At 38.2% G+C, this 72,089-nt stretch overlaps 1 protein-coding gene and 1 long non-coding RNA gene across 6 annotated transcripts in view; one reads left to right on the top strand and one right to left on the bottom strand.

Moving 5' to 3' along the window:
* LOC134540240 (zinc finger CCHC domain-containing protein 8 homolog) overlaps positions 1 to 36,079 on the bottom strand; it is a 37,003-nt gene extending 924 nt beyond the window's left edge. Inside the window, exons 1-9 of one of the 4 annotated variants that reach the window (XM_063382862.1) lie at positions 35,960 to 36,079; positions 17,978 to 18,275; positions 15,806 to 16,002; positions 15,056 to 15,261; positions 13,760 to 13,884; positions 7,985 to 8,177; positions 7,681 to 7,874; positions 2,563 to 2,748; positions 1 to 907 (exon numbers count right to left, since the gene is read on the bottom strand). The exon at positions 1 to 907 is cut by the window's left edge and continues 924 nt beyond it. In XM_063382862.1, the coding sequence (XP_063238932.1) occupies positions 710 to 907; positions 2,563 to 2,748; positions 7,681 to 7,874; positions 7,985 to 8,177; positions 13,760 to 13,884; positions 15,056 to 15,261; positions 15,806 to 16,002; positions 17,978 to 18,275; positions 35,960 to 36,018 (1,656 nt within the window). In that variant the 5' untranslated portion in view covers positions 36,019 to 36,079 and the 3' untranslated portion in view covers positions 1 to 709. Of the gene's footprint in view, positions 908 to 2,562; positions 2,749 to 7,680; positions 7,875 to 7,984; positions 8,178 to 13,759; positions 13,885 to 15,055; positions 15,262 to 15,805; positions 16,003 to 17,977; positions 18,276 to 21,195; positions 21,570 to 35,959 lie in introns of those variants that run through there. The other 3 variants (XM_063382859.1, XM_063382860.1, XM_063382861.1) reach the window with 3 other exon arrangements.
* Positions 36,080 to 54,739: 18,660 nt separating this feature from the next.
* LOC134540239 (uncharacterized) lies at positions 54,740 to 70,155 on the top strand. 2 transcript variants are annotated; one of them, XR_010076428.1, is made up of 5 exons: positions 54,740 to 55,045; positions 57,133 to 57,297; positions 62,282 to 62,435; positions 64,354 to 64,458; positions 69,310 to 70,155. It is a non-coding gene; the product is annotated as an uncharacterized LOC134540239 (long non-coding RNA). The 2 variants fall into 2 exon arrangements; XR_010076429.1 differs by lacking the exon at positions 64,354 to 64,458.
* Positions 70,156 to 72,089: the final 1,934 nt, after the last annotated feature.

Genomic DNA, 72,089 nt, shown 5'->3' with positions numbered 1-72,089 from the left:
GTTTGGAAACTGCAGGGTAAATAAGGTAATAGAAACACCTTGCTTGAAATTAATGTAAAATTAATTATGTTCAGCTTTGGTATAGACTATTACGACATCAAAAATTAAAATAATAATAATAATAAATCTTTTCTTAAAAAATTATTGTCCCCTGCACTAACAAATTTGTTTCTTGTAGTCAAAATTCATTATTTGTGTACATATTATTAAACAATAACATAGGATTGGGGAATCCCGATTCTCAGACTAAACAGAAAGAAAAAAAAAATCACTCGCAGGAGCATTTAATACTATTGTAATTCATTTATTTAAAACAAAGCTATTGCATGTCAAGTTTTCCAAAATATTTCTGCCTATTAAATTACAAAATATGATCTGATTTTATTAGGACGCAACTCCTTTTATTAACTATAACCAGGGGCGAAACAACTAAATTTCCAAAGGGATGGGGGGGGCAATATACCTTTTTATAAAGAATCATCAATCCACTCTATTGAAGGGGGGGGGCAAAATACCCTTGCCCCCCCCCCCCCCTTGTTGTTGTGCCCCTGACTGTAACCAATAAAAGCAAATAAAAAATTTAAATAGGCATGTACAAACATATATGCACATTAAAATAGCTTTGGTTCGTAAAAATTAATACAGTAAGTATTGCACGTGAGGCTAGAGACGGTCGCGTACTGGAATGTGTCGCGGCGGCAGACGCCGGCTACACCTGCTCGCTGCTCATCACCTTGCGCACCTTCTCGATCACGCCGGATATCTTCCCGTAGGCGCCGGTGCTCTCCGGCAGGTTCTCGAAGTTGATGACGTCCGAGACGTCTTTGGAGAACTTGACGGGCTCCGGCAGCCGCTTGAACGGGGAGCTGGACTGCAGGACCGGCGTGCCCAGGTTCACGTTCTTCACCTGGGAACACACATCGCTGTCAAGGGAGCACTCCGAGGATATTATTAAAAACACAACACCTAAAATGGAATGGATTGGGTTCAACATCTCTTCGGTACAGAGGTTGTTTTGAGACCGTGAAAGTTCACGAGATGCTGTGAAGGAGCATCGACAGGACGAATGGGTCGGGGGAAACGTAAAGCAACATCCGCCACATTTTCCAGCTCGTCGGGAATTTAAATTTGATCACCTTGGTAGAAGGTGAGTGATCTGACCACTCGAGCAACGTGGTCCATTAAACATGAAATTGACCACGATTAATTTACCTACAACAGAAAAGAAACCTGACAATATTCACACATGTCCAAATGAATATAAACTGATGAGAGGTGATGAGAATGGAGCATTAATATATGAATTAATGGGGGAAACAATAGAACCGAAGAAAACTCACGGACTCTTGGCAATATCCGCCAAGTATTACAGGTATGCGACTCGAACCCAGATTACCTTGGTGGACACGACAGATCTAACTACTCAACCAACGTGGTCCTGTTCAGGGGGGATGTTTAACTGAGAACCAGTTGCAAGAACTAACACAGAACTTCTGTTTTTATGTAACTTGAGGGAGAGTTAAAGATATTGGGTTTGAATTATAATAAACATCTACTAATACAAGTAAAATACAAGTGAGGTTTAAGATGCAATAATTTTAGGACTTAGTACTCAAGAAATTTCTAGGTCTCTATTTATTAGAAGTGAAACTGAAACAAACCAATCAATAAAACTCAAGACAAGTTTTCCCACACTTTTGCTTTAGACGATTTTCCAGAGTTATTCCCATTTTCCCTGCCCGACAGAACACATTTTCCCTGTCTCACCACTCAATCTTGCAAGAGAACATAAATACATCAAACTACCTGTACTTATTGAAACACATTTTGAACACACCTCTAACATCTCAAATGGGTCGTAGTCTTTTCCCGCACTGTTATAATTTCCATGCGATGCAACAAACACTGCTAGTTGGTAAAAATTACCTTGCTGATTGTGACCAGGTGAATGAATGTCGGCAGACGATCGTATTTAAAATCATTAAATCAAAAAACAGTTAATTCATGTTTTTTTTTTATTCTCTTACATTTGATTAAGAATGGGGAACAGGTGGGTTTTCAGCTACACATGAACATATGATCAAAAACCGGCTGGTTTTAGGTCATGAAAAAAATACTGATAGAGTTTGGTAGCTAGCATTTTGTCAATTCCCCCCTTTGCGTGCGGGGGTTCAAGATAGCAGCGAGTGAAGACCCAATTTATTCCTGGACACAGCTGCTACATGAGCAAAATATACAGAAAAATTTTTTTTTTTTTTTTTTGTAAGTCAAATTTATTTCTCAGATGGGATTTCAGTCTGACACTTTTCACGGCTTGGAAACGAAACTGCGATCACGGCAGGTTTCGCCACAATTTTCCGTACATACCGCGCGTCATATGAAGCTATCATCACTGTTTATCCGAGTATTTTTGTCAGTTCGACGTGATCAGGAGGGAAAATAAAAAAACCACAAATGTTCGGGCCAGACGGGCAAAGGACAGGAAACAAAGCAGAGGCGATGACACGTTGAAGATCTGGACGCGGAGCAGTTTGGGCGGACGGGAGCGGGGAGGACACTCACCTTGCCGAGGGAGAGGGGCGTGTGGTGGGTGGTGGAGCCGACCGGGGGCCGGGGGGCAGTGTCCGAGCTCGCTCCGTCCTCCAGCTCGGCCAGCAGCAGCGCCTTCTTGCCCTCCAGCTCGGACAGCGAGGGCGACTGCGGGCGCGGCGACGACACGCTGCTGTGGCCCTGCGCAGCACAGCCCCTCTGGACACCCCCGCCGCCGTGAGACACACGAAACACAAGCAGCCGAGGCAACAGGATGTCCACACAAGTCTCTGAAAACATTCACCCCGCTTTTCCCCGACTTTACCACAACCAAATATCTCATTTCCCTGGCTACTTCTCGAAATTTCTGAAATAATTTAAGAAAACCCCGAAGCCACGATCCCAATGTCTCGACTAGTCCTCCCTCCACTTTCTTTATTCCTTTTTTAATTTATCTTCTATCCATCAAAACTAGAGGTGGGACGATACCACACTTTCGATACTCGATTCTGTATTGTTTTTTTCAGTTCGATACTTTCGATACTCCAGGGAAAAATATATTCCCATTAAGTAACAATTTTTACAAACAACATAAATTAGTTTTAAAATATATAAATTCAATCTAGCATACCAGCACAATGTCAGATTAAATTAAATACATAATGTGTAAATAATTGCATTATATTAATGAAAGATATGAATTCATCTTTATATATACATATAATAAAACCACCAGAAATGTAAAATACAGTCCATAATCAAGTAAAGCTGACATCAGTCCTTTCTTGGCGTGGGGGGGGGGGGGGGGGGGGGGGTGTAGAAAGTCGACAAGCCTGAATTAGAAATTTAAAAAATTAGGCTATTGTAAAAAGAAAATCAGAAATTTTTGCTTGTTTGTTTCATTTTACAAACAACTTTATGCAAAAGAACAATTTTCATTAAAATTTTAACCTGAGAAACGTAAAATACAAAACAATCCGATCGTAAGTAAACAATAATAAACGGGTATATTAAGTTCAAAGATTACAGAATGCACAAAATATGAGATCCGTGCCTTGGTAAAGCGCGTGCACCATTTTCATAATCATTGCTAGTTTGCGCCACTAGTCTCACTTGGTACTGGCCATAGATGCTACTAGCAAAGTGCACAGTCTTTCTGTTACTATCCATATCTATGGTGTGATAAAGTTATTTTCTTACGTTTGCAAAGGTAAACAATGAACATTTTTCAAAATAAAAGCATTAAAACCTAGTTTATCAGGAGGAATATAACAAAAAAATTTGTGAATTTTAGGACTTTTCCACTTCGTAAAAACGTATGAAACGGGAAATTAATGATTTTATAAGTGTATGTTCCGGTAAACCATTGTAAATATAGGCTGTATCCGAATACATAGGGATGCGTCCTTAGCACACACATCCTTACATCCCTAAGCAAATGCAGCCACAATGTAGAGGACGCAATTCTAATGGATGGGTAGTATCAGAATACTTTTACTGCTAGCACCACCTGTTGACTGTCAGTCGTACTAATGTTCACGCAGCCATTTTATGTAGGGATATCAACGAATATTCAGCAAAACGTAAATAATAAATACCTACCAATTAAAAAATAATGTAACGTGTATGTTATACATGTTAGCGATCCAAATAAAATACATTTTATAAATTGTAAACTTTAAAAATACTTATGAGTATTGAATTATCCTTTAAGTTTAAATTCGTATTTTGATTATATTTATTAACTTCTTCATTTGTCTCTGTTTAAGTTATCACTTTCGCTTATAATGTTTTAAACAAATCTTATGCTGAAAATCTGAAGTAATAATATACACAAACAAAATAAAACCCGATTCCGAAGCTAATGAATGTAGGGACGCGTTAGTGGATGTGAGTGTCGCATCCCTAGAAATCTCGAATTAGTGGATGCGTGAAGGGATGCATCAGCATCCCTTGTGATAATTCGGATTCAACACAAAGATGGCCGCGTCCACTACGATGCACTTTTAGTGGATCCCTTAGCTAAGGGATCCATTAGGCCAGTATTCGGATGCAGCCATAGTACTTTCAGCGGGACCAAATTAATCGGCGTATGACACGGGAAAATGTATGAAACGGGAACGTATCATCGAGGTTCTACTGTCATATTTTGTACGATGGCGACTCAAAACTTAATTCAATACAAATGAACAAGCATTCCGGTATCGAAAAAATGTATTGAACTTACAGTTTCGATACTCGATACTTTGCGATACCGTCAAGTATCGAAGGTATTGAGGTATCGAAGTATCGAAAATCCCATCACTAATCAAAACTAATTGAAAGATAAAACAAAAAAAAAATACTTTTATTAAAATATTTGTACAAACAAATAAGCATAATTATATAACAAATATGAATACACCATATTATAGTAGGTATAATTATGGACTAAAGTAAATTCTGAAGGGAAAAAAAATCTGGCAGTCCAAGTAGCGGACTGGAGGTTGAAACTTTTCCATGATTTTCCAAGATTTAAAGTTAATTCCCCTCACTTTCCCTAGCCAATGCCAACTTCCCTGACTTTAATCTCATTTTCCCTGACTTTCCAGAATGTGGACACCCTGGACAAAACAAAATAAAAGCAAACAACTTAAAAACACACACACACTGTAAAGTAGTTTCTTTAAAAATTGTTACAACCTGCACATACATGAAGCAGTACAGTAGAACCCTGTTATAATGTTCCTGCATATAATGTTTTCCTGCTTATAATGTCATATTTTTAAAGTCCCAATATTTCCCCCATAAGGACAATGTATTTATTTCCTGCATATAACGTTCATAAATAGTGTAATTTCCTGCTTATAATGTTTACTTTCTAACATTCAATAAATGGGGAAAAAATGTTTTAAAACCAAATTATTCCAACACTTACGATAAAAAGTTTCCTTTATGTATATTTATGTTTACAATCACTGCCATACAATACATGAAGTTTGTTAAAATACAATTTTATGCAATATACTGAAGGTAACACAATGTTCATAGTTGCGTGTCAGTTGGCACCCTTAGTCAACTCTTCTCTTCCTTGCCATTCCAGTGGGTATTCAGATGCACGTACATAGTCCTACGATATTTAAGTTGCCAACCATTGAGCGAGGGCATAACTAAAAGTGTTTTCTATTGCTTACAAATAATTTTTTTTTTCATTCATACGTATGAATCCCAAAATTAAACATTTCCAGGTGGCGAAGGATTAGACGTTCTCACTCTTAATGTTGTCATCATGAATCGTGAGACAATTTTATAAAAAATGTGGCAGTTTATCTTTAAAGACAAACAAAATTTAACCAGGGAACAAGACGAAGTTGAAAATTTTTTGGCTTGTTTCAGAAAATTCATGTATCAAGTATACTATCTTTGGTTTTAACATTAAAGTTGTTTACATAGCTTGGTGAGTCCGTTGGTATAAAGCTCGAACATTGTTAAGTGCTAAATTGAGATTTCCTGCTTATAATGTTTTCCTGCTTATAATGTTTTTTTCTTGTGCTCCCTTGAAAAACATTATAACAGGGTTCTACTGTATTCGATTTAAGGTTTGGCCTCTTCTACCATAGCTGTATGGCAATTTGTGTTTCATCTCAAATGTTCTCAACAGATATTTATTAAGTATTATCCAATAACGGTAAAGGGTCATGCAAATGTTCATAATGAAGTTCGCTTGCATCACCTCTTCACAAGTGGAAAATGTGTAAATAATGTTTAATAATTATCTGGTGACCAAATTTCTGACCCAATATCAAATGCAAGAGAGCTATCAGATTAAATTTAGGGACAAGAAAGTGAAATAATGGGCACGTGAGATCAAGGCAAATGAAATGAGTATGTTATAAAGTGAAATCTCATTATAAATAACTACGCTTCTGCAAATACTATTTTTTGCATTCAAATCAAATTTAGAATTGAACATTGAACGTTATAATATTCATGAATATTGAATATTGTTTGAACTGAATCTTAACATACAGTGAATTTTTTTCACATTTCACTCCAAGAAAAATTGATCCAATATACAGTAAAATAAAATATATGAGAAACTAATATATATATACACACACACACACACATATATATATAATAACTTTGTTTATATAACTGCTTATATTCATAATCATAATTTTTTTAATACAAAAACAGTGCGTGAATATTACTTTTTTTTTTTGTGAATGAGTTTCACATGGTGTAAGGATATCTATTGGTAACAAATAGTTTTTTATACATAGAAACACACACAATTTAAAATGTCTTATCAAATATAAAATTATTCCTGATAATTGGATACCAATTTATTCAAAATATGCATAGAACTATTTTTCGAGTACTCACAGGCCCTTAAAATTACTTTAAATGATTTTTCACTTTTCAGATCCCTAATAGATGTTTTACAATTTATAAAATTTATAACAGTTCATTAAAAAGTAATTTAATTAATAAGTACAAAAAAATGAGGGTTTATTAAAGTATAGTAAATCCCTTACTCGTTATTCCCTTACATTCCAGAAATACACTGTGATTTCTCTGATATTTACCGGAATTCCCTAACTGTTTTAAATTCCCTGACTTTTCCCGGTTTTCTAGTCCTGTAGCAACCATGCATAAGATTTTTTTTTGAAAACCAAAATAAAACAAAATGTTAAATTTCGAATTTAAAAAAAATAAACGTTCTTTACACATACCTTTACTTACTGGGATTAAAGTTAACGGTGAGAAGCATTTTTACAAAACCGGTTCAAGTTAGCAATGAGTGACGACCCAATTTATTCCTGGACACAGCTGCTACATGAGCAAAAAACAGAATTTTTTTTTTGTATTTCTCACATTTTTCTTAGATGGGATTTCAGTCTGACTCTCATATGGCTTGGAAACAAAACTGCAATCATGGCAAGTTTTGCCACAATTTTCTGAACATACTGTGCATTATATAAAGTTATCAGCACTGTTATCCGAGTATTTGTCAGTTCACGTAATTGAGAGGGAAAATAAAACCACACATATTTGGCCAGACAGGCAAAGGACACGAAACAAATCAAAGGCAATAACACGTTAAAGAAAGAACGAATTACAAACTAGATACGGAGCAGTTTGGGTGGATAGTGAATCTGAACTCACGGTCGAGAGCGGAGAGGACACTCCCAGACTCCTGGAGTCCGCGCCTTCCGAGTCACTCTCCATGGACGAAGGCGCCGGCGGTCTCGGGGGCGTCTCCGACGGGGGAGGAGGCGGCGCGTGAGGGGGTGTTTCTATCGGCAGCGGCGGGATGAACCGGCAGTTGTCGTCGCTCGGCAGCAAGGGCAGGCTCACCCCTGCGATCGACAGGGACACAATTACATGGTGGCGAACTGCACATAAATAAGAGCAGTCTGCGATGACGGGGATGACGACTGCTACAATATTCCACAGAGCCACAAGTCACCTGCTGGAGCGTCGTCCATGTCCATGTCCGCCGCGGTGAGGTCGAGGTCGGACTGGGGCGTGGCGGTCTGCACCGCCATCACCGCCTTCTTGCGTCGCCGCTTGCCGCCCATGTAGGTGGGCCCCAGCTGGCCCAGCATCGCCTCCAAACTCTGCTCCTCCGTCATGGGCGGGCAGCGGTAGTACCTGGAGTCCTGTGCACCCCCACCACCTCGACACTTCACCCTCGAGGACCCAAGCCACGCACAGACACAAGCTCGGACTTAAGACCAAGACCCTCAAATTTTTCTCATGGCACTGGTACAACACGTGGGCGTTCCTAAATCCTCGACACAGCGCAAGCTGTCCAATGTACTAAAAATTTCAAGTTGCTTTCTTACAAAGAAGAAATGAGTATGTAACTTTCTAACATATTATGCCAATCATTTTGTTGCTACCTTCATGTATGCATTTATTTATAAATAAATACACTGGTACAGTAGTAAGTATATGTGTATAAGCTCTAAATACTTATCGTAAAGGGTTAAACCATTCCAATCTTGACAATATCTCTTATACGCAGTTGCTATTTACCAGACATTTGCGAGGTCCAATAGAATTTTCAGTTAGAGAACTTTTAATAGAAACATCATAATGTTAAAAATAAGAGTTCTTCATATGTCTTTAAAGTAAACTAATTAGTTAGAAGAAATATGCTAATACTAGTTTGTTCAATGCATTTACTGACAGAATATTTTTTTTTTTAAATCATTATTATTTTGGTTCTCTATCATTGGGTACTAGACCAGTAAAATATTAATTATCGGAACCAGTATCAGTCAGTTTTTTCAGCCCTAGGCCATCGCTAATAAACAATTCAAGTTCAAAAATATGAATATTTGCACAGGCCTGTGTTTACACATAAAGTTCTGAATGGTTTATTCTTATTAAGTAGGAAAACTTTTAAACTGGGTAACTACTTAAAAGGGTTTCGTAATAATTTTTATAATGTTACGATCGCGCTTGGCTGTAGTGCTTGGCGTAGCCGCGCTCGTTCGGCCTGTCTGCGCCCCCTTCCACCCGCATCCTCTCCCTGGTATCTCGTGACATCCTGACCTTCGCAGCGCGCACCTGCCTCAGATCGAGTTACTTAAAAGAGGCCGCACTGCGGCATAAAAGGACTCAGACATGTTTATTGGCACGTTTTGTGGGAACCCGATGCGTGTTGCGTTTATCGGCGTTCTTTGAGCAGCCGCCGCGTCCTTCGACAGGACTCATGACGCATTTCTCGACATTTCGACGGCGAAGGTCGCGCGATATCTCGGAGACATACCCAATTGTTCTGGACGGGAACCCAAGGGCTATATAAGGAGGTAGGCCCGAGTCAGTCCGTCAGAGTCTGAGTGGGGAGTTCTCCCGCGGCGGAGTTTCCGGGCGATAGTGCCGCGGGTGCGGCAGAGTGGCGAAGTCCTTGGACGCAGGTTCCAGGGAGTCGGGAGTTTTCCCGCGGCGGAGTTTCCGGGCATAGAGTCACAGGCGCGGTGGAGTCCCGAGCAAAGTTGCGAGCGAGGCGTCGAGTGGGATCCTCGGCGAAGGCAAGTCTCGGCGGCGGCGGAGTGTGGCGTCGGAGTCCCGCGGCGGAGACCCACGAGGGGTGCTGCGGCGAGAGTTGCGCCAGAGGTGCGGCCTAGCGAGGTGTGTGTAACGAGTGACTGAGGAATTGACATTTCTTTAAGTGTAATTAATTATTTGCCAATTTAGAAGATTATTTGTAAGTGACAAGTAGTGGTAATAAATTATACTGTGTGTGTGATAAAAATCTTTAATTGGGCTATCCTTTACGAACCCGCGGTAAATCGTAACAATAACATTTAATATCAGTGCTGATAAAACTAACTTCAAATGGCCATCTCTTCAACACATTCACTCTTGGTTAGTATTTTAATGACAACCCTAACAACTAAGGTTATGCGAAGCTTCGAGAATGTCGAATCTCGAATTGAATCTCATGTGGTTCGACAAATCGAATCTTAGATTAAAAAGATTCGTGCCATATTTCACTTACATAAACCATAAACACAAACATAATTTCCGTGCGTGCACACTGACAAAGGCACTTGTATGGCATTAAATACAATGCAACAAATTAATAATGTGACGAATCAACTAACATTATTTTGCTCTTTCAGTAATAGCTATTCATCTCCATCATAGCGTATTTATTTCTGACGACGCCAGAGTGTTAAGCCAATGTTTACTCTATGGTGTATATTACGCTATCCCGCATGTAAACAGCAGCTCTGGAAACAAAAGCCAGAGCTAGTTTGCATCGCGCCCACCAGGATGCGCTAGTGATGATGACGAATCATGGCGGACACGCATTTAGGAAACACAGACGGGAATTACGTTAACAGGTTAAATAATCTTTCTAATTATAGAAAACATTACGTTTATTAGTTTTTAAAATCTTAAAAGAACTAAAATATAATTCCCATAATTGTGACATCATCATTTAATAAGTCTAAAATTTTTTTAGCGCCTACTTAGGAATGTTACAACCAAGACCAAAACCTTGACGTTGTACCGACCATGGCCGTTAAGCCCGTGCTCCGCACCGCCAGTACCGTATCCCGTTTTCGGAGCGCGCCCCTTGCCCAGCCGGATTGAGTCAGGCAAGCGCCTCGGGCGTGACCCCAATAGACGTAATGAAATTTAAAGGTACGTAACCCCGGAGGCTCGAACCCATAATTCAATTAAGGGAAAAGCCATTAGTACGAAATTACTAATTACCCGACATGTAATAAGTGCGTCGTAGCCACTCCGGGCGAGTACACCACGCACGGAGCAGACAACAAACCTCATTAACAGTCACCGCAGCCACTGGCCTTAATTAAAATGCCCGTGACTATGATCAAGTCAGAATAGGAGAAATTCCTCTAAAACAATTCGCAATGGGACAATATGTTAGTAAATTTACAGTCGCCAACTTGATGTCACAATTTAAATAATTAAATACATTAAAACCATTGTTAAGGCTTAAGCACCCAATTACCAGGTGCTACATTTTAATTGGGCACCTGGAACATGTTTTAACTGGTAATAGAGTAAATTCAATTAATATAAGTTTTTTGACGCCGACTCACAAAGAAGAGAAAGTTTCTCTTCCTTGCGAGGCGGCCATGTTCGGCAGTCTCAAACCACTCCGCGCCGGGAACAGACGTGTGTCCGTGGGCAGCATTCAAGTTTGTTTCATCGATTATTTTTATTCTGCACCACACCTTCAAATTTTAATCATTTTATTAATTCATCGCTGCCCACGTCGACTCGGCGCGTATTTTGCGGAACCGGGCCTATCCCGCCCGTCTTCATCGTGATACCGCGCTGCGTATCGTATCACTCACGTAAGTGTTTCGCCGAACTTAGGAGCCCGCTCATCGACCCCCCCCCCCCTTCCCCCCCTGCACCCGTTTTACTTTCGGCGCTGGCCGTCTCCAGCGAGCATCGACCCACGACCCGCGAGACTGCCGCGGTAACCATTAGTGTCGCGTAGTGTTGTGTTTTTTTTTGTGTTAATTGTATAACGGCTAGACGTCGCCAAGTGTTGGTGAGAGTGTTTTGTAGCGGGACTAAATTAAAGGTAATTCTCACCAACTCGTGTACACTAATTTTCCGTAGTCTCCCGTCCTCCACACGGCCGAGCGGCCTTCACAGTCAAGGGAGAGCCATTGAGGGTAGATTCAAGCCGTGTACCTGGCGAGGCACGCGGGGGCAGAGTACCCACGACCCAACATCAACAGCCTAGCAGCCCGCTAGCCTGGCGCCCCTCCGGACAACAAGAGCATTGCGACGCCCGTAGCGCCCGTCAGGTACCCCCGGGCCTTTCACAGAGGTCGGGTGACGGCAACCTCTTATGTAAACAATGTGGTACGAGATTTTTTTAAATTATCAAATTGTAAAACGAATTATTTTGATTAACAAAACTATCTTATGAAGGAAAAAAAGTTACTTATACGTATTTAAATAACTCTGTTTTCTTGAAACAAATTAAGTAGGACGCTGCAGTGTTTGTCTAGATAGTTAAGACAAAACAATTTTGATTACAGTGTTTTTCGACTTTGCGTTAACCGTGTTTTTTGGTTATCCGTGGACCCATTACCCCGGATAATCGGGAGTCTACTGTATTTGGAGCTGCAAGACTGACTATGTATTGTGCATACGTGAACAGCTGAGCTTCATCAGCATCATGTGATAGTAGCGTGCAATATTCTTGTACACGAATGCCATAGCTGTGGTACACATACCCCAATACTCCGGATGTACTACAGGTATTGTATATAACAGCGTCCAACAGACACGAATACCGTCGACAAAAGGCAACATAGTTATGGTACATTATGCTAAATTCGTCTGAGCGTACCAGAGAATGTGGACTCGTAAAATATCTTTTTGCGAAGTGTTTTGTAGTGACTTGAAACATTTACTGCCACATAAAACATATACTATTGAATGTTAATATACTCTAATGCATTAGTAATTCATGTTATTCACTTTTACTCAATTGCAGGACAACCAGAATCTAGGTACTTAATTATTTTTTTACGTTGGCTCGGCCACGCTTGTCTACCCTAGCAGTGTAACATCTGCAGTGGCCATTGTTTTACTTTATTGGACACGGATACAGGACAGATTGCAATATAAGACCAAAGTACCTCTGAGCCTGAATCGGTACAGAGCGGCAGCATCCAGTAATATTGTGACAAAGAAGGGAGCTACTGCGTCCAGACCACGTAGAGCAGCTGACATTCCTTCATGATCATTTTAAGAATAAATAATCTCACCTGTTCCAGTTTATCTCCAACTCCAGTGATAGAAAGATAGCAGAACTGAATACCTATATTCTATTGAAATTAGTGTCACTGAAAAATAAAACTTTACTTCATATTCTGTTTTTTTAAATTAATGAAGCTGCTTCTACTGATATTATTTGTTTTAGTATTCTACATTTTATGTCTAGAAAGCCAAATATTTTAGGACGTGCTTATTTTTTTTAGAACTGCATACTTTTTTTTTACTGTCAAGATTCAGTGCACTAAAAATGTATGAAATTAAGGATTTATTAGTAGCTATGCTTTGATAATTGACCTGTGGTTTTAGGCTTCTTTGCTTTACATTTAGATTGTAACTAGCTATTGCTGATTGTAAAACTGCATAATATATTATGAAGCATGTAAGAAAGTGTACTTATTTATTATTTGTCTTTGTTTTGAGTGTATTTATAGCTGTAAGTTTTACCAAATTTGGAAGAAACTACAAAGTTTTTGTATTTTTTATTGGTATTATTATTTTTACATATTGTTATAAGTGTTGGTATTATTTTAAAGTAGTTACAGACTATGCACGTAGGTCTACTATTAATACATATTACAAACATGCATATAACAATAGTTTTGTATTTTATGCAACATAATATAAGTATTAGTTAATCTGAAATGGCATTGCAATTGCAATGAAAAATGATAAATAAAAGGTTTATTGGGTAACATATTTATGTACAAAATTAGTATTTATTACTGTCAATTAAAATTCAAAGAAAAAGATTCGAGGTTCGGGAATCTTTAAAGATTCGATTCGTGATTCGATTCGAGACAAAAATCCTAGATTCACAGAAGCCTACTAACGACTGTCCTAAACAAGAACGTTAACACAAGTTCAAAAACAAGTTGGCAAGAAATAAATCACAGCATGAACAAAAGATAAATTTAACTGCAGTATTGGAAATTTGATTTTCACAACTCACGTCTCTCGTTCCCGGAGGCGGCTGTACATTGAAACCTGGGAACTCTATGATTTTCGAGGGATCATATTTGACTTTCATTTCTTCAGAGATCACCTCCCCTTCTTCATCGTCTGAATGAAGGACTTCTAAAAAACCAAGCCATTCAACTCATGTAACACATGACAAAAGCTTGAACACATGCTATTAAAACTGAAAAGAAAAAAAAAAATATCTGAAAACTGTAAATTTAAGGAAATTGATACTAATTGTTAAACTAAAGAAATAATTTTAAAAAATGAGGCGTACAAGCATTGAATATTACCATTCATAATATTTCCAATAACATTTAAAGAAATACTTGGCACAATGGTTTATTTGGTAATGTCACTTATAGGTCTGTTAAAATTTAGTAAAAAAGTTTACAAAATATTGTACAAATGACACATAACTCATATATGAAAGAAATTATTTGATTTATTGTACTATACATAGCCCATAAATGGTGCCTCATATAATAGCCATAGACGGTGATAGCAGTAGAAAAATGTTAATTTATTGGAATGAGTCCTTTCCACCGTGGCTGTATTCGCTTACAGCTGTAGAGAAGTATGTGCAATGGACACATCCATAAATATTTGGAAACAGCCTAAGATGTTCCTCATTAGAGTTGCGAGTGGGGAAAAATACAACCACCTATTTTCCTGGGAAATAAGGATTAACATAATTTACGATACGTTGCTACACGCTGTACAATAATTTATTTCCTACAGATTGTTAGGTACTGTTTAAAAAAAATTATTTTGTCCCGAACAACTCCCAAACGTTAAGTGAGTCATTATGTTGTAAAGAAAGTGCGTATGTTTTATTTAAATCTTTAATTAATTTCTTATTCATCACTCAAACAATTTGTCATATTAAAATTAATAAATTTTTTTACCATTACAATATTTAAATTGAAGTACCGAAAACTGCTAAAATAGCACTATTTTACACCTTAAAAATCCAAATTTTCCCGGGGGAGGACCCCCGGACACCCCGCTTTAATACAGGGGGGCCATGCTTCTTAACACACCCCCCCCCCCCCATACACAAATCCTGGCTACGCCACTGATACAATTTCCATTGTTTATTTCTGTGAAAGTACCTACAATTCGTTGAATACATTTTCTGGTTCCGCAGAAATTTTTTCCTGTTAGTTAGGTACTTGAAAAGTTTCTCATAACTACTTTACTGCAAAATGAACACAACTCCATTCATCCCTCAACAGCCGCCGCACGGACCCGGACCACAAGGGCCAGAACCACCCGGCTCACTCACCCTTCCCCTGCTCGTCGAAGACGGAGATGCCGGAGTGGTGGACCCGGGCCGCGGCCAGCCACCCGGGCGGGTAGCCCAGCTGGCGCATGCGGTACACGTGGCGCGGCAGCTCGTTCCTCCGCAGGCCGAGGGCGCGCCGGAGGTCGTCGCTGATCCTGCCCGGGGCGAACGAGGAGTACTTCTGGTCCTCCTCCACGTGGTACCGACTGTCCGAGAGACACACGACCATACAGGCATCACACGGAGCGAGCGCAACGGAACAAGGAAAATAACTTCATTACAGATACGCACACTTCCACGGAAAGGTCCTTAATCCGACATTATATTGCGTGGCACAGTCCGCAACTTGCAGAGACAAGATTTCATTGTTTTATTTTTTTTGACAATTTCATTTTTAAAACAAGAATTTTCAGTGTTATTCGTTTTAAGGTTAAAAATTTCAAATTTAAGTTAAACAAAATTTTCCAAAATCATTTAACTGTTGAAAAAAAATTAATACAAACAACCTGTTTGGCTGGCTAAATACCATTTCAAAAGGCCAAGCATTCAACATGTTTGGATTTGTCAAGTATGCCTCAAGGGCAAGTGAAGTACACACGGTCGCAATCACACGAACGTGTACTCGAATTCGGACAGTGCCTCAGTACAACTTTGTAAGCTCAAGAGGTTTAATCATTCATCAACAATCATCGCAAAAAATACTGTAAACGGTCCAAAAAACAACCGAAACAAAACAGGGGAGTCTCGTACCCCGTCTGCTTGCCGGTCGCGGCGACGAAGTCGCGCCGGTTCCTGTTGATGTTCAGCTGGTTGCGTGGCTTGGGGCAGTCGCGCAGACTGTGGCTGCCGTGGCAGTTGAAGCACGTCATCCGCCGCGGGGACGCTGCGCTCGCGCTCGCTTCCTCGGGCTTGCCCTCCGACTCTATGAGCGTCTTGAAGCTCCGCCGCTGCATCGCCACACATACTCAACCATATCTTAATACACAATCCTTCGAAAATTACATGAACAGGTTTCCAACATAAATATGTAGTAAAATGTCCCTGACAATTTTCTGACTTTCCATAACCAAAATTTTAAAAAAATTCCCAAAGAATTTTCATTACCTATGTAATTTACATTTGTGGTGGTTTTTGAACCTACTCAGCCTCCACCATCTTCAAAATTGACCTAATTCTCTCTACACTTTCTTTATTGCTTGAATATTTAAATATAACCTTGCACACATCATTTTATATTATATTTAACTAAGCACTAAAACACCATCTGAAAGAAAGCCCGGATGATGGCATAGGTACTGGAGCATTACATTTAACCCTCAAATTCCCATCTCTAAAGATTTTTAATGACTTACAGGATTTCAAGTAAATTCCCAAACTTTCCCTGACCCATTTCAACTTCCCCGACTTTCCATTATGTGGACACCCTGATAAATCTAAAAGTTACCTAAAGAAAAAGAGAGAGAAAGAGAGAGATTGCAAGAACATTTTCCTCCACGGCTCATTTGTCAAAAAAAATAAACTGTTCTTAACATTTTGAAGACCTAAATGGTTAACAGAATTGGCATTTTCCAGGTTAAAAGTCAAGCCTACTCGCTACTTCATTGCATAATTATAATTTATCACAGTCTTATCTTATTTTATTTGTGTCAGAACAATCACTAATTACAGTACAAGACAGTAATTTATCTTGAAGCAATTATGTCCCAGGGTGGCAGAGATCCCTAACATGCCCCACTCATGTGTCGAGGGTTATGTGTTAGATCCAACACCACACCGGCATGACTTGGAGTCATACATAAGCACCAAGTGCTTTGGAGCCAGTAGTATTAACCTGGCCACCTGTCTAGGCCACCAGCTCCAGATGTTAATGCACCACATACAAACTGTTCAAGATTTATTAAAGGTGTCTTATTACGAATAACATTCAAGAGCTTTTGCACTGGTCTGTATGTTTCATTTCATGGTTTTGTCGTTCACGTGTATTTTTTAAACAATGCAAAAAAAAAAAAAAAAAAAAAAGTGTTTTTACAGACAATTTTAAGTAATAAAACTTCTAAACACAGTATTCTAAGTGGTACAGGAGAGTGCATGGTAACTTTGTCAACTTTTTCCGGCTTAAAATTATAAGGTCAACCAATTTAGTCCCATAGAGTCACGTTACCAACGCAAAAACTGCACGTCCGTTTTGAGCCTGGTGCGAAGAGGCGAATAGGTGTGCGATTGATATGCGAGCAATTGCGCTTTAAGAGCTCCTGTGCACAGCCAGGTGGCCCCTTTAAGCTTCTGCACATAACCGTCTGATAGAGATTCCATCTATAATTGGAGAAATTATAACTAGACATACCATTTATGTCATTAAGCAATTAGTAGCACTGGCTTTTAGCCTAAAAAGTTTTAGTTCTGCAATCCATTAAATCAACCTCAAATAATTAAAAATGAGGATTTTGACAGTATGCATATATATTTTGCTGTCATGAATATTGAATCTTTTAAAGTCTACAACTGGAACAGAGCATCACTGTTAGTTATTTCATTTCCTAGTCATTACAATTGATCAAAGATTCTTTTTTGTATATTTATTCCAATAACTATCTCGCGTAGGTTGTTGTCCCACCAATTATTCCACCATGTAGTGACAAAATTTTTTTTCTAACTGCAAAAGGTCCTGTGCTAGTGAACATAACTATAAACTCTTGCATTACTCATTACCACTACTAGATAATGCTAATAAATATTTTCATAAATTTACAGGAAAAGCCTTCACATAATAGCAACGACCAAAAAATAACATGCAAGACTAAGCCTTGAATATTAAATAATGAACTCAAGGGGCAACGCAGGCTTGGGCTATCCCGATGAGGCGGAATATAAAGACAGTTAAATAATTTTTTCTTTGAAATCACAGCAAGGACAGTTTCAAACCTGGCGGTAAAATGGGACATCCCGGCCGTCCGTCACTTTCGGACGCTTGTCGATGACGAAGAGGTTGGCGTCGTCTGGGACCGGGAGGGGGTCCCGCGGTTTGTCGTCTGGGCCCGGCCCGGGCCCCCCGGGACTCGCGGCGACCTGCTCTCCCGTGCCGGGGGCCGGCGGGCTCCCCTCGCCCGAGCCCTCCTCCCAGATGTCCAGCTCCAGGTCCGAAATGTCGCCGTTCTCGGCGGCCGGGTCATGCTTGGCGATCAGCTCCTTCAGGAACTTCTTCACTGCTTCCCTGTACTTCCTGGAGGGCAACAGGGCGAGCGATCACTACAAGCCGGACTCATCCCACGCTATCAACTACACAGTGCAGAGTAGCAGCTCCTAGGGGAAAAAAAAAAAGGCAATAATAACTTAAGTCACAGGTTTGATGCTATCAACTACATGAACAACATCACATACTGTTAAAGTGTTTCACAAATGTATTATTAATTCCTCAATTCCTAGCAGCTGCTATTCTTTAACATTAACCACCCATTACAACTAACAACTTATTACCAGTAGTAGTATTATAATTTAATGCATTTATCACCTAAAGGTAATACTATGAAAGAAGTAAAAATAAACCTGTCTAGATTAACTGAAATACACTACATAACATAGGTATAAGTTATGTATACAAGAGTGTGTGTGTGTGTGTGTGTGTATTTTTTTACTTCAAGCTTGCTGAAATTTTGCTCACTAGACCTTTTTAACACAAGAGGAAGGTCTCTATCTAAATAAGATTATGAAAATACCACCGCCCATCCCCCTTTCCAACACCTTAAATTAAAATTCTGATATGTCCAAATTATGTTAAAAATATGATAACACTAAATTATATTACCGCCTCCATCCCCGGGCGCTCTGCGTGGACTAACGAAAAACACTGTATATCCTCAAGCTTTGCAATAAAGGTTCTGAATACCTATATAAAAAGAGAATGTTTGTTTGGGTGTTTGCTTTCGACTGAAAACAAACCTACCTACAGTTTTATTCAGGCTTGGTAAATTGTTTTGCACAACCGACGTTCAACCAAAATAACAGAATAATCACAGAGATTTTAAAAAAAGTGAGTGAGTGATTGAGTGATTGAGTGAATGAGTGTGTTGATTGCATGGATTAATATATGTGCATGTATGTAACTTCATGTGTGTGTATTTATGTATGTATCTATATAAATATATAACCAATTTCAATTTTACTAATTCAAAAATTTCAATTTACTAATTCCAAAATTTACTGCAGGCATATTAACATTTAAATGTATATGCTGTGAATTTTATTTATTTTTTGTTATTTCACCTTATTTGAAAATAGCTACTAACTACATATTCCCCAGAGAAAAAAATTTCAAATCAAATTAGAAAAATGCAATGTAAAATGAGGTATAGCCTACACATTTAAGGGAGCTGACAGACATGCAAAACGTAAACTGAAAAAGTTACTCGTAAGGCTTTACCAGCAGTGCTTTCAACTCAAGATGACATCCAAACAAACAGATACATAACTTCTCCATGCATGGCTCTTAAAACAGATATCAGCAGTGTTTCCTGTGTCGCACGCAACAGTTCAGAATTCTCAATGGCTAAGTACGGCACTGAACTGTAAATCACAGAGCATGGGTGTTTTACTTTAGAAACTTTTATTTTTTCGATAGTGGTTTTTAGTTCATTTTTACACAGTGAAAACCATCAGATTAGCCAACATACATTATATAATTTTTTTTGACAATTTTAATAATGTTGCCATACACAGATGACACCACACAATTTTCAGACCAGAAGAAAACATGAGAGAGAGAAATTCACTGCTAGTAAGAACATTGAGAGTGGAATTGTCTGCAGGAATGTGTTTAAGCAAGGAAAGTGGGACAGTTCAGAAGGACGTTAAGAGGGGAGTAATAAGTAATGAAAATGCTTGCCACCAGGCATTAGGAGGAAAACAATCTTGGTCCTGGCCGTAACATACTGACATCAAAAATCTCTGCCTTTTTTCAAACAGTCTCGACTACGTTTTTTTTCTACAGATCAGGTTGCAGCTAGTCAAGGATACAGTAGGATGGCGATAACAGGATTAGGCATATCTCTCATAGAAAACAGTCTGGGCTGCGCTATTAAATTACGACTAATATCAACGTCACTATAGCAAGCACAGACAGTGGCTGCGTTGCTGCAGTGTGCCTTAATTAATTTGTCTTTACAGTCGCAATCATTAAACATGAATTGGATTACGAACGGGACTATTTTCCTTATTAAGACAAAACCACACATTGCACAAGTACCAAAACAGGGTAAATTTCTAGGGTCAGTGTTTTTCCATAAATAAAATAACATTGCGAAGGTGGTGTTTTTCAACACTACAGTCCTTCCATTTACCCTAAATAAAGAGTTTGAAAATTCTTCCTGTATTCCGAGAAACTCATGTTTATTGATGAAGTGGTGTACTGACGTCAGTATAACAATACTGCCATGTTTAACTGTGTGTGTGCTGCAGGTGTGTATCTGTTTTGGCACTACCGCCATCAAGTGTGAATTTGTATTAATAAGTAAAATAGTTGGTACATAATATAAGATTTTTTCATGATTGCAACTGTAAAGAAAATTAATTAAGGTAAACTGGACAGTAGTGTGGTAGTCATCTATGCTTGCTATAGTAACAAAAATTTATGTTGTGATTAAATAGCCCAGCCAATACTGTTTTCCACAAGAGATATCAGTGAGTGTTGCCGCTACCCTACAGTTTCCTTGAAAACTAGCTGCACATGATCCTGTGGTTCTCCAGGGATCCTGAGAAATACAGCGTAGCCAAGACTGTTTTTAAAAATACTGGGATTTTTAATGATCTTTACATTATAACCGTGGCCGAGACAATTTTCTACCCTAATTGTGCTTAGAGTGGAAAACCAATGCTCCATTGATGTGGAAATACAGATTTTAATTATAAACAGTTTTCTATAAATCTAGTTGGATTTTTGTAACGCTGTTTTAAGATTAAATAGACGAATCCATGTACTGTTGAAAAATACATTTTGAATTAATTTACAAAATAGCAATTTCACTTTTCTTGGCGAGGTCTGAGAGGGAGTGGAATAAGCTTGAGAAGGTGGTGGAGACCAAAGTAAACAAAAGTTTAAAATAACAGAATCCCATAGCCACAGGAATATTCCATTTCTCTGTACAAACCTTGCAATGATTTCGTTTCTGAATTTGATGCTAAAAAGCGGACGAGAATCTTCTGTCAAATTCCTTTCGTTTTCTTCCCTGAAATTTACCGGCTGTACAGCAAAATCCTTCTCCGTAACATCTGCCTCGCCACTTTTAGAACACGATGCGGAACCAAAATCTTGACTAGAATTCTCTGTTACAAACCTTTCGCTAAAATCAGAGTCATTTTCTTCGTTTGTTGACGTACCACCGCTCATAGACGTTGAATCACATCCATCAAAAAACATCTTAGTTTCAAAAGTCCGACAAATACATTAAATAAAAACTAACAATGCAGAAAAATAAATAACGATTAGGAAACAAATAATAAACAAACACACATTACATTTACAAGTGACAATATCATAGATAAGATTTTAAGGCATAGATCAATAATGAAATAGAGAGCGAACATTCTCCCAACATTTAACAACTTGCAATTTTTTTTATAATTATGCGTTTGCGGCTTTCACCAAAATCGAAAATTAAATTCATATTTCCTTACACTATTATCATTATCACAAGTATATTTTTTCAAGCAGTCCAAATTTCACACCCTTATCTTATTCGGGTCACATACCCTTAGCCCCTCTAAACAAAACCAGTGTGCATTGAATAAGCTACAGAGATGTGTCTAAGGGCCGGTTTTATGACCCCCGGCTAAAGTTTCGGCTAAAATTTAACCGCAGGCTAGCTCTTATTTCGGTTTTATGACTTCCTGTTAACGTCTACCTTCCAGTTAAAGTTCCGGCTAACCTAGCGGGTGGATGAACCGGCCGCTAGCTGCTTAACCTGAGGCTAAGCAACAGAAAATAAAATGGCGATGTATCAGGCGAGGTTAGTTGTTGATAGTGATGATGACTATTTGAGGAATTCTATTGAATATTTGCAGGATGCGATGGAATAATTTATTACCAAATATAAAATGCTTCGCCGTATTCGTCAAAGTTTTATTAAAAATTACATGACATGAAAGTGTAGGCACGCTTTTCTATTCTCGTCGAGTCGTGTATTATTATTTACTTTAATTGATCACGAAGTACATAAACGTATGCAATGTATATAAACTTAAATGTTCCTGCTTAAGAATATGTGTAAATTAGTGCATTTTAAAATTGCAAAACGAGTGTTATTATTACCTATAAAATGTGTGTTTTCGTGGAAGTTGTACTTGTGAATTTTTATTCGTAATACAGTGGACATATGCCGGGAATGAAATGCACTTCATACGACTTCAGACGTGGTTATAATTCAATTAATACAATTGAATGTCAAAATAAATGTTACCCAATTATCCCTTCCCTATCTTACAAACCTTTAGGTAGGCATACTTATTATCTACCTGCCACGCAAGTGCGAAACGAAAACAGCACTGGAATTATTCTGTTTCCCGTATCCAAGTTTATCCCTTGATCCTATCGGCATGACCCTTTATATGTTGGTCTTGTTTTACATTATACTTGCTGTTTTAATTTAGAATATTGAAAAATCCCGTACATAACACAAAATACCTAACATATCACAATGCAAACAAATTATGTCAGGTCTTGTAAAAATGTATTTCTTTCGTATACATTTTACAATCATAATTATTTCCCCAGTGAATATGTCTAGGATCTCTCGACCTACTACTAAATTAAAACAGCAAGCATCCTATACCACAAACTAATTCCATCAGGATCGGATTAATTTGGATACGTGATACGAAACTATTAGTACAAAAATGAAACCTACACCAGAGATGAAAATCAACAAGTATTTTCCCGAAACAGGGTCTATATTATTTTGATTATGAAATAAATTTATGAAAGAAATAAGTGTTCTCTAGCAAACATGTCTTATCCCTATTTATTTGTTTGTATAGAATTACTTCGTTAGTTTTGGCTTAATATATAACCTAACAAAATCATGAGTTTAAATACAAGAGTAAAGTTAAAAACACACGGTTTTGAATCTTAAATGGTAATTTTATGGTTTAATACAAAGCAGGTTTGACGTCGAAGTAGTTTTTGGTTAATTTAATTATATCTGTTGCAAGATAAAGTTCGCGGCATATTTCTTTAATGCAGCTGTAGACATTACGATTCACAATACAAAAAAACAGCTGACTAACATTCTTCCAGAAAAAAAAACTGTCTCGCAACAAAAGTAACCAAATTCTGGTTTATTTCATTACCAACACACCCATTATTACACCACACGCTTCGTCAGGTTCCAGTTAGTCAACCGCAGGCTAAGTATGGGTCATAATACACCCCTCGTTCGTTAACTGAAGGCTAGCCTAATCTGAGGGCTAGCTAACCTGAAGATTTAGCCGAGGGTCGTAAATCCGGCCCTTAGTTGTGGATCGTCAGCCCCAACATAGCTAACTAGATTATTTACTGAAGTTGCATACAGGAAATACACTGTTGATTACTAAACCATTAGAGAATACTTGTTCTTAGCTGATGTTAGCATGGAAAGATGCCAAAGAAATACATATGAATACTGATAATTTTATTATGGGAGTGCAATTTACATCGGCATTACTTATGGAATGTTAGACATACTGACGTGACCCGGCAACCATAGAGTAAATAAAGTACTAGTACAGAGAGGACACTCAATGCTATTGCAGTAGACTTGTGTAGTTCGCGAACGAACTAGTTCGGAAGAGCACTCCCACAGACGAACTACGCGAACTAGTTTCCAGATCCCTCGCTCCTCAGTTCATTAGTTCGTTCTTTTTCCGATCTCCTTTTAGTTCTGTGCACATGATCTGGCTCTTATCAAAAATCGTCACTCGTTCTCCCTTTCGGGTATTAGTTACGGCTTTGTCTCTGGTCTTTTTGGTTGGCTATCGTTATCTGCTCGGGTCGGATAGCTGAAATTTCAGACGTCTAACGGATACTGACTTTACAAAAGTATTGACTCTTGATCGCTGCAAATGTTTAGACTGTAAGGTCTTGTGTGCATCCAGTGGGTCGTCCATGTAGCCCCACCCTGTAGCTGCCTGCACGCCATTGGCTAGTGGTCGCAGCGCGACGCAAAACTGTGGCGTCGGCGAGGTGCCGGGGGAGTCGGGAGGAGGCAGCTCCTGAGAGAGGACGGACTTGCGCTCATGACGCCTCGCTCGCGGGTGGACCCACAGTCGCGCGACACTCGGTGTTTGTGTTTAGGAGTAATCCTAATAAATGGGTTCAAAAGTACGTAATGCGCGTTGTTATTAACTCGCCTTCGGTAATTCTCGATAAACGGCACACCCCCCTCCCCTTGTCTGTTGGGGGCGGGCGGTACACCAGGGGCGGTAGCACTGTGCCGAGGCACAGTGACCAGGACCCGTCAACGGCAGCGAAGACGAGCTGTTACAATTTGGTGTCAGAAGTGGGATTCCACCGCCTCGTGCTATCATTTATCGGGTTGCAGGATGTTGTGTCACGCGCATCCGCGCCGCGCTGTATAAGGAAGATGTCCGTGTTGTGGTTCGGGTACTAGTGAATGCAAGTACTGTATGCGAGCATGGACGTGGCCATGCAAGAGCCTGCGTTACCGTGCCGCGAGACAGTCGTCGCCGGCCGTCCCTGGCTGTCGTGCCGCGTCTGCATCCGTCCGGCCGCCGTGCAAGCTGGCTAACGCGCGCGCGCTCAGGTTGCATTCGGCCGCGCTACGCGAGACTCGCCGCGTTGCAGAGCTAGAGTCCAACCGCGCCCAGCTTCACCACGTGCGGTGCATCCGCGAACACCATGACCAGTTCATGCAGTCTGGATCTCGACATCGCTGGAATGAGGTGAGGTATTCTTTCCTGATATACTCTACAATCTAGTTACCATGGCATCAACCGTGCAGCTGGAAGGCCGCGAGCTTGATCTGCAAGCCGCCCTGAATTTGTTAACGTCCCGCCTTGAACACCTAGAGCGCGAAAATTCGGAACTGAGTAGAAATGCCACAAGTACACCCGTGACTGTAAGTGAAAATAATCAGGAAATGTCTCAGTCTGTTTCTGCACCTGTTCAAAACTTCACTCTATTGCCCACGATCCCAATATTCAGTGGTAGGCCGGAAGATAATGTTAAAATATTTTTCATTAAAATCGAGCAAGCTGCCAAGATGTGTGGCTGGTCTGAAAGTGAGATGCTCGCCTTCATGAAGCTCAGGCTCGCAGGTGAAGCTTTAGATTTTGTTCTTGCTGACAGTGCATGTCAAGAGGCTGCCGCTTTTGAAGAGCTTAAAAAACACCTTTTGGAACGTTTTGGCAGGAAGCACATGACTCGGTTCTATCGCGAACAATTGAGCCGTCTCAAAATCTCCAACCATGAATCCATTGAACAGTTTGCTGATCGGATACGCAAAATAAATGCTAACACATATGAATTAGGTCCTAATGACGAAAGAAATGAAGCCATTAAACACGAGGCTGACCAGAGAGCTCTGGATGCTTTCCTGAATGGTTTAAAGGGTGAGGTAGGCAAGTTTACACGTATTTCTCGCCCACAAACATTTAGAGAGACAGTTGAGTCTGCGATTAATATGGTTGAAGCAGATAAGCGCCTTGTTAAAGAGCCCGAGAACACCGGTAAGTCGGTACTTGCCTTGAACCAAGTAGGGGTGAAATGCTTCTTCTGCAACAAGGTAGGTCATAAGCTGAAAGATTGCCGCAAGAGGGCGAAAGCATGCTTTGGTTGCGGGAAGTCAGGACACCTGGTGAGGGAGTGTCCTAACAAAGGGATGATGGCCCCTAAGCCAAACTCTCCTGTGCATGAAAATGGTAAGTTAAACACTTACAGGACTGGACTAGCCACGAGTCCCAGTCCTCAGTGAAGTGTATACCCGCGACAGTGTCTGACAATGACTTAGAGGATTTGACATAGTTGTGAGTTATGGAGGTAGACCACTCAAGTTGTTAATAGATACTGATGCTCAAGTATCACTTATGTGGCAACATGTCGTTGGAGATGCAGCTTTGACGAATCTTGGGAAGCCTAAATTTTGTATTTCAGGCCTTTCGGGTCACAAGCTAAAAAACTTGGGAGTCACGACTGTTACTGTACAGTTAGGTGAAATAGCCTATGAGATGATTGTACAAGTCGTCCAGAACAACTGCAAACGTTATGATGGGATTATCGGGCTAGATTTCTTGACACTTCACCGAGCAACTATAGATGTAGCAAAACAGAGTCTGACGCTGGGAAACAAATTGTACTCCTTCGGTCAGCGATCTGATGGGCAGACAGTACGTGTAAAGGACTGTTACTTGGGAGTGATCAACCCATCTGGTCCAGAACTACTTACACCGTCCCCAGTACATCTAGCAGCTGCCGAGAAATTACCGCCAGGTACAGGAAAACTTGTCCGTGTTATGGTCGCGCTCCCTAATGTTCGTAGAGGAGATAACTGTACCCTGTTATCAGAACCTGTTAAGGGTTGCGATGTGTTGAATAATCAGCATTGCTATGTGGCTAGAAGCATTACTACAGTTAATGCTCAGGAAGGAAAAGTAGAAGCGCTAGTGAACATGGTGAACATGAGTCGTGCTGAGGTAGAAATTCCTAGAGGTACCCAGGTAGCAGTAGTAGAGCTGCTGAATAAAGAAGCCGTCTTGTCTTGTTCGTGTGATGAGGACAAGTCAGTCGTCAGAGAAGACATAAATCAGGCGAAGTTTTCGCAAGATTTGAAATTATGTGGTCGAGTTAATGCTCACGAAGCAGAAATAGATTTTTCCAGTAAGTTAAGTCATTTGTCAGGTGAAGATGCACAGATGCTAAAGCCATTATTACAGAAGTACCAACATATTTTTAGAGAGAGAGAGAATCTGCCAGTAACACCTTTGGTACAACATCGTATTAATACAGGGAACCACAAGCCTATTTCCTTGAAACCTTACCATGTACCTTTTCAACAGCAACAGTTAGTGCAGAACATGGTGGAAGAACAGCTGCAGTCTGGATTTATAGTACCACGAGAGTCCGGGGATCCTCCTTGGGCTTTTCCTATTGTCATTGTTAAGAAGAAATCGGAAACTGGCGAGCCTAAATTTAGGTTTTTTGTCGACTATCGTTCCTTGAACTCACTGACTATTCCAGATGTATATCCATTGCCCAACATTGTGGAGACCCTAGATAACTTAGGACAGTGCAAAATTTTCTCAGTTGTGGATCTCACCATCGGATACCACCAGATAGGGGTGCATCCTGATGATCAAGCCAAGACCTCTTTCATTACGACAACAGGTGTGTACAAATACACCCGGTTGCCGTATGGGTTGATTAATGGCCCTGCTACATTCCAGAAGCTCATGGACAGTGTTTTACGAGGCTTGACACCTTCACAGTGTATGGTGTACATTGACGATGTGATAATTTTCAGCAAAGACATGAAGCAACACGTGGAACGCCTGGACTCAGTTTTTGACAGATTAGACCAAGCCAATTTGTCACTGTCATTAGGAAAATGCCAATTTGCAGTAAAGGAAGTTAGATACTTAGGTCATGTGATAAGTTCCTCAGGAGTGAGACCTGACCCGAAACTTGTAGAGGTAGTACAGAGTTACCCCAGTCCCACCAATGTGAAGGAGCTACAGAGTTTCCTAGGTTCATGTAATTATTACCGGAGATTTATGAAGAATTTCGCTGTCATAGCGAAACCTCTGACCTGTTTACTCAAAAAGGGTATGAAGTTTACCTGGACACAAGAGTGTGAACAATCTTTCCTAGCCCTGAAGCAGATGCTCATATCATCCCTAGTTCTTACTTACCCTGATTTTAGTAAGCCTTTCATATTGGCCACCGACGCAAGTCAATTTGCCATTGGTAGTGTTTTGTCACAGATGGTAGATGGGGAGGAACTCCCAGTGGCCTATGCATCTCGACAGCTAAATAGAGCTGAGATGAACTACTCTGTCACTGAGAAAGAGCTGTTAGCTGTTGTCTGGAGTGTTAAGCATTTTCGTTGTTATTTGGTTGGAAGTGAATTCACAATAGTCACGGACCATGCTGCACTTACTTGGATGTTAGGTCTTAAGGATCCTAGTGGCAGACTAATGAGGTGGTCTCTTCAGCTAAGTGAGACAGCATCGACCAGGTAGAAAACACGGTAATGCAGACTGTATGAGCCGGCGAGTGCGCAATGTAGATGCTAGTGCTGAAGAAAGTATGTCAGTCGAACAACTACAAGATGAGGAGTGCCAGGGATACAGGCAGCAGCCAAAGTTTGTCGAAAGAAATGGTATCCTATTTAGAGAGACTCATTTGGGGTTAAGGTTAGTTGTCCCAAAGTCCCAACAAAACAAGATCTTACAAGAGTGTCATGACTCCATGTATGCTGGTCATCGAGGTAAGAAAGCTACCAACCGAAAAGTTGCTGAACGATATTGGTGGAAAGATAGAAAACAAATGGTAGAAAATTATGTAACATACTGTATACCTTGTAATCGCCGTACTAGCCAAGGGAAAACCCGAGCTAATCTAGTGGAACTTCCGGAAACTGGAAGACCTTTCCAGAGGTTAGGTCTAGATATTGTGGGACCAATGCCCAAAACCGCAAATGGTAACCGCTACATTTTGACCTTGATAAGTGATAGCCTAACTCTACCAATTCACATGATCGCAAACGTGGAAGCAGCTAATTTGCATATTTATTATGGGTTGTCAACAGTTCAAGCAGTGGTTCATGATGATTTGTTGAGGCTTGTAATATCAGTACCGCTTGGAAATGAAGTAACAAATTTTGAATTATATGAGTTACACCCTTATCCTGTATTTGTCCATAATTTAAGACAACATGCCGAATTCGTAACACATGATTTTTTGTTATTAAGCTCTGATAGAAATTACTACAGTTTGCTCAACCGCCATAGCCTAGAAAATTGCCGAACACACGGTGTTACCCTATGTAAAAGTGACTTTGTGTTGTACGACCGGAGTGAGCCATCCTGTGAAACTTCGTTGTTCCTAGGCAAGAATGTAACTAACTTGTGCCCTGTCAACATTGTGAAATTGTCAAAACCTTTCTTTAAAAGAGCTCACTCTACTTGGTTATTTGCAGTAACTGATCCAGTTGATATTACTTTTGTATGTAAAAGTGCTAAGTTGACCTGGCCTCCCATAAGTAAAACCATATTTGGTAATGGAATGATAGAGAATGCTTCTCACTGTGATTTGATGTCAAACCGTTTTAAAGCTCTTGCCACGATAACTGATGTGATGCATTGGAATGTCACTTATCCTGTTTTGCATATACCAGACCTTAGGCTAGAGGTCACATCAGAAAAACTATTTGGTTGGTTACCAATAGATACTTCAGAAGACAAAAACCTGCTGTCAGAAATTGACGAGTATTTACAGAGTAATGAATATAGTGTACCGTATAGTCGAATCATGCAACTAGTACGTAAGCATGAGTCCACTGTAGTTAGTACCCTCAGTATTATCAGTGTATGCTTAGTAGGTTTAATTAGTATTACGATAGTTATCCTGTTTGTAGTGTTTAAAAGGTGCTACTTGGCTAAACTAGTGAAAGATTGTTCCACAGACTTAAAAGAAGTGACTGCTTCAGAAGTAAAGGTTGTATGGCCCCATGCCAGAGAGCCAAGTGTAACAGAACAATAGAACCATTGTTCATGTGTGGTACTTGTACTGTATGTCGTGTATTGTATGTTGACGTGAGAGTCGCTGTGGGCTGCACTCTTCGAAGGGGAGAGTGATTGTAAGGTCTTGTGTGCATCCAGTGGGTCGTCCGTGTAGCCCCACCCGGTAGCTCCCTGCACGCCATTGGCTCGTGGTCGCAGCGCGACGCAAAACTGTGGCGTCGGCGAGGTGCCGGGGGAGTCGGGAGGAGGCAGCCACTGAGAGAGGACGGACTTGCGCTCATGACGCCTCGCTCGCGGGTGGACCCACAGTCGCGCGACACGCGGTGTTTGTGTTTAGGAGTAATCCTAATAAATGGGTTCAAAAGTACGTAATGCGCGTTGTTATTAACTCGCCTTCGGTAATTCCCGATAAACGGCACACCCCCCTCCCCTTGTCTGTTGGGGGCGGGCGGTACACCAGGGGCGGTAGCACTGTGCCGAGGCACAGTGACCAGGACCCGTCAACGGCAGCAAAGACGAGCCGTTACAAGACATAATTAAATTAGGTACCTACTTATATCAGTGTTTACAAAATGATTTCAATATTCATAAAATAATTTTGACAGCTGATGACAACTTTAATATTAAAATTTTGACTAATATAAAACCATTGTTAAATAAACTTATTTTTACATTTCATACATTATTTATTTGTCATTTAATAAAAAAAAGAAACTAAACAAGTTGTTTTTATGACTGTCTTAGAATGCCAGTACATTCTTGTCCTTTTGCAATACATCATAACCTATTTTCCCAACGAAATATTTTTTGCGCCAACACCTACTGTGATCTGATTGGCGCTTCTCTTATGTCTTAAGGAAAAATATAAAATGTTAAGTCTTGTTCGCACACGACCCGTCAAAATTCCTACACGACAGTCATAAACCATTCCACTAGTATGCATAGAGTAATATGTTAAGTGCACGACTAATTCTTACTTCATAAGTCTTAGCTTTCAATCGTAAACTAGCGCAGACATGCAGATTTCTCCAACAGTGGAGCGAACATGGTGCCGTTAACATGAGAAACATACAGCTGGTTTATATATATATATTTTAAGTTTTTTTTTTTGCAAATAACTTTAGATAACGGCAGTTAACACACATTGAGCCTACCCCACACAAAACAATCAAATAGGCATATACATCAGGAGAAACCTGAATGTTAGACACTGCAACTGAAACAAATGTTTTCATATTAACATACTAGGCTATTTGTTTGTACTATTTTCGAGTTCCCCAAAATTGAGAAAATCTTCTCTTCCAAAGATGGTCTTTGAAAAAAAAACTCGCTTTATATATTAGACAGAAAATAAATAACTATAAACACACATATAGGTACCTAACTATCATTTTATCGTATTGCAAAAATAATGTTTTGAATTGATAGTAATTAAGTAAGCATCAGACAAATAACAATAAAAATTTCTTCTAAAAAACCGACTTTCCGCCTTATTTTCAACTCATTAAAACACCAAGAAACGAACTAAAAAGATGAAAAAAAAACTTGCTGCCTACTCTTGCAAATTAGTTTTAAAATCTGCGTTTTACAACCAAAAAGTATATATTGGCAACTTCAAAATTACACAATTATTTTAAAATCGTACTTAAAAAAATTGGTTGTCTGTAAAGTCGGTTTACGGACGATAGTTAAACGTGACAACGTCAGTGGCGGATTCATAAGGTGACGTAACAAGGGAGTGTGTGGAAGAGGTAGACCTGCGGCCCCCCTTGAGATTTTTCTGTATCCGCCACTGGACGTCATAACAAAACATTGATGAAATTATTGCATACTTTTATCTTTTATGAATAAAATTGAATCATTTTATTTTAATTATAAAATAATAAATACTTGAAATTATACTAGTAATCAGATTTTTAAAATGCAGGAATAATTAACCTTTATTGCCGAAATTGTTGTTGTAATAAGCAATGAAAACCACATTAACTTTTCACTTCACTTTATAAACAGTCGACGAAACAGTTCACGTGTAGATGTAAGTTGTGTGCTGCCGCTGTCTTTCTTCTCCTCGGACGCATAGGCCAATCGAGTGGAAGAGAGATATACCTATGCGGCGCAAGCGTACAATGAGCGTAACGGGACACAGCGTAACGGAACAATGTGCGTAACGGGACACTTTTTCGTTCGTGCAGCCGGCGTTCATTGATTTATTAGACGTCACGTCAAAATTAATTAAATAAATGCGTGGCAACATCAAAATTGCATACATTTAAATATCTTTCTTAAAATTGTTTAAAAAGAAGTTGAATTATAAAATATAGATGCTATATAAGATGCAAGAAAATCGGCAAATTAATTTAAATTTTAAATATAAATCTATCAACATAAATTTCACATAGGTAAGTTAGCTAACTTTTGAATTCATTAAAATTTCAGTACTGGACATGATGTGGTAACATGTTTTATAATTTTTTGCAGAATTCAAAAAAGCTGAACCTACAATCGGCCGATTTCTCCTCCCCTCCCCCGCAGCCCGCGGGCTCCGACCCGCTGGCGGGCGGGGCAGTGTTGCCAGACATACGAGAATTCTCGTATTTGTACGAGAATTTAGAACCTGTGTACGTTGTACGAGGTAAAGTTGGATCTCGTACGCTTTTGTACGAGAATTTTGAAGATCACTATTACTGTTTTTTTTTTTTTTTTTTTTTTACCCGGGTTCTAGTAAGATGTATTAGTTTTATTGTATCTTTTTGTCAAAACAAGTGTGTAACATTTCTTTTGTAACTTAATATCATTAAGTGAAGTTCCTGCCCGACAGCGTTGGCTTGTGCCAACCTCTATTTGTCTAGCACAGGAAAATATGACACAGAGTCAGAATAATGTTAAATGCACAACCCCTAACTCACAATTTAGAGAATTTTTATATGTTAAATTAACGAAAATTTAAAAAAAAAAAAACTGGATATTTTTTACGAAAAAAATAATGCAAAAAGAGTGAATGGCAGGAATAATTGTATTGTTGTGAACATTGTTGTTAATAATGTTTTACTTATGTAATCATAGGATTGTGAAAATTGTTTAGTTTAGATTTGTTAGGCTTGTAACTCAAATATACAAATATTGTAGAAACACATTTAAACTTTAGCTTTTACAACAATTACATTGTGTACGAGATTTTTTGTGTGTCGTACGAGAATTTTCGCTCCTTGGTACGAGACATTGGCATTTACAATCTGGCAACACTGGGGCGGGGAAGGGCAGTTGTGTTCAGGGCTCGAGCTGAGACAGACGTGCACGCCGCTCCGCGCTGCTCGCGAGGCGGGTATCCTGAGCTCGTGGCCAGTCGTACGTTTAAGTTCACGGATTGTCGCGGCAGCCGAGCTGCCTCCGCGAGTCGTTCACCTTACTGAGTTTACGAGTCTTTCGAGTTACGTTACCGGTCGAAAGTTCCAGAACGCGTACGCGCAGTTACGGACCACCGAACCTTCACCGTCATTACGAGACTTTTACGTAACGGACCGCGCACGTGTTGCGCTTCTTCGCGGAGTAACCTTAATCGGGGCCATTATTACGTGGGAAAATTCCCAATTCGTGTCGGGACGTGTTAACGGACGGGACGGGCTTCCGGGAGTCCGGGTCGCCGCGGGAAGGGCGCTTGTTCCGCGACGGTTCCGCCAGGCTGTGGCAGGCTCTCATAACGACAATAAAAGGGGCTCGTGAAATCGTCAACGCCGAGTTATCCTTGCAACAGCCTACCAATATCCCTCTTCATCTAACTCTCCCTCCAGGTCCCGCATTTCCCGGTCCCGGCCACGTTGGCCTGGACCCACACCTCACCGACGAGAGCAGTACGGGCATAACAGGACAATTACGTAAACGGGGAATCAGGGACCTAAAGCCGAGGGACGTCACACTATTCTTTTCGACACAAATCCGCGTCCCCAGTTCAACGTATTTTTTTATTCAGAAATGCCCTAGTTGCTATACAAAAACGCAAACTTGACAAACATTAAAAAGAAATTGCAATGGCTTAAAACCGAGATAAAGTACCTTCTGGAGTAAGACTTACGTTTCAAATTATAAGTAAATTTTAATTTAAATACAACATTGATCCTAGAAAGTACAATTTGCAGTTAATATGCTTAAAACACTAATTTGAATAGTAGGTAAATTTGCAGCTTCGACTGAATGTTGGCGAGCTTGTGACTTGTTTCGTGCATTCATTAATATTTATGAATATTGATTTTATTTTTTTTTCCATATAAAAAGGCAAATCATTTAACTAAATATCGGTAAACGTAACAAATAATGATTTAGGAGAGCAATATTTCTAAAACAATAAGTAAATTTCTTACCTTCGGGACAGTGTTTGCCTTAACCTCATTTCGGTTAAAAATGTTTTTCTTTACGTAGCATAACATTGTCAAAATGCATAACATTAACATACTTTCGGATTATAATAAATTGCTGCCCTTTTTTTATGTCCAAGAAATAATTTCTGTTCTAGTAGAATCATGTTGATTGAGGTTAAGGTTAGGATTTTCGTAGGTACCTATCGAATTGCATTACAAATTGCAAACAAAACTAATGCATAAAAAAAACGTGCAGAAGTATTTAATCATTAACACAGGCAATGTGTATTTCTGGCAAATTTAACTGCATAAGATGTACAATTTTTCCACAAAAACTGAAATGAAGCTGTTACCAATGGCATTGGCATCTAATTCTTTATGGAGTAGGTGAAAGTACAAATCTTTCTCCTATCCTCACTTCTTGAAGACAGGTGTGTAGCAATTGTTAAGGGGGAAAAAAACTTAATTTCAACATCAAAATGTAAAGACACTTAATTTTATCGCAACCCTCACCTTGGTAATTGTTCTGTATCACGTATCCAAGTTTATCCCTTGATCCTGTTGGCATGATCATGTATGACTTATCCGGTGGCACATGATGCTAGAATTTTTAATTCAGTACTTTGAAAGATATGGACATAACAGTGATATTATAATACAAACCATGTTACGAAGTAAAACAAAGTTTTTTCAGGATTTTTTTAAACATAATATGATCATAATTCATTGTTACATCCGAATTTTTGTTGTATTCAGGATCTCTCGATATACAAATAAAACAGCAAGCATCATTACCAAGGGCTCAATGCATTCAGGATCATGCCATTAGTATCAAAGGATAGACTTGGATACGCAATACAGAATTTTTACCCACACCTCCCTCTCGACCAATAATAAAATACAGACAAAACATTTAGACTAAATATAGTACATAAGCAGCAAGTTTGAGCAGAATTTGAGACTGATTGACATTTAGAACAGTATGTAAGTATTAATGTCGTGTGCTTGTCCTCAATGTTCGACTACACACTACCTAAAAAGAGGAAATTATGTAGGGCATGAAAACAAAATGCTCATCACTAGTTTAACTATACAAAACTTTTATTTTGTTTCGTTTTAATAATTTACACATAGTTTCGTCAAGCGGAAACTTTAAGTAAAGTAAATTATTATTCTCTCTTCTCTTGTAGCAGTAGTTAACACAACACGTAGCCGAATCAGGCATGTTTCTTAAAGTAGTTCATGAAATCATTGATAATATTCAACGAGATCACTATTTAAACAAGATTGAAACAATATTTCCTTAGAAATTTTTTATTAAACCTAATATTGCTTTATTCAACGCCGATACCATTAATTATGGTGTTGGATAAACAAGTGGTTCAACATGCCAACGAAAACTTGTTTATTTTCTTTTAAGTAAATTTATTATTTTCATTTCAACAATACCAATTTATGCCATAAATTTGATTAAATGTTAAAACAGATGTAATAATTATTTAATCAACGTGGTATTTTGATTATAATTTTCGTGCTAGGTAATGTATATATTGTACATATATTAGAAATAGTGTATGTAATCATAACCTACATGTATATCATAAATTTTGTAACCATGTTGACAAGCCCTATATTCAGAGAGCCACTGCTCATCAACTAAGTCTATTGGGTGCTAAGAAAATAAATAAATAAATAAATAAATAACAATAAAACTAAAAAACTGCGATTGCCATGCTCTATGAAGTGTTCCCCCCTTGCCAGTTACACTCTTATAGTCTTATATAGTCTTTGGTTACACTGCTGGTGTGCTATCAGCTGCTCCTCCTACCTGTCTTTCTGTTGATTGCGCTGTCGGAGATGCCTGCGACCTGCCCTCTTGCTAGGCATTGGAGCAATTAAGGGACAAGAGTCTAGCGGCAGCAATGCTACCGTCCTGCAACTGGCTGCAAATGCCGATCCTCTCCGAAGTTGGCCGATCGGGAGCGCCTACCCCCTGGATGTTTTTTATTTTTACGCGCGCATTTTTTCTCTCCAGTATAAAAATGCCACATAGACTGTTTAGTGGATGGTTGGTTATATTAGGTAAGTATAGCTACATTAAAAATACTGTAAAATCATTTTATGGTTGCTTAGCAAATAACTTTTTAATATGTAGCTATCCAGCGCTAGGAAACCGTTTACATGATTTCCAAGTATCTTTAATGTAGCTATCCTAACCAAATCAACCGTCCACAAAGTTTTAAAGTATTTATAATGTAACTAACCTAACTTAATTGACCATTAGTTATCATGTCCTTATCTGAAAATTACAATTTAATTAATAAATTTACTTTTATTTGCATTCATTATTCAAATATATTTATTACTTTTGAAATTATACGTGCTCGTATTTATTTTTACAAGTACAAAAAAAAATTCGTACCTGCTGGGATTCTAAGCGCTCAGCCACGAGGCCATATGTGTCAATTAGAAGTTTCAGTTAGATATATGATCGTGCCGCCGGCCCCGGAACGAGCTTGAGTGGTGCGGCAGCCGGCCCGGAACGAGCCAGCGGGGTGACAGTAAATTATTATTATTATTATTATTATTATTATTATTATTATTTGTTAGGGTGGCCTTCAGCGGTTACACCAGCAGCCATAGGGTAATGCGTCGTAATGCAAATCGTAATCATATCATATCAAATTAAGCATACCTCAGTAAGCAAATTGGTCAATGTATCGTAGTGCAATCATCATCGGCAATCAATTACCATCATGTAAATTGGTACACCCATGCCTTACCTGTGACTCGAACCCAGAACCCCTCGCACCGTAAGGGGTGACAGTAGATAGGACAAACTGAATCCTTAAAAATGGGATCATACTATAGAGCATCCCACTCTTAGATTGCAGTATGGAAGTAAATGGGCGCATTCTCTCTCTCTCTAACACACGCCGATTGCCGTTAGCACTGTCCTTGTTTCTTCGTGCGTTGTTGCCAAATGTCAAACGAAATTTAAAATTTTAATTTTTGGACCAAGCTTTTTTTCATATTGTATAGAATCAAAATACGCATCAGGCAATGCTTATTTTGAATACTTAACAATATTTTAAGTGTCCGAAAAAATTAAAAAACATAACTTATTCGCTGCGAACTGTTTTGAAGTATTCCGATATGTTTCACATAAAAAAAAAAACCTACATGTGTATTTCATTCAGATTTTTTTTATTAGTAAATTAATGCCTTAGGACGCCACCGAACAAATGTTAAGACAAAAACTGTACAGGTTTCACTTAAATAATTTTTTTAATATATTGAAATGCATTTTCTCACAAACTGACACATCAAAAAGTTGACCCGCGGAAAAAATTTTTTCTATTAAAGATAGATGGGGGACGAAAGCGAGAAAAATGTTCACAATGAATTGAATTAGTTTTTAAAAGCAGCGCCATCTCAATTGCTTCTACAGTTTCCGTGGAAATAGCTGTTAAAGATGTGTCTTATCAGTACAAGAGCGCGCGCTGCCGTCGTAAGAGGAAACAGGGCCGTGTGTTTAGATAAGTGGGGTTCTGTCCTACAAGCAATTTCAAATACATGGCTTCCTTAGTCAACAAAAAATATTATAATCGATTCTTGAACATAATATTTAAAATGTATGAAATAATACGAAGGAATTTAATAGCGATCATGGTACAAAATTTTGAATTATTTTTCTATCCTTCTCACCAAGCATCTTATCAAACATTGTTTTAGACAAAGTTTTGGAAAATAATTATGATATTATTACAAACAATTTAAACAGATTTGATAATGTGTCTACTAAGGCAGTTACGTTTTTTTGTCCGGTGAAAATTTTTTTCGAACCCATGCAGTTATGGCTGGTCGTATCAAAAATGTATTTAGAAAACATTTTTCGGCATTAGGTAATCCGAGTTATCATACGTTAAAACGGATTCGATATTATTCATATTATGGGAGTTGTTGCGATTTTTCTGTTTTTCAAAAAATCTTCCCCATTTCGAACCAATTGTTCGGATTTTTCCCATAACTTACTCGACCGAGAATTTCCATTACCATATTTTATTTATCATTTTGGACATGACTTGTCCAAAAATACGGCATTTATCGGGCCCATGAAAATGTGATATATATATAATTATATAGGTATATATATGGGATTTTTAGAACAGAAAAGAAAACTATAAGAAAATTTCGTCTACAATAGGTAGTTTTTATTTGAAATTTACATAAAAGTGGCATTATTACAAATTTATATGTGTAATAGTATAAAATATTATAAATTACGATATGATTTCTTAAAATGCTTCTTGTTCTATCCAAATTACAAAGACACGCATCTCCTGAAATTCGTAATGTGTTAGAGATTTGGCAACAGCGCGCGCCATAAGCCGTGTACTGCAATCTAAGAGTGGGACGGGCTATAGAGGTGGGTTGTTACAGCAATTTTCGGTATCTGTTCCAACCTGATACTAATACAGTAATGTACCTAGTTACAAGTTTCTGATACTTTTGTATCAGAGCAGTAGCGGTCCCAGGAAGCGACAAGGTATCAGCAATCTCGTTACAGGGTACACATCCTCCGTGCCGTCATCACCAGCGTAAAAAGGTATCGGTGTCTCTGATACATTATTTATCACGGCCGGTAATTCTCTACCTCTGTTACTCTCATGCCCGCCTGATACAGCCAGTATCAATAAGTTCAACATTCACTGCAGTTCGTCCTGGCCGTGTATTTATTACCACCATGTACATTGTTGCGGGCTGTCATGCTTTGTAGTTAGTATCTTTATAGTGAAATAAGGAATGGATAAGTGCAGGAAAAAGACTTAATTTGTGTGGAATTTTTTTACGGAAAATAATGAGTTTACTAATTGTAATTTGTGTAAACAAAAACTGAGTTATAAATCATCATTGACTAATCTGAAGAAACATTTGAAACGTAAACATTTATATAGTATGCTCACTAATGTACGTATTTTTTTTTTTTTAATTTTTGATAAAATCGTAATCTTTTAATGTATGAAAACACTAGTTACTAATTGTTTTCGGAAAAAAAAGTCCATCTGTTGATTACATCTGTTATTAGTGTCAACTGAGAATTTATTTTGCATTTTCATAGCTGTTAGGTGCACAAATATAAATATTATATCTTGTATTAACATACTTTTTAATATTAAAATTTAATTAGTTTTATTATTGAACGAGACTGTGCACGCACTGCACACTGAGCGTACTTTCATGTGGGACAATAACCAAACGACTCGTAACAATTTTAGAGCTGTAGCAAACCGTATGTATTCGTTACTGAGTTACGGGTGCGCCGTCTATATACAAGTAACGAAACGTTACACACGGCTGCATTTCGTTACTCGCATGTTTCGTATGTTTCACGCATGCGCGCGCATATTCGATGAATTTACGTTACAAAGAACGATGTTTGTTTATTAAGTAAAGCATAATTTGGAAATTCGTCGTCCAAGTTTTTTACTGTTTATTAAAGGTATTGTGTGTGTGTAGACAAAGTTTGAGATTGGAACAGAAACAACGAAAGAAAGTATTTTTTACAAATTAGAAATATGTACGTTTTTATTTTTTATTATCGCGAATTTTAAAGTTTTTTTTATTAACTTAAAAGAGATAATATAATAAAGCCGCTCTAATGAGATTTAATTGTTTCTTGGTTAACAATAACTGTTAATTATCAAATATTGTTAATTGTATATATTCTATTTATTATTATTTACGCGACGTCATACTGTACGCGTACGCAATACGACTCGATTCGTTGCATGTTATGCGGTATCAGAAGTAACGAGTAACGATACGATATAGTAACGAGTACTGTATGTTATAGTAACGAATACATACGGGTACGCTTTTTTTCGTTACTTTTACACCTCTAAACAATTTCGCTTTGCGCCTCTCCTTCAACGCCTTCCCCTGCGCTTCCTCCCCTACATTATTTCCCTTCTTTATCCCTTATTCGTCGTTCCTGCTCCCTCCCCTTTTACAAGCTCCGCCCAAGCATTGAATATATATAACTTATAGAAGTCGCGAGGGGATAGGATTTATTATTCCAATTTTCGGATCCAAAACTGAGGTAGTTGTTAGCTCCGCCGCTAGACAGCTCTTCTTTCCACAAGAGGGTACTCGTAGTTACCAGCTTCCACGCCAGAGCGCTGTAGCGTCGCTTTTTTCAAGGTCGTGCGCGTAATTCTCTGTTTCACTCTATCGAGAGGCGGTGCCTTTTGTTGAAATCCGAGCGCTTAGATACCGGCGGGCGCAACCATTGAATATATATAACTTATAGAAGTCGCGAGGGGATAGGATTTATTATTCCAATTTTCGGATCCAAAACTGTGGTAGTTGTTAGCTCCGCCGCTAGACAGCTCTTCTTTCCACAAGAGGGTGCTCGTAGTTACCAGCTTCCACGCCAGAGCGCTGTAGCGTCGCTTTTTTCAAGGTCATGCGCGTAATTCTCTGTCTCACTCTATCGAGAGGCGGTGCCTTTTGTTGAAATCCGAGCGCTTAGATACGGACGGGCGCAACTGAATTGGAGGAGTACGGCCACCGAAAAAAAAAGTGCGGTTAAAAGATGCCAACATCAAAATTTAAGTTTTAATTATAAGAAAACTACAGAAATTCCTTAAACGTAATAACGTAAAAAAAAATACTGACATTCGTAGTTCAGAATTTATAAAATGTTGTGTTAACGGAGTGGCGCATTGAGTAAAATGGCAAAACATAATTTGGAATAATTCTAGACAACGTTGAATGATTTTGGTAGCTATGAAACAACTATGGCTGCGATGACTGTTTAAACGCGTGCACGTAATGTTATTAGTAACTGAAACTAATGGTATGATGTCATACTTTGTGGCTATGCAGTTTATATTTTTTTTAACATAAGATGAAGCATTTTTACATAATGTTTTGGTTGTTTCGTAATTCAAAATAAATAATCTTAAACGTTATATGGTGAATATTCCCAGTAACGAATGACCACTAAAAAAATCAATTTTGCCAACATAGATCTGAAAAGTTAACGATTTACTATGTTAAGTTGCTTATAAATAACGCACATTTCCCGGATCTCCAAAGAAAATAAGAGTTTTTGTTATAGCATTGAGTTGCCACTCTTTATATTCCTTGCTTTGAGGTTAGATACACAAGTTATGCTCGTAAAAACGATGAGCAAGTATTTTGAATACAAATATATTTTCTTTTAATAACCGAAAGGTAAATATTATTTCCATGAAATATAATACAATTATTTAAACACAGACAACATATAAGAGCTATTTTTTGTTTATTATTCCATCTGGCGTGATAAATTTTATATTTTAAAAACAGTTTGTGGATTTTTATTATAAAATAAATATTTATTTATGACATCAATTTAAGTTGTTCAAAAAATTCACTTTGGTATGAATTCAACAAAATTCATGTTATTCAGGGCAGAAAATTAGAAACTACCAAAAAAGATTATCTACATTGCTGTTTTATGTAAATCTGTGAACGGACTTAGTAAGTGATATATTTATAATTCCTCATTTTAGCAACCCATTTTAACACAAGAGAAAAAGCATTTTATACTAAAAATTATTATGTTAAACCATTAATTAGCAGGAAACATGTATGAATAATCTATTTAAATTTGCATTTGAACAGTGAAAATTATTTTGCAATAATAAATATATTTTATCATCGTATATCACGGATATAAAGTTTGTATTTCCATCTAATCAGAAGAATTATGACACAGTTAATTAAATTGCTTTACAAGTTTTTATTCACATGAAAATCATTAAAAATTGGTTGGGTAGTTATATAAATATACAAAAACAAATCATTATACATACAATTTTATTATCTTAGTGGATTTAAATTAATGGTGTCCCAGTGACTACTGCGAAGAAAAAAATCTTGCGAAAGGTTTCCTCGTAATTGAAATTCGTCAAAAAAAATCTATCTCTCATTTCTGGTGACATTTCTGACAAGTGGTACGATGAAATTTGAGACTGGCAAATGAATGTTGTGAAGCAATAAACAAAATATCACATTCGTGAACTACAAATGTATAGTTGTTTTTATTTTATAGTAAAATTATATCTAATAACCCGTGGCTTTGCTCACGTAATTTCCGGGTATTGCTGATATTCTACCATTTTAAGAAAAGTATGTATTAAATTCCAAAGATTTTTGAAGAATTATACACAAAGAACTGTCAGGTATAGAACATATTAAATAAATAAAAATATTTTTACGACTTATTTTTAATTGGTTTAGCGTAAGCCTATTTTAACTTTTATTTAAAATTAAGTACCTACCTTATTTTCTATCTCCCGGTTTAGTGACTTTGAGAATATATTTTCCCTTGATGAAATCTTAACTCTTTTCTATCTGACGAAGAAGCCAATTAAAATATAAACTAAGACTCGCGCACTTATTGTATGTTAAGACTGCCATCGTTTTAAATTACTGTAATTTTTTTAGTTATAGTCATGCTTAGGATAATAACATAATATGCCTTATTACGCATACATTTCAGTATTCATGAAACAAATGCATTTTTATTTGAAATGTAGAGCAGTTACCAAATTTCTTATCTCGCATATTGATTTTTTAGTATGGCTAGTATTACTTAAACTAAATTTTTGAATTTTCACTGATGTACTCTTTTCCCTTTTCTATGTGATTGAGAAAATATAGCAATATACGTAAACCAATTAAACCAAAATCATCCTGAATTTTTATTACCGAAAAAAGTTAAATACAAAAAAATTTAATATGCGTATTTTATTATTGAATTTATATATATCTTGCCAATACTTATTTAGTGGGTTCCATTTTTTTTTATTTTTTAAAATAATATCTACCCCTTTTATACTTAACAGATAACGTTGAATAAGAGAAGGTTGTTTTTCCTTGTCAATATCTAAAAGTAAATTTGTACAAACGCGATATATAGTTTAAATAAGTATTTTACTTTTAAAATAAAACCATATTTTGAACGGAACACTGACTATTGGCCCAATACAAAGTTTTAATAGCTAATTTTCACTTCACTCGGGTACAGAATCCCATCATTCAGTGATTTCCGTGGCTAGCTTTTTTGGGATTTCATCATTCTCAAACGACGGTAAAGGAAGCTCCTCTTCAAGGTCGCCTAAGATGCTGATAAGACCTGCCGGGTAATAGGAATCTTGGTCTTGGATTTTCGAAGGGTTGTCTGTGGGTGGGGGGGGGAGGGGGGGGGGGTTGAAGGATAATGTTACGACTGGGCTGGTTAACCAAGTTCTGCCAAACACCACCAGGGGCGTATACGGCCGACACCCAGCGATGAAAGCGATCGCAGCGGCGGAGCTTGGAACTACAACAATTCTTCTGAGAAACCGGACAGAAAATTTAACCTGGGCTCGCGACTTCTATACATTATATATATTCAATGGCGCAACTGAATTGGAGGAGTACGGCCACAGAAAAAAAACAAAAAAAAAACAGTGCGGTTAAAAGATGCCAACATAAAAAATTAAGTTTTAATAATAAGAAAACTACAGAAATTTCTTAAAGCGTATCAGATTGGAATGTACAGTATAGTGTACATTCCCACTGACATTCGTAGTTCAGAATTTATAAAATGTTGTGTTAACGGAGTGGCGCATTGAGTAAAATGGCAAAACATAATTTGGAATAATTCTTGACAACGTTGAATGATTTTGGTAGCTATGAAACAACTATGGCTGCGATGACTGTTCAAACGCGTGCACGTGTTGTTTTTAGTAACTGAAACTAATGGTATGATGTCATACTTTGTGGCTATGCAGTTTATAATTTTTTTTTAACATAAGATGAAGCATTTTTACATAATGTTTTGGTTGTTTCGTAATTCAAAATAAATAATCTTAAACGTTATATGGTGAATATTCCCAGTAGCGAATGACCACAAAAAAAAAATCAATTTTGCCAACACAGATCTGAAAAGTTAACGATTTACTATGTTAAGTTGCTTATAAATAACGCACATTTCCCGGATCTCCAAAGAAAATAAGAGTGTTTGTTATAGCATTGAGTTCCCACTCTTTATATTCCTTGCTTTGAGGTTAGATACACAAGTTAAGCCCGGGCTACATTCGCAATAGCACGCAAATAGCACAGACGCACAGAAGTTCAACATACACTATTAGATATGAGCTGCCACATTGGCAAATAGCACGCGCACAGAAAAATAGCACAGGATCGGTGCACAGAAAGTTCATTAACTTTTAACTTTTAGGTTATTTTCTGTGCGCGACCATGGTGGTAGCCAATCAGCAAACAGTTTAAGTACTACTCGAGTGGGCTTATAAAAGAACAATTGTCACGAAAGTATTGGTGCTCTTGACTTGAGTAGTTTGTTATTGTTTTCAAACACGCGATAACATAAAAATGGAAGGCACATTTGATAGCTTTTTGATAGCTGTAATAGAAAGTAAAAATATTTTGTATGACAGGGGATCCGCAGGATACAAAAATGAAGAAGCTAAATTAAATGCTTGGAAGTCTGTGTCTGAATGTGTTAAAGAAGCCGGATTTGAAATAAACAGTGATATATATTTTTGAATGCTCATTGTGTTTTGTACGTAAACTTTGAAATATTTAAAATATTTCTGGGTTTAACGAAAACCGTACCATAATAACAACACACGAATCTAAACAAACGTCACGTATGCCAACTTCAGTGACCAAAATTGTGAACGGGAGTTTTACGTTTAAAAAACTTTTTTGAATGCTTCCGGTATTATTTTGTGTTGTGTTGTGCGTGAATGTAGCATCAAGCTCTGTGCTATCTATGTGCGTGTGTGCTATCTGTGTGCTGTTTGCGTGCTATTGCAAATGTATCCCGGCCTTTATGCTCGTAAAAACGATGTGCAAGTATTTTGAATACAAATATATTTTATTTTAATAACCGAAAGGTAGATATTATTTCCATGAAATATAATACAATTCTTTAAACACAGACAACATATAAGAGCTATTTTTTGTTTATTATTCCATCTGGCGTGATAAATATTATATTTTAAAAACTGTTTGTGGATTTTTAATATAAAATAAATATTTATTTATGACATCAATTTAAGTTGTTCAAAAAATTCACTTTGGTATGAATTAAACCAAATTCATGTTATCCAGGGCACAAAATTAGAAACTACCAAAAAAGATTATTTACATTGCTGTTTTGTGTAAATCTGTGCACGGACTTAGTAAGTGACATATAATTCCTCATTTTAGCAACCCATTTCAACAAAAGAGAAAAATGATTTTATACTAAAAAATTATTATTTTAAACCATTAATTAGCAGGAAACATGTACGAATAATCTATTTAAATTTGCATTTGAACAGTGAATATTATTTTGCAATAATAAATATTTTTATCATCGTATATTACTGATGAAAAGTTTGTATTTCCATCTAATCAGAAGTATTATGACACAGTTAATTAAATTGCTTTACAAGTTTTTATTCACATGAAAATCATTAAAAATTGGTTGGGAAGTTATATAAATATACAAAAACAAATCATTATACATACAATTTTATTATCTTAGTGGATTTAAATTAATGGTGTCCCAGTGACTACTGCGAAGAAAAAAGTCTTGCGAAAGGTTTCCTCGTAATTGAAATTCGTAAAAAAAAAAACTATCTCTCATTTTTGGTGACATTTCTGACAAGTGGTACGATGAAATTTGAGACTGGCAAATGAATGTTGTGAAGCAATAAACAAAATATCACATTCGTGAACTACAAATGCATAATTGTTTTTATTTTATAATAAAAGTGTATCTAATAACCCGTGGCTTTGCTCACGTAATTTCCGGGTATTGCTGATATTCTACCATTTTAAGAAAATATGTATTAAATTTCAAAGATTTTTGAAGAATTATACACAAAGAACTGTCAAGTATAGAACATATTTAATAAATAAAAATATTTTTACGACTTATTTTTAATTGGTTTAGCGTAAGTCTATTTTAACTTTTATTTAAAATTAAGTACCTACCTTATTTTCCATCTCCCGCTTAGTGACTTTGAGAATATATTTTTCCTTGATGAAATCTTAACTCTTTTCCATCTGACAAAGAAGCCAATTAAAAAATAAACTAAGACTCGCGCACTTATTGTATGTTAAGACTGCCATCGTTTTAAATTACTGTAATTTTTTTAGTTATAGTCATGCTTAGTAAAATAACATAATATGCCTTATTACGCATACATTTCAGTATTCATGAAACCAATGCATTTTTATTTGAAATGTAGAGCAGTTACCAAATTTCTTATCTCGCATATTGAACTTTTGGTATGGCTAGTATTACTTAAACTAAATTTTTGAATTTTTACTGATGCACTGTTTTCCCTTTTCTATGTGATTTAGAAAATATAGCAATATACGTAAACCAATTAAACCAAAATCATCCTGAATTTTTATTACCGAAAAAAGTTAATTACAAAAAATTTTAATGTGCATATTTTAATATTGAATTTATATATATCTTGCCAATACTGATTTAGTGGGTTACATTTTTTTTTTTAAATAATATCTACCCCTTTTACTACTTAATAGATAACGTTGAATAAGAGAAGGTTGTTTAAGGTATGTTGATTTTCCTTGCCAATATCTAAAAGTAAATTTGTACAAACGCGAAATATATTTTAAATAAGTATTTTACTTTTAAAATAAAACCATATTTTGAACGTACCACTGACTATTGGCCCAATACAAAGTTTTAATAGCAAATTTTCACTTCACTCGGGTACAGAATCCCATCATTCAGTGATTTCCGTGGCTAGCTTCTTTTGGGATTTCATCATTCTCAAACGACGGTAAGGGAAGCTCCTCTTCAAGGTCGCCTAACGATGCTGATAAGACCTGCCGGGTAATTTGAATCGCTGGTCTGGGATTTTCGAGGGTGGCGGAGGGGGGTCGGGGGGGTGAAGGATGATGTCACGACTGGGCTGGTTAACCTAGTTCTGCCAAATACCGCCAGGGGCGTATACGGCCGATACCCAGCGATGAAAGCGATCGCAGCGGCGGAGCTTGGAACTACAACAATTCTTCTAAGAAACCGGACAGAAAATTTAACCTGGGCTCGCGACTTCTATACATTATATATATTCAATGGCCCAAGTGACCGTCATCTCGCCTTCTTTTCACTGACGAGAGAGCAAAACGTCCGTTCGTGCATCTTCGGTTGTTTTTTTTAATTGTAAAAAAATATGGAGGTATTGTTAAAAGGAAAGACAATAAACAAAGCAACAGTATTTGTTTGTAATTATTTTTAGAGGAAAATACCTAATTGAAGAAACGTACTTCGTGGATTTGTATATTTTTTATACCGTATAAAATCTAGGAAGTCTTTGTCTTCCACAAATATTCTCGGGACGCCCCATATTCCCTTGCAATTTTACGCAACTTGTAATAATTTTCAGGTAAGGACATGATAACTAATGGTCAATTAGGTTAGGTTAGCTACATTAAAAACACTTTAAAACATCGTGGACGGTTGATTTGGTTAGGATAGCTACATTAAAGATACTGTGAAATAATGTAAACGGTTTCCTAGCTGGATAGCTACATATTAAAACGTTATTTGCTAAGCAACCATAAAATGATTTTACTGTATTTTAAATGTAGCTATACTTACCTAATATAACCAACCATCCACTAAACAGACTGTGGCTATTTTATACTGGAGAGGAAAAACGCGCGCGTAAAAATAAAAAAAAAACATCCAGGGGATAGGCGCTCCCGATCGGCCAACTTCGGAAAGACTCGGCATTTGCAGCCAGTTGCAGGAAGTAGCGGAGTTCGCTTCGAGCCTTGGCCGAGGACGGACGCGTCAAGCGGAGCTGCGAGATTCCAGGAACAGCCTGTTTGCTCGCACACAGGCCAGGTGGTATTCCCAGGTTTTTTCTAAGAAGTGTAAGCGTGCAAAACAACCCGGGTTGTAGCTAACCCTACAGCCTAGCCACAACCCGGCTTAATACCGGGTGCGTGGTCAGTGGGTGTTAGTGCGTTGTAGGGTGTAACTAGCGACATGACTGACCAGTTAAGTGACGAGCAGGTGATGCAGGAGTGCATCGATGTGCCCCTGCCGAGCGACGACGAACAAGAAATGTCTAGCGACGACGGCTTTACAACAGTCGTCTCAAAAAAACAAAAAACGGGAGGAAAGGACGAAAGACTGCGTCCCCCACTGACGAACCCCGCGATCGCCAGGCAGCAGGCCGAGCGACTTCGCAAGCAGCCCGTCAGAAGGGCAAACAACTCGGCCAATCAAACGGCCGCCAACACGCCCGCAGGTTCGAGCCCTGCCCCGCCAAACCCTGCCCCTCAGGCAAAGAAAATGCAGGTGAAACCCCTGTATGTATTTGTTGATTCTGGCCACAGCTACCCGGCCATTAAAACAGTGCTGGATGCAGCACTGCAGGAGCGCTGGTCGTGCGTCAGTCGCGGCCATGACCAGCTCATGATTCACACTGCCACTGTGGAGGAGTACCACAGAGCAGTGCGTGCACTGGAGCAGGCCGGAGTGCAACACTCTGTGCTGCTGCAACGGGACGAGATCCCGAACAAGTTTGTGTTTTGTCGAGTGCATAGCAGCACCGACAAACAATTCATTCAGGCCGAGTTCACCGCAATGGGTCTTCCAGTGCAGAACTTCTGGTTTCTGTACAACAGGCAGACAAGGCAGCCTATAAATAAGTTAGTCGTAGAGCTCCCGAAGGCCGTAAATCCAGAAAGGATTTACGACCTGAAGTCATTCGGAGGCCTCAGCATTCGTGTTGAGGACTATCGACACCCCAAAGGCCCCCTCCAATGTGGCAACTGTCAGAGGTTTGGCCACCCCGCAAAAGGCTGCAGAGCCTCCCCTGTGTGCCGATGGTGCAGCCAAGGGCACAAAACCGAGGTTTGCCCCCAGGGAGGTGACAGGACGAAGGCAAAGTGCGCGCGATGTGAATGCCCGCATTGCGCCAATTACAGAGGCTGCATGGCCTACAAGAGGGAGAACTGGCGTCACCTCCCGCAACAGGAGCGGAAAGACAGAGAGCTGCAGTCCAAACGCGCATTGCGCGAAAACAAGCGAGCAACAGCCGCGGCTCAAGTCCGCCCGCCCCCACAACAAGCCGGCCCCTCAGGCTACTGCCCCCAGCCCCCAAGGCAGCCGTGGCGAACCCCGAGCTACCCCGACTGCCCGCAATGGCAGAGCCCTAACCAATATTCAGTGCTGAGCGATAGGCATGAACTGGAGTATCCTGTCTTGGCAAACCCACCCAGGCCTAGAGGCCAGCCCCTGCCCCAGAGGCCCCCGAAGAAACACCATTCGGGGCACAAAAACGGTAAAGGCCGGGCGCAAGGTCAAGTGATGGATCAGCCAGGTACTAAGGCGCCACCCAACTCCACCACTCCCCCCAGTGATTCCAAGAAAGTCGCACCTGGGCAACAACAAGCCAGCCCGTTGCAGACTGACTCACCAACAGTAATGCCAACTGCTTCACCGCAGCTAAATCCCGCGGAGAAGCCAGCGATGGACGCGAGCGACTTTCTGAAGCTCGTAGGCCAATCGAATGCCATTACACAGGACCCTAACCTGGCACACGTCCTGGAACCAATGTGCATTTTAATGGCTATTTGGTGTAATCCGTCCAAGTCAATAGAGGACAAAATAAAAGCCACCACGGGCTTCGTGACAGCATTAGCGGCCAGCTTTAATGCTGCACACCCTTAATTTAGGTTCTGCCATTAATAATACCCCCGTAGACAGTAGATTAAGTACCATCCTTTACTGGAATGCGCGAGGAATTAGAAATAAAATAATCGAATTTACCGATCATTTAATTAAACATAATATTAGAATCGCGGCGATAAACGAAACACACTTAATTCCAACAGATCGTCTAACTATCTTAAATTACACTATTTATAGGCGCGACCGCGATACCAGAAGTGGAGGGGTTGCCCTACTAATCCACAGAAGTATACAACATAGTGAATTTCATTTACCTGAATTTAATAAATTAGAAGCTGTGGCAATTACTTTTAAAGTCAATAAACAACAAATTGTGCTTATTTCGATGTATGCACCACCGGGCAGGTCACTAACTGAAAACGAGCTGGACATCTTATATGGCTCAGCTCCCACATTCCTAGCAGTCGGCGATATTAATGCCAAACATAAAGACTGGAACTGTCGGAGCAATACGGCCAATGGCCTACTGCTGCAAAGACACGAGTCTAACAAAAATTATCAAGTGCATGCTCCCTCAGAGCCCACTCACGATAGCGGAGTACTAAGGCACAACCCCGATATTTTAGATATTGCATTAAATAAGAGAGTTCAAACGGGATTCGAACTCAGAGTCTTTCACGAAATGTCGTCTGACCACTTTCCAGTACATCTACTATTCGATGACGTGGACACTGACATCAGTCCTCCGAGAAAAATTAAAGACTACAAGAAAGCCGACTGGAGAGGCTTTCAGACGTATTTAGTCGATAATTTGCCTGCAGCCGATGCTGCCAACTTCAAAACAAAAGATAACATCGAATCAGCAGTCACTGAACTTACAGTTAAAATTCAAACTGCAATTAACTCGTCCATCCCAGAAAAGGTGGTTAGATTTAAGCAAGATGAACTGCCGGTGTATATTAGGGATTTAATTTCTCAGAAAAATAGATTAAGGCGCGAATATACTCGACGTAGGCAGCGCGACATTAAAGCGAGAATTAATGAATTACAGAAAATAATTTCCGATGAAATAACTCTATGGAGGAGCAGCCAATGGGAGACGAAAGTCTCTCAGCTACAGGTGCAAGATGGTAGCACCTGGAGTATGACAAAGCGATTCCTTCATAAGATAGATAAAATACCTCCGCTACAAACACGCACTGGGTTCGCTTTTACACCGACAGACAAAGCACAAGCCTTCGCGAATACCCTTGAATTAGCCTTTCAACCTAATATCGAACCCTGTGACCCGCAATTTAATGCCAGAATATACAGAGACCTTACAATTAAACTTAATCAGCCTTTAACCTCAAAACCTTACTTAACTCAATCTCAGGAAGTTAAACAGGCTATCAGGCGTATGAAACCACGTAAGGCACCGGGAAACGATGGCATTCAGGCAGTAGTCCTTAAGAAACTGCCCGATGAAATTTTGGAATACCTAGCTCAATTAATAAATGGAATACTAAAACTACAGTATTTTCCATCGCAGTGGAAAGAAGCGAATGTGATAGTTTTTCATAAATCCGGAAAAGATAAGACACTGCCCCAAAATTATAGGCCCATTAGTCTGCTGAGTACATTGTCAAAAGTAGCTGAATGCATAATTCTACAGCGACTAAATACTCACATTAAAGAAAATGACGTACTGCCGGACGAACAATTTGGTTTTCGCAGCGCGCATTCAACAACGCATCAACTGGTCCGTATGACAGAACAAATAATAACTGCGTTCAATCAGAATAGCTATAATCTCGCAGCGTTTTTGGACATAGAAAAAGCCTTTGATAGAGTACTTCATGAAGGCTTAATTTATAAATTATATAAAACTGGCTTCCCCGATTGTTATATTAAATTACTGGCCTCGTATTTAGAAAATAGATCGTTTAGAGTCACGACAGAAGGAGCACAGTCCGATTTAAAAATAATTAAAGCAGGAGTCCCACAAGGCAGCATCTTGGGGCCGGTTTTATTCAATATTTATATCCACGATATGCCTAAGCCCGCACACCGATCAGTTCAGTTTGGCTGCTACGCGGACGATACGGTATTGTTTAGCAGATCTAGTATTCTAGAACTCGCAGCAGACAGATTACAAACCGCGTTAAATTCAATAGAACAGTGGTGCACAAAATGGCGAATTAAGGTAAACCCTACTAAATCAGAAGCTATAGTTTTTACGCGTAAACATCTCCCGCCACTTGAAGATAGACCACGACTAACACTTTTCAATGAGCAAATTCCTCACAAAAATGTGGTTAAATATTTAGGCGTACACATGGATAGGAAACTACTATGGCGCGATCACATAGAGGCGAAAAGAAAAACAGCTTTCACTAGGCTCATGACCCTCTACCCCGTCATGAGCAGACGTTTAGGTAGCTCTGTTAAAAACGGAATAATAATTTATAACGCACTAATAAAACCAATAATCACGTATGCAGCGCCGGTGTGGGCAACAGCAGCGGAATCTCACTTAATCAAGCTACAGAGAATTCAGAATAAGAGTATTCGTATTGCAACAGATGCGCCTGTGTATTGCCCCGTAAGGGCTATGCACAGAGAGCTCAAACTCGAACTTTTAAAACATTATTATTTCCGAACTGCGCAAAAATTCTATGATAAATGTGCCATAAGCAGAAACCCATATATTTCATCACTGGGCGAACAAGATCCAGAGTTGCATGGAAAATATAAAATGCCAAATTCAATCTTGGCTCACAGACCTCCGTAGTGTGCTGTGGCTGGCTGAGCGATCGGCCAATCAGTCTCCCGCGAGTTGAAACTTAAATTATAGACATTAACGAATAATTTGCTTATTCAAAATGGTCCGAAGCACGCAGGTGTAGGTTCGGCTCCCGGGAGTTCACTGCCTGTTGTGTTAGGGCTGACTCCCTATGTACGATGGGCATGGCCCGCCTGGCAGGCTTCACCTCCAGTGCCGGTTGTGTTTCTGAAAGACATGGGATTTTGAATTACAAGCTTGCAACAATGCCAGAATGCGAATAGGTCTTGACTTAATTCACCTGTAACTTTATACACCGACAGTTCCTCTATATTTAACTAGTAGTATAGTAGTAGATATTAGAGATTTGTAAATTAGTAATAAGTCCTAGATACTAAGTAATAGTCATCAAAAATATATATTTATAAAATAATAATAAAAAATATAAAAAAAAAATTAAAAAAAAAAAATAAAAAAAAAAATTAAAAAAATATATATATATTTTTAGTTCTTATTTTAGTTTTATCTTAAGCACTGCACGTCCATCCCTGAGTTGGGTGTTTGCATATTTCGTAACGAAATGCCTAGTTTGTAAGTCATTTATCTTTTTTCTGTTTTAGTTTCTTAGTTTTTTAGGTGCTGACTGGCGGCGGAGTGAGTGGTCAGTGCAACCACTCACCACCAGGGGCGCTTGCGTCCCTGGTCACTAAATCCAGTCCTGGATAAAAAGCAAAGCGGACTACGAGTCCAAGTTCCCAACCCCCGCATGGTAGCTCTTTTCTACTCTGTCCAACACTTCATCCAGACCATCCTCTGTCTCCTGTAAACTCCTACACGTAATGCATGCCAATTTGCATCCCGCATGAATGTGCCCAGGGTTTTCCCTGTGTCTATGCAGGTTTTACCTGGGCCCAACCTATCTCTAGTTATAGTCTAGATTTAAGAGTGAGGGGAGTTAGTCATGGCGCCAATCGCTGCCATGGCTGGCCAATCCCCTCCTAGCACATGATGCATGCGACCCTCTCCTTGCATGGCTAATCCCAGCATGACTAGGCGTATAGGCTTCGGCCTGAGACGCACCTAGGTCCCTCCCTAACCCGGACCCCTCCAAAATACACTTAGTTTTAGTTAGGTTAGGAAAAGAAAAAAAAAAAAAAATCAGGAAGTAGCTAATTTCGTAACGAAATGCCTAGTTTGTAAGTCATTTATCTTTTTTCTGTTTTAGTTTCTTAGTTTTTTAGGTGCTGACTGGCAGCGGAGTGAGTGGTCAGTGCAACCACTCACCACCAGGGGCGCTTGCGTCCCTGATCACTAAATCCAGTCCTGGATAAAAAGCAAAGCGGACTACGAGTCCAAGTTCCCAACCCCCGCATGGTAGACTCTTTTCTACTCTGTCCAACACTTCATCCAGACCATCCTCTGTCTCCTGTAAACTCCTACACGTAATGCATGCCAATTTGCATCCCGCATGAATGTGCCCAGGGTTTTCCCTGTGTCTATGCAGGTTTTACCTGGGCCCAACCTATCTCTAGTTATAGTCTAGATTTAAGAGTGAGGGGAGTTAGTCATGGCGCCAATCGCTGCCATGGCTGGCCAATCCCCTCCTAGCACATGATGCATGCGACCCTCTCCCTGCATGGCTAATCCCAGCATGACTAGGCGTATAGGCTTCGGCCTGAGACGCACCTAGGTCCCTCCCTAACCCGGACCCCTCCCAATACACTTAGTTTTAGTTAGGTTAGGAAAAAAAAAAAATCAATCAGGAAGTAGCTATGCTGCCGCTAGACTCTTGTCCAACACCACTACTTAAATCCTAAGATTACCTAGAAATAAGGATAAATCTGCTACAGTGCAAGACACACTTATATACAAGTCGGTTACATTATGATTACAATCAATATTTACATATTTAGCCTTTGCATCATGTTCTATAATTTGTCACTGACTGTCTTGGTAATAAGCTGATGTTTGAAACTCGGGGTGCTCCCAACACGAGCGGAAGCCCACTCCTTTCCAAAGTAATGCCCAACGAGCATACAAGCATTGAACAAAGTTACAAAACATTACACCATGGTTACCAGTAGCTTAAAAATCATAGATGCTTAAAACACATATGTAAATTTTTGCCTTTATGTTTTAAGGTTATTTATTAGATCATTAGCTTTCATTTTGAGTTGGTTTATAAGTCCGTATTAATATCATAAAATTGTCTAAATAGCGTAAAATCAACTGAAAAGAGTATTTTTCTTTTGTTTTATTCAGTACTGTTTTCAGATCGAGTACTTTTTTCTTGCCAAAATTGATATAAAACAATTTTGAATTGGTAGACTGGTTGGAAGACGGCGGTTTGTCTGTGTTCATTGTTGATTCGTCAATTATATTTTTTTTCCCCTTCAATTTATACAAGCACAAAACAAGTGAGTATTTATTAACAATTAAAAAATATATATTATATATATATATATTCGTTGGTCTTGACTCATAATCTACTGAAAGTATCGAATTGAATCTTTAATCAACGATTACAGTAAGGAAAAATCTTATTCATGTTCACTTTTGATTTTGTTGGAAACGAATTTTTGTTTTATTTTGAAAAGTCTGTAGTGTGACTGTTTTTCGAGTTTGTACTGTTCGGTTTATCATTTACTAATTTATTCCATTTCGCTAGAGCAATCTCCTTGATCATTAGCTAATCACTCATTTTCATAGATTGGATTTTACTTATTTAGGTATATACAACTTATATTTTGATAATTGTATGACTTTTACAAGTACTTGACAATGCACTTATGCATTAATGCCAATGGGATGGTTTACTATGTGATGAATATTTTATAGCTTTTATATTTATTCATGCAACAATGCACTGACACATTATCCTTGAAAACAGGCACTCCTTTATTTTTGTTTGTTTTAAGTGTTTATATTTACATTCTTTTACTGCCTAATAGATCTGGTGGTAAAATAACACATTTCATTTCATTTTATTTTGTCCAATAAATACTGTATATATGTTTTGCACATCACCGTATTGGACATGTCTATACAATTATTTTACAATTTCTGGTTTCTTGATACTAAGTTTACAGGCATAAATTTAATATCACATGGGCTGTACACAATAATATTATTGGCTAAAAGTCAATATTCAGCTTAAAAACAAAACCTTGGCCTGTCTTTTACATAACATTAAGTTATACATTGTTGTAAGTTATTTAGTTAATGTATGGGCTAAACCCAGTTTTTTTTTTTTGCAAGTGGTATATGTTGTGGACTTTGCAATAAGCAGGTGGATTTTCTGGGATACTCACCTTTACATTTATTCTGTCAAAGCTCCCTTATCTTATCTTCCTTAATCTTCTTCATTGACCCTAACGTCAGAAAATGTTAAACCTTTGTTCAGTTATTAATTCCTACGCAATGTAATATTGCATGGAATAAATTATTTAGGAAGTGGTAACAGTGTAAAAATTACTGCATGAAATGTAAAACACAAATTAATCTTTGTAATAATTTAAGACTCAGTCACACATGCCATACTATTTTTTATTTTATTTTTATTTTTACTTTTATTGGGGGGCTATTTCTAAAATTTTACGTGGATGTCTCCCTTAAATTTATTTTTTTTCCACAAATATTTAAACAGGTATTTACTTAGTGTAATATCATTGTGTAAAAATGTATGCAAGGCTTTGTAGTTATCACCACTTGTGTCACTTTTTATACCCATGTTATTACACTAAATGAATATATGTTAAGAATACGAGGAGCATATCAACCTATGCAAGGGAAGTATTGAGTTAAAATGTTAGAAATAGTCCTTAGATAAAAGTAATGATGGTGAATGGAAAAAAAAAAAAAATTAACATGCCATATAAGAACAGGACTCAATAATATTTAAACAAAAATATTGGACACATATTAATTCTACATTATACAGCAGTAAACAAATTATCGTGTTTTAAATGAAACACAGATAACATAAATTACCAACTTAAGTGTTTGTAATTTTAAATACGGTATATAATTTCTTGATTGTTAAATTAATTTTTTTTTAATTTGTCTTTATTTTGTCTTTTTTTTATGATGTACGTTGAACTGTTAAGTTTGCAGTGTAACTTATTTTGCAATCCATTAGCTGCTTAGGTGTAAAATGACACTAATTAATAGAGACCGGAAAAATTCGCGGATTTATTTCGTGATAGGCCGAAATTCAAACATGTGTACAATTCTGCTGGTTCTGCTATTGGCTCGCAGTTTAACTGGTGCTCTCTGGGCCAAAGAAGCGTCGAATCACAAGCTGCCCAGTGGAGACGCCTCACAATTTAGTAACCAATGAACACGCATGTTCACTTGAGAAGTGCAGAGGATATTGGAGGCTATCCTAGAGGTCATTGAATCCGCGAATTTTTCCGGTCCCTACTAATTAATCATCTCTAGTTAATGTGACCAATTTGTATTGTTAGCATATGAATGAGGGTATTCGTGCTTATTTGGCACTCAGCTCTCCAGCGCGATGGGTGGATGTGCTGCATTTGGCTGTTTGAATCGCGGGGGGCACGGCGTTTGCTTCAAAGTTTTCCCAAAGGACCTCCGGCGGAGAGAGCTCTGGACTGCGCAGACGAACAGGAAGAACTGGACTCCGACAGAAAACTCTCGTCTGTGTGAGGTGAGCGAGAAATTTAATTTCTTTAATAAACAGTACGTATTTATTATTTTTTTATCCAACCGCAGTTAAGGCTTAATTTCATCTGTCATTCAAAATTTGTGTTTTCTTCCCCCCCCCCCCCCCCCCCCCCCCCCCCCCGGGCATCATTTAAATGCATAATTTTACTAAGAATAATTTTTTAAAATTTTACAATAGAATTTATTATGCATGTGTTACTACAGCTGTGAAAAGCATTTATCAAAAATTCTCAATCAAATTTCTATGTTTAAAAAATTTCTACTTGATTTATTTGTTTTGTGGTCACTTACTAGAAGTTAAGTTTTTTTTTTTAAAGTTATTCCATAAAAATCTGCAATTAATAAGAAACTAAAATTAAATGTGTCAAGGTGAAATCGAGCCTAAAATATAAGACTCATTACATAAACATTTTAATATGTAGTATTCCAGACATTAACCTGTGTGCTGTAATATTTCAGGATATTACGTTAGCAACTTCTAACAAAATAGTCTAGTATTTTTTTAAAAAAAAGACCAATGACCCTATCATAGTCACAACAAAAGTTATGGTCAGTAAAAAATGATTAGGGTAGTTTTCATTATTTACTAACCATATTTAAGTAGATTTTTGGTTTTGCTACACTTCTTTAGCATGTCAGGAATAATCTCAGCACTGGTGTTCTATAATTACATATTATAATTATACAGAATTTACCCAAATTATACACACCACAACTGTGGATGCGTATGCAATGCACGTAAACGAGGCATGCATATACGTCAGGAAATGACTGTTATTGCTAAAGTCGTTGCAGTGTACACTGAGATAAACTGGATCCCTGTCATGTGGAACACCATGCGTGGCAGCAACAGGGGTGGGTAAGCCGGACGACCGCCCAGGGCCCCAGGACTGGCGGGGCCCTGCACCAGCCCTTTTAATTTTAATTTTCCTTATTTGATTTGTTCTCTCTGAAAAATAGGAACGTTTATGGGGAAAGGAAGAACTGAGTTATTATTAGCATCTAATTTAAAATTCTGGTCAATTGAGTTTTAATTAATTTGTATCAAAATATTTTTTCAAAGATTTCATTGTCTAATATGACGTGATTTCAACTAAATTTTATGGTTAGCATCTATAAAACTAAGCAGAGCATAATTTATCAGAATAAAATAAAACATTAGCAGAACCCTAGACTGAATTTAAGTTCCAGGTTGGCTTAAAAACTTTGTTTGGAATAGTTAATATTTATAATTTATAAAGGGTCCCGAAAAACTCCTTTTCTATTATGGCTATTTTCTCGATGGTAAGGTCGATATCCAAATTATTAGGGACCTGCTAATGTCAATGGCCCTAGCAGGTGCTGCATAATCTGTGTCACCACTGCCAGTACGGTGTTTCACTAACCTTACTGTATCACATTACAACCATAACTCGCTTGCACGTCAACGTAGGTACGTGTAGTGTGCGATCAACCACAGAAATGACAATCTACATAATTGGGATACAGTGTATTTTATTGCCTAGTCAAAGGCTCTTAGTGATGAAAGGAAGCATTCCCAGACCTATGTTCACCGACATTTCTGCAGCCTCCACAAGTCCGATATGCAAGCCCATAATTTTGATTTGTTTTTTCAGGTGCAACCCCTGAATTATAAGTTCGTTACTGCGGATACACTTTGGTATCTTTGAGTAATGTATACCTAGTCTGTTGGACACTTGAGTTCTCATAAGCACACTAACAAGCTCGTGCTTGGAGCGTGCTGACACAGCCAGCTCTGTCATGCTGCCTGGACTTAGCTCTGTAGCAGTTTGTTATCTCTTAAACTGTCTTTACCACACTGTCAATTGCGTGCCAGTTGTCTCTGAGTTAATAAGTTCAGTAATTAAGAGCTGTGATTTTACTGATACAGTGTGAATTGCTTGTACTTACGATCTAATCACCATAAAACCATGAAATTATAAGACAGAAAAGGGTGAAAGTTGGTTGGAAATACAAAAAAAGCCAGCTAGATTTTTTAATTTTTTCAAGTGGTCTTCGCTATCTAAAGTTGGTCTAAAGCTTTCTGTGCAAACAGGTACAAACATACAATGTAACAATACTTTTACTTCACAGAATTAATCAAGCAGCAAAAAATCTCGGTTAAAAATACTGTATGCATTTTCTTTTTTTCACGTAAGTCAAGTACATTGAATACATACCTACTGTGTACACTGTGTCAAAGAACATTAGTCAATTCAATTTTTATTCTGCTAGCCACACACTGAATACAACAATAGAAGATTTTAAAAAGGAGTGACAGTGTGTTGGACAAAACATACGTAAATTTTTCGCTTACATGCTTTTATCCACCTTGACCCACCATACTCTACTCGTGTAGAGATGGACTGATTAGCAGGGAGTCTGCTCTATTTTATAGTGAGTCTTCTCCTTGAGAACAAGTCGTGTCATATTTGTTGTCATTCCTAAAACTTCCCCTCCTTTTGACAATAGCCAGTTGTCTCAGAGTTAATCAGTTCAGTAATTAAGAGCAAATCAGTGTATTAATATATTAAATGCAATATATAATTGATGTCACCTTCAGCAGAGTGCACGTTGATTCACTATATTATCAGTCTATGAATGCAGAAGGTATGTTATTAATATTGTACTACCTTACCTACACTCTTTAATTTTTTATAAGTGTATCATATTCACCAGAAAATACGTCGACCCTGAATGTAAGACGATCCACAATCATGCAAGTATAGGTTTCAAGAAAAATTATTATCCTACCTTTTTTTTTATTTTCCTTCCTTCGTAGCAAGTAACTGTACAGACTAAAATAAAAAATTTACGTAATTTTTTTTTATTTTCTTGCCCAAATCTCTATTAGAATTAAAAAGGTTTAACTAATATTTAATATCATTAGAAATTATTCTGTTCAATAAAAAAAATATATAAATAAATGTTCTGATTCTAAACAATTTTTTCAACATTTTTTTTAATAGTTTGCTCTCAGTTATAAGACAACCCCTCCCCATGGTCTTTCAATTAAAAAACCTCTTGTCTTATTTTTGTGTGCGTGCATATGTGTGTGTGCACGAGGGCATTTGTGCGAGTATGTGTATATATATTCAGCCACTGATTCAAACCTTTGTCATCTGGAGGTGGTTCTCATGGATCCAAACATCTCCACTTCCATTGCAAAGACAGCCAATTTCAGTTTAGCAAACCACAACTCACACTGAGCCATCTATTAAACTGTCAACATCCAGCCGCGCACCATCTCGCACTAAAGAGGAGTGAACAGGATAGGACCAGTATATATAGTCTCTCTGCCCCACTCCCCTTCTCAACGTCACTCAAGGTCAAATAAAAACTTTACCCTTTTCTGCGGGATATGTAAAAATAAAACTTTTTGTATGCTGACAAGATTGGGAACATCCATCGCCTTAAAAGAGAGGGTTGCTGCGGTGATTGCAAGATGCGGCAGGGGTTTGAATACCATCCTAGACATCACAAGAGCTAAAAGGGTGCACATACTGGTGTACTATCTTAGGTCTAAATCATTTATCTTTTCTGAAAATTTTAAGTTGCCATCACATGTATACCGGGAAATTCACTGTGTTCGTGATATATATATATATATATATATATATATATATATATATATATATATATATATATATATATATATATATATATATATATATATAATATAAACCTCCTCCTAACTGAATTCTTTTTTCTGAGTAAAGCCCGGGCAATGCCAGGTTTTTCTGCTAGTGTATTATGTTGACTGACCGTGTGGTTAATGCTGGGGGAATGGAACTGGCCAATCTACCATTAAACTCCTGGCATAGTACACCTCGGTGCTGTGTTAGTTCCTTGTGGGTTTTTTTTTTGAGCTGTCCCGTCACTTGGGTTTTCCACCCAGGTTTGAATAAATGCTGTGGTTGATTCCAGCATTTCATAGGATCAAACCAGCTGATGACCATACATGCAGAACTGTTCACAGAGTTATTTAGATTATATGGTAAATTGCGATAAAACCGAAATAACATCTAAAATCATGTCACTACACTGAAAACAACAAAATGCAAGTAAGTAAACCATTTAGCACTAAATTGTAACTAAAAACGTTAAATTGAACAGCGATTTGACAAAAATAGACTCAAATTATAAAAATTCACTGTGGTGAATTCACTGAATGTAGTTTGTTTAGCACACGTACCAAAATGTACAAACTAAATGGATTGGAAAAAATTAATATGTTGATTGAAGTTGAATCTCATTAGTAACACATTTTTTAATTAATGGTGTTGGCACATGTTCAAATTCACAAAAGGTTACCAATTTTTTCATATTTTTCTGATTAGTTTTGTTCTCAACATGCTCATTACTAATGATTTTACTGTGAATGTACATCCATATTAGACAAAACGAGACTATTTTGGTGAAATATGTATTAAGGAATATTTTAGTTTCATATTTGTTGAATAATACAATATTTTAATGAATAAAGACAATGTATAGAATTAAAAAACAATAACACTGAAATCACCAGTTTTCAAAAAGTAATTAACCTAAAAATAAAACCATAAAAATCTTGCCCCTAGCAATTGGGCGTCCACCCAGTGACAAGGAGTTGTCCCCTACTTCTCTCTCCCACACTTTTCAGCTTACACCTTAGTTCCCTCGACAATCTCGATTTCAATAACTTCCCATCGAGCCAGTTCCACTCCAGCACTGTCTTCACCATGTACAAGTGCTGCCTCCCTTTCTGCTCTCCTTCACACCCTCTGTATCCTTCACTCATGGTCTCTCTTCCCCCAGCCCCCTTCTCCTTGATCAACTTGAACCGCCTTTCCCACTCCAGGTCCCTGATCATCGCAGATGGCGTATGCATCTCTCTCTCTTCCTTTCCCTTCACCTCCACGTACACATTATTTATATCGCTGCACCGCCCTGCCACAGCTTTCAGTATGTGACTGAAACTTCCACAGATGCATTTTGCTCCGTCCATGTGGGAAGTAAACAGAGAGGATGGAAAGAAGAAACTAAAAGTAAACGCTGTTCCGACGATTTTTCCAAATCAGCTCCTCGAAATCTGCGCTGGATTACCGACACCCAGGAAACTCCGGAACCTCACTGCAAATGGTAGGCACGAAAAATATTTTTTTATCAGGATTTTTTTTAAAGTTAAGATAATAGTTACATGTGAAGGCACTCTTCGTCTTCCTAGTTAGGTAAACTCTCGACAATTTGATTTACACCTTTCCTGTTGGTTGTGATTTGTAATAAGAATCACTCCTCTATAAACTTGACGCCAATCCTCATGCCCCTAAGGCCTTCTTACAGTCATTATGAGCCGGCCCTTACTAACCATCCAGCATGCGATTCATGTGAACCAGTGCATCAAGGGTAAATTCTTACTGAATTTAATGTTTATATGTTTTCTTCCCCAGGGTTTTACCAAGCATGATTTCTCTGTTCATCTTGGTATTTTTTAATGCCATCAGTTTTATGTCAATTTTGTTTTTACATGGTAAGGGTAGCTGTGCAGTTCCCAATGAGGAAACCCTTGGTTATTGCCATCGCTGGTGCCAGGAGTCTGCCTAGGTAGGTCACATGACTCCTCGCTCTTCAAGACACAGTGTTTTCTTGCCCGCTTCGTGCAAGCAGCTAGTTCTTTTGCTGGTTCTTGAAGTTTCATCAGACCAAGTGGTGATCTGTGGATGAACTCGCTACCAGCGCCACAGCCAGCCGCATGTGTAGTTGCTGGGTGTGCAGAGCTTGTGCAAACTGTATTATTAAACGTGCGCAGAACTTAAAACAGTGTCTACACACCTCCCCGAGGTGTCGTCCCTGACGTTTCAACCAAACACAACTTTTATAAATATTTTGGCGAAGGCCCTCGGACTCCGTCAAGATCTGCAAAATGTCACTCAAAATAAAAATAATAAAATACATATCTTAAGATTTCAAAAATATTGGGGGGGGGGGGGGGGGTAGTAGTAGTAGAAGAGCTGGTACAGGGATGTCTAACCTCCTTGGGACAGGGGGTGTAGGGTGTTGACTGAAAAAAAAAATATTCATCCCACATCGTTTCAGGTTTATTTCCAGTAAACTATGACCAACACATAAATAAATACTCCTCTGAAATAAATAAACAATAATTGATCCCCTTCTTAGCATGAATATTAACTTTCAAAATTAATTGAGTAATGTTTACAAACACCTCGACCCATCCTTAGGCTAAATTAACGAAAGAAATTCAACATTACTGGATTCCAAACTGTCTGCACTCCTGGAAAGAATTAAAAAGTTAAGCCATCCTAACACAATTTGAATAATGCCTACATACTTTACTTGAGGTGAAGGAGATTTATGAGTTCGCCATTACTTACAACACCTTCTCCGAACTGCAGCACGCAGGTACCAGCCAGGGAGCGGCTCCGACAGTCCTCAAACACCTCACCGAGAAGAACCACCCCCGGGTGCACCCAGTGTGGCCCATTTATTAATTCCCCCTCACATCGTCATCACGTCGAGAACACTCCATGCGAAAGCAAAAATCCCGGCCGCGATTTCACAACACAACCGCCATGCCGCCAACCGACGCTATCCCCTCTCCACCGGTCGTGCCAGACTCGCATTTCTTCCGCTAGATTGCGACACCAACACCAGCACGTCAGGCGCGTGCCTGCGCGAGAACAACAACACAGCGAAAACAATTGGGGCGGCCAACGCTCTCGGAGATTCCAGGCCACGATGTCGAAACCGCTTGTAGCTGGCCAGGCCCTCGGGCGGCGAATCACGCCACCATCCCAGAAAAACAGAGAGCGTTAGCAATCTACCGCGCCGCGAAGACATAAAAACAACACCCGAGTGTCGCAAGCCAGCATCAGGCACTCAAGCGGGCTCACAAAGCACCGCTGCGCAAAACCAAGTTCAATAAACTCTTCAAGTAAAATTTTACAGCGTGACAATATGAACAGTGTTTTAACATTTGAAGTGTACTTCTGTCATGTTTGAAGTGTGCTGTAGTAGTCACATTATTCACTAACTATTGCAGGTGCAGAAAATTGGTAAAAGAAAGTTAAGAGCAGACGCTATTCCATCGTTCACTCCTTTGGAGTTAACTAAACATTTGCCTCCAACAGCTCTACCAAGTAAATTGGTGAGTAAGGTATAAACGTGATATTTCCAATTTTACTGGTCCTAGTTGTACCCGAGCGAGGCTAGACTTGATCCCAGCCAGTGCAATTCCAAATGGTTTGGAGCCCACTAACATCGTTTGTAACAGTGCAATGTAAAAATTATAATTTTATTGTGTTTAAAATTTTTTTTGAAAGTTGATCTGAGCTCAGCTTGCATTACTTCACAAAAATAATGAGCTGAACCCTAGCCAAAACTCACGTCAATATAAAAGAGTAAGTTTAAGCAACTCACTGTGTGCTGAAGTATAAGATGTATTTAGTGATGATTCCAGGGTCAGCAAGAAAAAGCACACGAGCCAAAAATGTTTTTTTTTTTTGTTTATACTCTGTTTTTAATTTTAAAAATCTTCTATGCTTGGTCTTAACCAGATTGTGGGTTACAGAAAAACAAACTGAAACAGTGCATTTGCTTTCATCACAATGTGAATAACGTTACATTCTTGACTTAGCTGAAATGAATAAAATTCATACATTTCTGACTTGACACATTTTCTACTCAGAGAGTAAAAAACGGTTACTGCAGGAACCTCAAAAGTAACGAGCTGCATCTCATAGTTCTAATAACAAACATTGTTCGGCATGGATCGACAGAACAAAGCTGTGGTGGGGGAACATGCACAGAATTTGGCACGGTCTGGCTGTACATTAGGCGTTCAAAAACACACAGTGCAGTAATGAAAGTACAGTATTTAATTGTGAATTATGAAAACTTGAAAAAATGAATGATTACACGTAACATTGAACACACTGCAAATGTACAATAAGAATTCCAACATGAAGTAATTGCTAGAGAAAATTTGACTTAAGTTTTGAAAATCACCACAGTGAAGGCTGTGTTGGTTTGATTCACAGTTCACATTAATCAAGAGTGGCAAAATTACATCTCCCAGACATACGAGACAAGGTGATATGGAAACATTAAAATAGTACCAGGTCTCAAATTCAGAGAATGAATGTCAGCTGTTACAAAAGCAGAGCCAAACATGATGTAGCACTGTTACTATCACTACATTCATCACTATTGTCCAGTTCACTGTTACTTGATGTTGAAAGGAATTCATCATCACTATCGGCATGTAAAATTAATAAGAACTGATCCATTGCCAAGTATATTATGCAGTCCGTCTTCCAGTATTCGTCTTCTAATTTTTCAACATGATTGCAGTAACCTACTCAGTCATCCTTGTTACTGAGTGAATAGCATCCAGTGTGTGCGTCTGAAGTGCTTGCATGGAAAACTCCCACGGTATTACATTACCGAAAGCACCTCTTATTCTTTGTCCATGCTAATTCAGTAGCGTTGAAGTCACACATGTATGATGTCCCGCATCTTTTAAAATTCAATCAACCCGAAAATATTTCTCCTTAGTATTGTTTCTCATTTAGTTCCACCAACACACATTTCAGCATTTTTTTCATCACACACTATACCTGTACTGTATTTCAAAGGAGGCTTACTGCCTTGTTTTGAGTGATATGGCACATTATTAATCATTACAGCAGATGATGGCAGCAAGTTTGTTATAACATGTTTAGACAGCCACTTTTCAAAATTAGTAGCATTCATTTGCCCGTGATGTTCTTCGACTGTGGTAACTGATTTGACCTCAAAATTCCCCTGTGAGAAATCCACGTTTTAAACCAATATGAACTAGTATTAGTCTCTTGGTTGCATTTTCTTTAGTTATTCCCCTTACGTCATTTTTGTGTTGCCAATATTTCTCGAATGTGAGATTTGTATTCACACTCAACTTATCTAGATATAACACTTCATTACTTTGGACCTGCTCACTTTAACTTCTGTGAGGTACTTGGGAGTGCCATTTCACTATATCAGCTCGTTTGATCAACAAATGCCGTTTGTCATCACACAGGTTTCAAATGAAGTCCATACTTCGCAATAATATCTTGGGCAACGAAGGGCTCCACTGTCAACCTATATTTTTCCATTAATTTGCGCTCTGTGAGAACAACTATCTTTACAGCATATAATTCCTGGAAAGTATCTTTTATGACATGTTCACCGAAGCTGTCAATCTCAATCTTGCTGTTATGTCATTGTCAGACCACCGGCTAGCTCAATGTTGGTTTGAGTGCACACACATGAAAATTTGAAAAAAATTTGAAACAAATTCTAATTGAAAGTTCCAAAAAGGTTTCAAGTTTGGCGTAGCCCGTACCACAGCAGCAAAATTCTCTGTTTACCACATTAATATATTATTTGAGAGCCATCGCCCAATGCGCGACCTACGGGTACCTCGTACGGACTGATATCATGGACACTTTCCTGTTCTGAGAAAGACGAAGGTGCCAATGGCAAACAGTCACGAGTTCTTTTTCTCACACTCAAACAACCTCTGTCTCTAATTCTTACCTGTCTGGCAAACTATTGCATCAGCCAGCTTTCAAACAAAGAACCATGGCAAAAACAAATACAAAAGAAAATTACGTGAACACACAAAAATTTAACTAACACGAATAAACAAACATGTCAAAATCACTTCAGGTGGCTTCATCACCATTAAGCAAGCAAATCATCAGGAACATTTAAAATGTATGAAATGATGTAAATTACTGTATTATCATAAAACATATTGCAAACACTTTAATACTTCTCAAAAGGATAAATAACATTTTTTTTCCAATCATACCAGAAAACCTAACTATAGCACTGAATCTGATCACGCAACATAATAAATTGTTAAATTATAAAATTAATATGGACAGTGAGGAAGGCAGTAGTCTGGATTGCTATAATGTTGTAGCAATCTTTATAATAAAAATAAACAAACATATTCATGCCTGTCCTATTTTGTACAAAACATTGTCAATGTTAAACAAACTTTTTTGAAAATTAATAAAAACACATTACACCTGTATTAAATGCGTGGCTTGCCTATTTTTCCCTGGTGTTGTATGCAGTTCATTTTTGAATAAGAATCGAAAGGCATTTTTCACGAACTTCATCTCAGATTGGTATTACTTTACTAATTATTTCTCTCTCTCTCTTTGCTGTGAATCAACTTATTACTAGAGACCTGCACAATTTGCGGTTTCGATGGCCTTCAGGATAGACTGCAAACTTGTAAGTCGTCTCAGCTGGTTTGTCTGTGATTCGATCCTTCTTTGGTTGAGGGTTTATAACTGGTTGAGATTCGTCCAGATGAACAGTAAGCCAATAGCAAAATTATCTAAGAGGTATATGTGTTTGAATTCTAGCCTATCACCGAATGAATCCGCGAATTTTGCAGGTCTCTACTTATTACTTATCCTACACTTTACACTTGGCTCCATTACTCAGCGCACACTACCTGCCAATATACTTTACACTGTTAGTAACACAGGGTGGGATGGAATCCCCCCACTGCAGAACACTCCCTTCCTCCTCTTTACGCTTCACCCTCACTCTGACAGCTCACAAGAATCCTAGTTCCTACAGTACCATTTTGACGTGAATACATCTTTAAAATTGCTTCCATAGTGGGAGGCATTTCAAAAAATGAATGAAAATCGTGGGGAAACAGTTTGGTGCTGCAGCTACATATCTATCATCTCCATCCAAAATTTCCTTACACCACCGGATAGCTAAAGGATCAAAGAATTCGTTGCGCTGAGTGAGGACTATGACGCATCATCGCGCGGTGGAGGGGGAAGCGCCGCCATTTTGAGGTCATTTTGCTGTGTTTCGAGATTTCCATTTAGTACAACTTTTGACTCGGAGAAGCTACGATGTTCGTTTGGGTTTCAATCGTCAGCGCTCTTCAAAATCTATCGATTGGATATTTAAAACATTAGTGTAAAATACGTAGTTACAGTAAATATACATGGTGTTAAAATTAAAAAAATATAATCAAAAATATATGTCGGCCTATACGCGACTTCTTAGTGTTCCAACATGATTATAACATACATATAATAGCGTATTTCATATTTTGTATAGAAAATATTACCTGTTACGTACACGTATTCACGTACAACACATGGCCGTGTCCATGATACAGCCACACCCCAATTTTTTTTTCATACTGCTAGTGAAGTTATGTAGGTTCAGTAGTTCCAATAATGTTTTTGGTTTTGATACATAAAATATGAAAAATGCCACATTTTAGTAATTTTATATACTGTATTTATTTATTTAAGCACTGAACTAGTATCAGAACTAAAACATAAAATAAAAAAAAATAATGAAATTTAAAATTTTTCTCTACAAAATTGGTTAAAAAATAAAACCATAAAATCTTGGTTCTTAGTATTGTTATGTACACATTTTAATTGTTTTACCACAAATTTTTGTAGTTAATCAATGGACCTGTGCTTGGTATGTAAATATTAAGTGTGTGTTTGATTTTTGAAGCTTATAAGATGAAATCCACTGTATTTAATGATGAAACTGGCTGTTTTATTATATCATTAAATCTTGGCTCTACCATTTGGGTAATAGTATTTACAAAATTGTTCATATTAATAATAGTATTTTTTCAGTACATCTGTTTAAGTTGGTTATTTCATTTTTCACTACTATTATTTATGGAATTTCATGTAATTTATTCTGATATCTTGCATTTGTTGTTAGGTTACCAATTTTCTCACCAGATATTTACTAAAGGTTATTTTATAACTTGCTATTACCACAAATGACATTTTACAGCCAGTAAATAATAAGTAAATATGTGTTGAGAAAACCTGAGAGGAAACACAAAATATATGAGTTGTTCTATATTTACAGGAAAAGCCCTCAAATAAGATTAATGATAAGAAAATGAAATAACCAACCCAGTGTGTGACCAAGCCTTGTCTACTTTTTGTTGCAGTTTTCAAACTACACAAAATGCAAAGCATTTGCAAAGGGTAATTCAAAGATACCCAGTTCCCTCACGCCAGAAGCCAGTAGGTTGAAGGGACCCACTACTCCGAATGCTGCCAAACAGGTTGCTGAGTGCAAAACGGTTCAAAACGACAGTGGAGCTAAATGTGCAACAAGTAAAACTGTTGGCGAAATTGGTTTCACTGGTAGAAAGCAATCAACTGTCACAAACAAAACTAAAATGCATTTGAACAAACGTAAAAGAAAATAGATTTTGCACAACGTGAGCCTGCTGCCAAAGAGATTTTTTCATAAAAACAGGAAATATGCTGTCTATATTGTAACAATAATTAAGTGACAGTGTATTTGGTACATACATATTAACAGCAGCATTTTTAAATGATAAATGATTTTTGACCTAATTTAAGACGTTCGTAAATCATGAATCCTAAGAATTTTTAAGTACACAGAAATCAATTGTCTATATTTTAAAAATAAAATAATGAATGTTGCTTTAATAACAAAATGTGATCTTTGATCATTTTATTTTTATAGCATCACATAAGTGTGTGTACTTTTGTTATCAGCATAGTGCTGAGTGATAAATGAAATGAACATGTTTGCCACCGGGAACTACCGTAATGCACAATCAGGGCGATGAAAGTTTAGGTCTAATAAAACTGTAATAATGTATATTAATAATTGATTATAGTAAAAAATTAAATAAAAGTATTTACATGGTGTCTTAACACTAGGACTACCGGCACCAGCTGACTATCTAGAACTACCACGAGGGATCAATTTGACCCTTTTTAATTTTTATCTTTAAAAAAAAAAATTCCTAAATAGTTGTGACTACTTTATTGCAGAGCCAAGAAATATTGTACTGATTTAAGTTTTTCTTATCTAAAAAAATTACAAAAGCAAATTAATGCACTATTTTTATTCACTTACAATTTGACAAGACACTAAATCCTGGATACATTTACACATATGCGATATTTACTTGAAATTCATTTACCACACCCAGGTTTCGTACATCCTGCAATATTTGCTTTTTATGTGTTATTTCTGCAGGAACAGTATTTATAACCACTATTGTTCAGTCACTAATATGATATATAATTCGCCACATGAAATGTTTACTCCTAGTAATATCATAACCACACAATGTTTTTATGCATTGCTGCGACACTAGTCATTGTTTTTTCCTTCTGCAGCAATGCATTACTGTACCAAAAATGGCAATACTATTGTTCAACAACATTAAATAAAAACAAAATAGTAATGTTATTATTCAGCCTAAACATTACCAGTAAAAAAAATCATAACACTACTATTTTCAGCAAAACTTGACATCATATAAAATCCTATTTACATTTTACACAGATGAGGCGTTTACTCCCAACACATTTACCACACACTTGTTTTCTGCATGCAGCACAATTTGCCATTGTTTTGGTCTGTCTGCAGCTGCCACACTTCTTTCGCGATTTTTCGGTTTCTTCATCGCCGTTGCTAACAATATGTGGCTTGGTATTCTTGTTAGCCAGGTAAGCTGCTCCTAGCTCTTCGCACAGCTCCAGGATAAATTTTCTTCTTTTGATTTTCCTTCCAGTTACTTCTTTGTACAGGATCCATGCATTGATACACGCCAAATCCAACACATTGAAAAAAACATGGACCGGCCAACGTCTTGATCCTGATTTGACAGAATATTTCCGCGCCATTTGGTCCAGAACATCAACGCCAAATTTAGTGGCATTGTAGTATTGGATGGTTTCAGGAGTCTTCTTTTCATTGTCAGAAATGCTCACAATTCGATGGAGTGAGCTCATGAGGATCACATTTTTACTGACTTTCCCCTGATACACTGTAAGTGTTGTGTCCTTGTTCCTGTACACGTATGTTGTATGCAACTGTTGTTTGAAATTGTTAGCAGTAGGTGGCACCTCCTTCCTAGAGCGATTGACAGTGCCGACTAAACTGGTTTTCTTGTCCTTCAGTGCATGGCAGAGTTCTAGAGAAGTGAAGAAGTTGTCCATAGTTACATTTCTGCCGCTCAGCAAATATGGTTCCAATAGGCGTAGAACTACGTAGGTGCCCAGTAGCTGATCACAGGGTCGGTCATATTTTCCAAGATACGGGAACCTGTTGACTAGATATTTAGATTCGACATCTGATGCCAGCCAGAATTTGATCCCAAATTTATCTGGCTTATTGGCCATGTATTGCGTGAATGGGCACCTAGCTTTTGTTGGGAAAAGCTGCTCATCCACTGTGATGTTTATACCAGGCTTGTAGCATGCAATGCTATTTTGTATAAATCCATTCCACATATGTGACACTAGTGCAAACTTATCAGTCCATAAACGTTCACTACGTGTAACTCGATCATCAAAGTGGAGAAATCGCATTATTTCGCAAAATATATTTCGCGACATGGTTTGCGTAAAGAATGTTGGTCCCCAGATGCTTGACCGCAGTGCAGATAGCTCCAGACCTTTTGCTGCATAAGCCCCTCGAGCATAAATTATTGATATGAAAGCTTCAAGTTCTACGAGTGTGATGGTCCATGTATTATCATGTAATTTTCTGCGGGCTCATTCTTAGTAAATGTCTTGATATGTAGAAGGATGTCTAGTGTCAGCAACAGTCTCCATGCACTTAGCGGAGAATTATCCTTGGTCTGTCGCTTAGCATGAAGTGTAGGACCATTATTTTCTTTTACTACATTTTGAGTTCCCCGTCTACCAGGAAGGATGTTCCCAAAGTCAATCAACTCCC

The sequence above is a fragment of the Bacillus rossius genome, chromosome 16 (genome assembly GCF_032445375.1).
Source record: "Bacillus rossius redtenbacheri isolate Brsri chromosome 16, Brsri_v3, whole genome shotgun sequence".
Lineage (NCBI taxonomy): Eukaryota > Metazoa > Arthropoda > Insecta > Phasmatodea > Bacillidae > Bacillus > Bacillus rossius.
This window is presented reverse-complemented; position numbering and strand designations above follow the sequence as displayed.